Source organism: Bubalus kerabau, chromosome 4 (assembly GCF_029407905.1).
Source record: "Bubalus kerabau isolate K-KA32 ecotype Philippines breed swamp buffalo chromosome 4, PCC_UOA_SB_1v2, whole genome shotgun sequence".
In the NCBI taxonomy this organism is placed as follows: Eukaryota; Metazoa; Chordata; class Mammalia; order Artiodactyla; family Bovidae; genus Bubalus; species Bubalus kerabau.
Genome location: NC_073627.1, coordinates 137223045 through 137277469, shown reverse-complemented (window position 1 = coordinate 137277469; position 54425 = coordinate 137223045). Strand labels below are relative to the sequence as shown.

At 50.4% G+C, this 54425-nt stretch overlaps 1 protein-coding gene and 1 pseudogene across 1 annotated transcript; both read left to right on the top strand.

Annotated features, from left to right (window-relative positions):
- The first annotated feature begins 9069 nt into the window (after positions 1–9069).
- LOC129651648 (2-hydroxyacyl-CoA lyase 2-like) lies at positions 9070–10972 on the top strand (annotated as a pseudogene).
- A 12962-nt stretch (positions 10973–23934) lies between these two features.
- Positions 23935–53940, top strand: LOC129650983 (liprin-alpha-1-like). The gene is given in 20 exon segments (XM_055579732.1): positions 23935–24051; positions 25157–25258; positions 25730–25898; positions 26550–26641; positions 26991–27092; positions 27312–27533; positions 29443–29589; positions 34037–34171; positions 34979–35053; positions 35396–35479; positions 37214–37437; positions 39266–39497; positions 41749–41778; positions 43660–43811; positions 44661–44854; positions 50302–50352; positions 52157–52184; positions 53458–53495; positions 53498–53538; positions 53650–53940. Coding segments are annotated over 20 exon segments (2526 nt in total).
- Positions 53941–54425: the final 485 nt, after the last annotated feature.

Sequence of the window (54425 nt, the reverse complement as noted above, 5' to 3'; positions counted from 1 at the left end):
TATCTCGACACTGCTGGACCCAGAGACCCAAGTCCCAATCCACCAACATCGTTTTCCGTATCCAGACACCGAGAGGAAGAAACACAGACCTTGCCTTAGGAAGTCTCAGCCAGACTTAATATTGGGGTTGCTGAGCCTAGTTACATGGTCACTATGGACTCAGACCCTCCTCCATGCTCACATCCTCTGTTCTCACAGAAACATACACGGTTCACTACAGAGAGCCCTCTGAGGGTACTTGTGTATACTAGAAACTGGCAATGGTGAAATGCAAAGAGAAGACACAGAAATGGAAACATGTCTCTGGGGTGCTCTACAAATTAAAAAAATTCTGAAGTTCTTGATACTTGGCATTAAAAAAAAAGCTTCTTAATATGTAAACCCAGAAAGGACATTTCCAGGAGAAAGGACAAAGGAATCGTCCCATTGGGACAATTTGGTATCCATATGGAAAAGTAAGTTGGATCCCTACCTCACAAAACACCACCAAACCAATTAGACACATACTAAGAACCAACATGGCATCTGGTCCCATTACTTGATGGGAAATAGATGGGGAAACACTGTCAGACTTTATTTTTGGGGGCTCCAAAATCACTGCAGATGGTGATTGCAGCCATGAAATTAAAAGACGCTTACTCCTTGGAAGAAAAGTTATGACCAACCTAGATAGTATATTGGAGAAGGCAATGGCACCCAACTCCAGTACTCTTGCCTGGAAAATCCCATGGATGGAGGAGCCTGGTAGGCTGCAGTCCTTGGGGTTGCTAAGAGTTGGACATGACTGAGCGGATTCACTTTCACTTTTCACGTTCATGCATTGGAGAAAGAAATGGCAACCCACTCCAGTGTTCTTGCCTGGAGAATCCCAGGAACTGGGGAGCCTGGTGGGCTGCCATCTATGGGGTTGCACAGAGTCGGACACGACTGAAGCGACTTAGCAGCAGCAGCAGCAGATAGCATATTGAAAAGCAGAGACGTTACTTAGCCAACAAAGTTCATCTAGTCAAGGCTATGGTTTTTCTAGTGGTCATGTATGGATGTGAGAGTTGGACTGTAAAGAAAGTTGAGCGCCGAAGAATTGATGCTTTTGAACTGTGGTGTTGGAGAAGACTCTTGAGAGTCCCTTGGACTGCAAGGAGATCCAACCAGTCCATTCTAAAGGAGATCAGCCCTGGGTAGTCTTTGGAAGGAATGATGCTAAAGCTGAAACTCCAGTACTTTGGCCACCTCATGCAAAGAGTTGACGCATTAGAAAAGACCCTGATGCTGGGAGGGATTGGGGGCAGGAAGAGAATGGGATGACAGAGGATGAGATGGCTGGATGGCATCATGGACTCGATGGATGTGAGTTTGAGTGAACTCCGGGAGATGGTGATGGACAGGGAGGCCTGGCGTGCTGTGATTCATGGGGTCGCAAAGAGTCGGACACGACTGGGTGACTGAACTGAACTGAAGAACCAACAATTGAAAGAAAAATTTTACAAAATTTCGAGCAATTTTTGATGAAGGAATATCTTTTCTTGAAGTTGAGATATTGTTGATTTACAATAATTTGTTTGTTTAAGGTGTACAGCAAAGTGATTCACTGATTTAGCCTCTCAGGTGCTTCCTTGGACAAAATTCATTCCCTTTGGGAGGCCCGTGGGCCATGTCCTCCACTCACAACAGCTAAGAATCCTGAATACGCAAAGCAGCCTGTGGTGGTGCTTGTGGGGGTTTTTAGAATGAATAAATTATTCTACCATGACAGAAGAAACAAGGCCAGAGGTTAAGAGAGGATCTCCAAACCTATCTTCCAACAGGAGGACCTGCTCCCTTGAATGTGGGTGCGTGAAACAGCACTTGGGAAGGTTAGAGGTGTGTCATGAGTATTGTGCCTGCAGAGGACAAAGTGGTGTGTAGAGAGGATGAGCAGGCACGTCCCAGGACACTGAGCACATGGACACAGTGACTGGACTCTCAGCTCTGCTCTGGGGGTATCGCATTGTCTCCACCGCGGACACAGGGGGAGCAGCTCACACGTGTCCTGGAGAGTATGGGCCCATGACCTGGCCCTGGCCAATCGGTGTGTTCTCTCCCCCCTGGCCACCGTGATTGGCTCAGGACTGGTGCGATGACCAATCGGGGCCCAGGGCCGGGCCTCACGCTGGAATCAAGGGAAGAGGAGCTGGCCTTCTGCCAGAAGGGGTGGGGCTGGGTGAGGTCAGGCTACAGCAGTGGGAGGGGCGTGAGGTCAGCCTGGGGCGGTTGGTGGCCTTCCTGAGCCCATCAGGGTAGAGCTGCTGGCCTGAGAATGAGGCCGCTGCTGAGCCCAGCGGTTGAGAGCGCCGGTTCCTGCTGTGGTCCCGGAGCTCCACCTGAAACCGGAGGGAAGCCTTCTGCCTGTGAGTCTTCTCCTGCTTGTCTGTCAGCTTGTTTGAACCACGCTGGGTTTTCTGTCCAGCTGGCTAAGTGGAGACCCTGGAAATGCAACTGTGTGGGTTTTGGCTGGCTTCAGAGAAGAAATGCCAGATGACACTTGGAGACTCCAGTTTAATCTGGATTCAGGTCATATGTCTTGAAAGTGAAGTGCAAGTCCCTCATTCGTGGAAGATTCTTGTGACCCCATAGGCTATAGAGTTCATGGAATTCTCCAGGCCAGAATACTGGCGTGGGTAGCCTTTCCCTTCTCCAGGGGATCTTCCCAGTCCAGGGATTGAACCCAGGTCTCCCACATTGCAGGCAGATTCTTTACCAGCTGAGCCACAAGAAAAGCCAGAATACGGGAGTGGGTAGCCTGTCCCTTCTGCAGTGGATCAGGATTCCCAACCCAGGAATCAGACCGGGGACTCCTGCATGGCAGGAGGAGTCTTTACCCGCTGAGCTATCAGGGAAGCCCAGTATCTCTTAAGGCCAGCTATTCACTGATATCTCTTAAGGCGAGCTATTAATTGTAGGATTACCCTAATTAGTCTTCACAGGATTAAGGTAGCAACCTGCTAAGGTAGCAATCGATGTCTTTTTTCTAGAGGACAAAACTGGGGCTCAAAGAAGGGGGTAACAGGTAACACAGCTACAGCAAGGAAGTGTGTACCTAGACAAAATCCCCAGATCCTGCTGTTAGAACTCAGGGAAGCCATATGGTGTGGCTTGACAGGGGCTAAGGCACCCAGCCCACACTGGATACTGTGGGGACCTGATTTGCTGACTGCCTTCTGGCAGCTCTGAGACTCACAAAAGCAATTTGCACTGAAGAGAGGAAGGACACCTCCCTTCATCCACCCCACCACACCCTCCAGGTACTCCCACACCCTGCCCCCTTTCTCTTGCTTTGTGAGGGAATAAGAGTCACACTCATGTGACCACATTGGCTGTCCACTGTGCACGAGCTACCAACTGGAGCTGCTACAGGAGAGGCCACGAGCCTTTGCTCCTGAGTACCTCTCTTTCCTTTGCAGTGTGGGGGCCCTCCTCCACACCTGCACACCAGAGGCCTCTTCTGAGACATGTAGGGACCCTCCCTCAGTTTGTAACAGGTTCCATCCATCGCTGTCCTTTCAATGCCTCCCTTGAAACTCAGCTCATGAGCTCCTTTGTTTATATCACGGCCCACCTGGCTGCCACGGGAGGGACAGAGCTGACAATGAATCCAAAGCTCAGATCTCACAGCCGGGAATCTGTGCATAAAGGACCTGATTATTCACACTGTAGAGGCTGTAGTAGGTTCCAGGGATCCGTAACCAGGGCTTGGGCCAAAGTGACTCCACAGCCGTTTTAATGCCTGGGGAGGGTTCTGGCTATACTTGGGGTGTGGTGAATCTCCTGAGGTTCTGAAGACCCCTGTGTGCAGGTTCATGGTGCAGAGAGAAGAGAAGGCAGAGTCCTTCCCTGGAGGTGGTCACAGCTCATGGACGAGCCAGACAGGCAGGCAGGGCACGATAGCGCCTGAGCTGCCTTCATGAGTGAATGGTGTGGGGGCAGAGGAAGAGAATCAGGTCTGCTGTCTTATGTGGTGCCCAGGGCAGGTTGTCACCAGAGTAAACACTATGGTGATGACCATCACTCCTGTCTGCAAAGGGTTTACATTGGTGTGTGTCTACATCTGAGCAGTCAGGCCATCTCTAAACTACACTGGCCATGGGCATTTCCTCTCCTTAGAACTTGATATGTTTCATCTCTTCCTTACTGAACATTCATTGCCAAGAGGGTTTTTGGGCCACAAGGATGTTGGGTTTTTCTCTAGCTTTGTCTCATGAGGAATGCTTTTCCAGTTGTTGGTGTGGTTTGTTTCTCCAGCTGTCTTTCCTGGCTTATTTTGTGAATTTGTTTCTGCCAGAGGAAGAGCTTAGGATCTGCCTTCTGGCTGAGATGTGACACAACAGCAACACTTACCTGGATATCATGAGCATATTTGCCAAAAGGGCTTTGTTTTGCAGAAGACATCTTGAAAGTACCTACAGTGTCCTTTCAGATACCCAAAGGCTGTTTGAAATGAAATAAAAAACAAGAATTCTCAAGTTTAGTCTTACAATATGTGGTGAGTCGGAAAAATCCCCTGGAGAAGGGAAACACTACCCACTCCAGTATTCTGGCCTAGAGAATTCCCTGGAGTGTATAGTCCATGGGGTGGCAAAGAATCAGACAAAATCGGATGACTGAACACCAAGAGCCATGAAGTTTCACCATTTGTGCAACAGAGATACCAACAGTATTTGCTCGACAGTGTGCATGTTCAGTTGCTCATTCGTGTCCAACTCTTTGCAGCCCTGTGGACTGTAGCACCAAGGTCCTCTATCCTCTATGGAATTTTTCAGGCAAGAATACTGAAATGGGTTGCCATTTCCTCCTCCAGGGGATCTTGCCCACCCAGGGATTGAACCCAGGTCTCCTGCACTTCCTACATTGGCTGGTGGGTTCTTTTCTGCTGAACCACCTGGGAAACAAGTCAGTACATCACGGGGTATCCTGAAGGACTTAACTTAGAGTCTGGCACTCAGGACATTCTCACTGGTGATGTGAATATTCAGTCATATGTCATTATTGCTCATATGATAATGGAATGGCCATGCTCACAAAGGAGAAAGAATAGCCTTTCCAAGTCCAATTAAATCCTTCACCACACATATCTTCTTTAAAACTTCTGACTTTGAAATAAACATCAAGCTTAAAGACATTGGTTATGGCCACCAGGAAAGATCGAGTTGTACTAATCAGTGACGAGGCTTCTTCCAGTTCCAACATGCATGCGTTGTTTCCCCAGCACCACCCAGCACTTCTGTGACAGCAGCTGGGGGTCCTGCAACTTAACTCAGTGTGGACACGGCCTATCTGGGGGTAGTTCCAGATCGCACAGGTTAAAGGCCCAGCCCTACAAGACCCTCCCCCGACTCCAGCCATCATTTGCAAGCCCAGATTGTCACCTGCGCTCTGACCCAGTGGCTACCTGTTCAGAGATTCTAATGACTTTGGGTTCTATTAATTTGTCGAATGGTCATGGAACTCAGATAAACATGTTGCCTGGTAGATCACAGCCTTGTTGTAAAACGTAATAAACTCAGGAACAGCAGATGGAGGGGGATACACAGGACAAGGTGTGTGTGGGGGAGGCACGGAACTTCACGCTCTCTGAGCCTCACTTTCCCCAAATTTGCATGTGTTCATCAACCCAGAAGCTATCCAGACTCTGGGGGTTTTTATGGAGGAGTCATCACACAAGCACAATTGATTAAATCACTGGCTTTTGGTGATTGCTTCAAGCAGAAGCCCTTCTGGCTTTCCCAGACATAGTGGGCGGGGGCAGGGGAGGGACCGAAAGTTTCAGTCGTCTAACCATGTGCTTAGTTACCCTGGCAAGCAGTGCCCCTCTTTGGAAAGGAGGCACTCTTCGAAAAGTCACCTCATTCACCTAACAAGAGACACCTTGACTGTTCTCCCCACTTAGATAATTCCCAGAGTTTTAGGAGCCCTGTGCCAGGACCGGGGGACAAAGGCCAAAAATGGATTTCTTATTATTAATACAAATCACAAGCTCCCAGTGACCCCAAATGTCAGTGATGATTTGGTTCTGTAGCCTTAAAAGTTTTTCAGCGGTTGATTGGACCTTTTTTAAAAAAAACTTTGGGGCCACATCTCAAGGCACGCGGTGATCTTAGTTCCCCAACCAGGGATTGTACCCACACTCCCTGCATTGGAAGGCAGAGTGTTAACTGCTGGACCACCAGGGAAGTCCCTGATTGGGCCCTTTTTAGGTGAAACTGTTATCGTGGCATAAACTAAATTGTTCAAGATTTTGAAAAGCTGGAGCTGAGCATGAGCCATCTTCTTGTGGTGTCTTCAGATCATTACCGATTTTTCCATGGGCCCTGCAACCCCGAGCTTTCCCCTGAGATGAGTCAGGCCCCAGGAAGCCTGTTGCCTGCCCCTGCTCGAGACCAGAGTCTATTCAGGGGCCGCTGGGCACAGGCAGCGTGCGGGGTGTGTGCGGGTCCACACCAGCCCGATTAGCGGAGAGATGTCCGGGATGACTCGTTCCCAGGTGTGCTCTGATTCCAAGAAGTGAGAGGGTTTGGGGAACAAGATAGCCTCGGAGAGAGCCCAGCCACACGACCTTGCCCACTGTGAAACAAACTTGGGGCTGATGCGTGCTTCCCCAGGGAGAAAGAAATCCATGGGCTCCATTGGATCCTCAAACAATGACCCCCAAAAGATGAAGAGTCTTAAAGTGGGATTTCTCAGCCTTGGCGTTGTTGGCATTTAATATCTTGCAGCATTCATAAATGCAACTGAAAATGTCCCCATATGTCACCAGTGTCCCCCGGACCCAAACATGAGGGCCAGCTGGACAGGCTGGACCAGGAGCAGGGATGAATGAAACGAAAGTTGCTCAGTCGTGTCTAACTCTTGGTGACCCAAAGGGCTACACAGTCAATGGAATTCTCCAGGCCAGAATACTGGAGTAGGTAGCCTTTCACTTCACCAGGGGATCTTAGCAACGCAGGGATCGAACCCAGGTCTCCTGCATTGCAGGCAGATTCTTTACCCGCTGAGCCCCAAGGGAGGCCCAAGGGAAGCCCAGGAGCAGGGGTAGGGGGATGCAAAAGGACAGTGAAGCAAGAGGAATGGGGGCAGATAAGCAAGTCTGCCCTCCTGAAATGTCTGCTGGCCCGGTCATCTGCAGTTATGACTGGGCAGGGTGTGGAGGTCACAGGGGCTCAGAGGTCTGTGACCCCCTTTGCTCCCTCTGGGCCAGCAGGTGTGTGAGGCTGAGCCGCTCCGAGGCAACATGGGCTTCGAGCCCCACACAGATGGGGCCCCTGTGTGCAGCGTGAGCCTTTCTCCCGAGTCAGGAGATTTATTGTTGAGAAGACACCCCAGGATGACCGGGGGAAGACTGGCCTGGATGAGGTAGCGGTCGATTGGTGGATCTTAGGGACACAGAACATTGAGTGTCCCAGGTGGGGCTTCTGATACCAACGACCACAAACTGGGGTGGCGGGAAGGCTTAAAACAATACTAATTGATTCTCTTCCAGTTCTGGGGGCCAGAAGTCTAAAGTCAAGGGTCAGCAGGACCGGGCCCCCCGACCTGGGCTCTGGAGGAGCATCACTCCCACCTCTTCCAGTTTCTGGGGCTCCAGGTGTTCCTGGGTTTGTGGCCACATCCCCCAACCTCTGCTTCCTCCTCACACGGCCTCCTTGTCTCTGTGTGCCTCTCCTCTTCTTATAAAGACACCCATCATCCTGCATAAGGCCCACCTAATCCACTGTAACCTTATCTAACTTGATTTCATCTGCAAAGACCCCATTTCCAAAAAAAGGCCCCCTGGCAAATATGGGGAGTTGGGATGTGGGTGTCTCTTTTGGAGGGCACCATTCACCCTGCCACAAAGCTGAGCCCTTACACACGAGCGGTTATCCCAGGAGTAGGGGGAGCTCACACGGGACCCCTCGAGTACAGCCATGGGTGGGGGAGACATGGTGCGTGGTTGGAGGGCTGAGCAGGGTAGGTGGTCTGTCGGGGACCAAGCCTTGGCCTGGCTGCCTCAGTGCAGGGTCCCCGGCTGTGCATGGAAGCCCCTGAGGTCGTCAAGATGCAGGTTCTGACTTTTAGCAGGTCTAGGAGTGCCCCACAGTGCGCTTCTCACCTGCTCCCAGGGTGTATAAACTGATGACCCTGGTCCATGCTTAGAGGTGCAAGGAGCGTGCAGGCCTGTTTCCCAGGAGCTGTCAGAAACTTCCCCAAGGAAGCCCCCCCCACACTGTCCACGCAAGTCCCCAATCCCCTGTCCAGTGCCCCAGAGGTACCCCAGACAGAGACCTGTACACAACACTGGGTGCCCGGGCCAGGAACCCAGTGGAGGGGGAAGTGGTGGGTCTGGAAGAAATGTGCTCATAACTTTGCGTATAGGACAGATGGAGGCTGAGCCTGGCTGACTGGCTGTGACCACAGGTGATCCACTTGCCCCCCCCCCCCCACCCTCTGCCAGGCACTGTGGGCCCAGAGGAACTCAGCTTAAAAATTGCTTCCCCACCCACCCACAAGAGGGGCCCTCATTGTCAAATTAGGATCTGACACCTTGATCCAGAAGATGGCCCCGAAGTCAGTTTCATGCATGAAAGTCCAGGAGGGGTGTCATACCAGAGACCCCTGGGGGGCAGACAGGATGGAAATGGTGGGGAAAGGTCCTGGAGGCAGGCGGCCCAGGCCTGCGTTCTGCAGAAGCGCCTCTTCCGCCCGTCCCCCACTGCTCTGTCCCTCCGATGGCGGTGGGGTTAGTGGCCAGGGTTCCCAGGAAACGGACAAGAGCAGCTTGTGGGGAATTCCTCTGGAGCCAGCGCCATTTCCTATGGATGAAGGGTAAAGTGCCACGGGGGTAGGAGGAGCATCCTGAAACGATCTGACCTTGACTCAGGGCCTGGGGTCCGGAGTCAGATTGAAGTCCAGGAACTCGCTGCAGCGGAGGGTTCGGCTTCAGGAGAAGGGGCACGCTGACTTGGGGGTGTAGTCGTGGGGTGGTCTCACCACTAGGACGAAGATTCGGGTCCTTGATATCAAAGAGAGGCGGGGCTTCCCGCCGACCCATTGAGAAGCAGGTGTCAGCTCATGGAGACCGCGGCAGCTGCCGCCCCAACTTGGGGCTGCTTCTCCTCTTTCCTGCTCCTGGCCTTCGGGACGCTAGTGGCCGCCTTGCTGGGCGCCGCTCACCGCCTGGGGCTCTTCTATCAGTTGATGCACAAGGTGGACACGGCAAGCATCCGGCATGGTGGGGAGAATGTGGCAGCCGTGCTGAAGGCCCACGGTGTGTGCTTCCTTTTCACGCTGGTCGGCGGGCACATTTCGCCACTGCTGGTGGCCTGTGAGAAGTTGGGCATCCGCGTGGCGGACACCCGCCACGAAGTCACAGCTGTCTTTGCCGCTGATGCTGTAGCCCACCTGACCGGGACGGTGGGCGTGGCAGCAGTGACGGCCGGCCCCGGCCTCACCAACGCAGCGACTGCGGTGAAGAATGCTCGGTAGCCCAGTCCCCAGTCCTGCTCCTGGGTGGTGGGGCCAGCACCCTGCTGCCGAATCAGGGTGCACTCCAGGCAGTTGATCAGATAGCCCTGTTCAGGCCGCTCTGCAAGTTTTGTGCTTCTGTGTGGAGAGTGCGGGATATCATCCCCACCCTGAGCACCGCGATGGCCGCTGCACAGTCGGGCACCGCCGACCCGGTGTTTGTGGAACTGTCTCTGGACGTGCTGTACCCCTACTTCCTCGTTCAGAAGGAGATGGTGCCAGGTAAGCCGCCCAAGGGCCTCATGAGTCGAGCGGTCCACTGGTACTTAGCGAATTCCCTGGCCAACCTCTTTGCAGGAGCTTGGGAGCCTCAGCCTGAGGGGCCTCTGCCCCTGGACATTCCCCAGGCCTCCCCCCAGCAGGTTCAGCAATATGTGGAGATCTTGAGTCGGGCCAAAAGGCCCCTCATGCTAATTGGGAGCCAGGCCCTGCTGCCTTCGACATCCTCAGACAAACTTCGGGTTGCCGTGGAGACCCTGGGCATCCCTTGCTTCCTGGCGGGGATGGCACAGGGACTGCTGGGCCGCAGCCACCCCCTCCACTTCCGGCAGAACCACAGGGCCGCCCTGAAGGCAGACGTGGTTGTCCTGGCAGGAGCAGTGTGTGACTTCCGCCTGTTGTGGGCGTGTCCTCAGCTGCAGCAGCAAACTCATTGTTGTCAACCGTGACCGGAAGGAGATGCTGATCAACTCAGACATTTTCTGGAAGCCCCAAGAGGCTGTGCAGGGAGATGTGGGCTCCTCGTGGTGAAGCTGGTGGAGGGCCTCCAGGGTCGGATGTGGGCCTCAGACTGGGCAGAGGAGCTTCGGCAAACTGACCAACAGAAGGAGCAGAACTTTCGGGAGAAGGCAGTGATGCCCGTAGCCCAGCATCTTAACCCAGTGCGGGTCCTGCAGCTGGTGGAGGACACTCCGCCTGACAACTCCATCCTGGTGGTCGATGGCGGGGACTTTGTGGGCACAGCTGCCTACCTGGTGCAGCCCCGTGGGCCCTTGTGTTGGCTTGATCCTGGGGCCTTCGGGACTCTGGGGGTTGGTGCCAGATTTGCGCTTGGGGCCAAACTGTGTCGGCCGGATGCTGAGGTCTGGTGCCTGTTTGGGGATGGAGCGTTTGGCTATAGCCTAATCAAATTTGACACCTTCGTTGGACACAAGATCCCAGTGATGGCCTTGATAGGAAATGATGCTGGCTGGACCCAGATTTCCAGGGAGCAGGTGCCCTCTCTGGGCAGCAATGTGGCCTGTAGCCTGGCTTACACTGATTATCACAAGGCAGCCCAGGGACTGGGGGCCCAGGGCTTGCTGCTCTCACGCAAGAGTGAGGATCAGGTGGTCAGGGTGCGTGACGCCCAGCAGCGGTGCCAAGAGAGCCCCCCGGCTGTGGTCAGCATCCTCGTCGGGAGCACGGACTCCAGGATGGCTCCATTGCCATGTAGGTCCCTGGGGGGCAGGGGTCCCTCCTCATAGCCTGGACATTGGGGTGGGTCAGTGCTCTTGGCTCTCTTCCCACCCCTGGACTGTGCCTAGCTGGCTTGGAATTTCATCCTTGCCTGCCCTGGGCCTAAGCCATGAGGCCCAGTGACCCTGCAGTCTTCCCTGAGGACAGGGAGGGGCTGGAAGGAGTCAGAGCTAACAGAGGCTCTGACAGCCCTGGGGAGTCCTTGGGCCTATTTGTGAGCTCACCTGTGTCCTTTCTGCCCTCCTCACTTGTTCAGTTGCTACGTTGTGTCCATCTCTTCGTGACTTCATGGACTGCAGCACGCCAGGCTCCTCCATCCCTCCACTAACTCCCATAGTTTGCTCATATTCATGTCCATTAAGTCGGTGATGCTATCTAACCACCTCATCCTCTGCTGCCTTCTTCTCCTTTTGCCTTCCGTCTTTCCCAGCAACAGGGTCTTTTCCAATGAATTGGCTCTTTTGCATCAGGTGGCCAAAGTATTGCAGCTTCCTTTCTCACACACTGAATCAACCACGTCTGGTCCATGGGGGCCCAAGTACTCAAAAAAAAAAAAAAAAAAAAAAAAAGGAGCAGCTTGTGGGCCAACATGTTTCCTTGTAACTGAAACCCATCAGCATTTTTCAAGCGCAAACTCAAAGCCAGGGCATTTTTATGTCCACTGGTAATTGCCGAAAAAGGCCACACAGGAAACTCCCAGCTGTGTACTGGGGCTGTGTACTGGGGGTGACCGAGGTCCACACCTCCCTGATGTTGAACTTGACTCCAGATTTGGCAGAATTGTTAAGGCCGCAGACACGTGAACCCTACACGGTCAGTTTACTTTCAAGCTGCAGTTCAGGGCTCGCCACGGCGCCCCAGGGCTGGCACGCTGTAGTTTCTCCTCATTCCTCCCCGGAGCTGGTGTGGGCCGTGGCGGTATCTGTTTCCCGTCTTCGTGGATATTGTTTTTTGAAAAGCAAGCGAGCAACTACCTGCTGGAGGATGGGAGCCGCCTCCACACCAGACTCCAGGATGGCTAGTCAGGCAGTGAGGGTACCTGAGCTCCCAGGGAGGCTCAGACCGCGCACAGCCCATCTGAGGCCACGTGTGTGGGTCCAGACCCAGCCTGGCCACTTCCTGGGGGCTGAGCAGCCTCAGGCAAGTGGCTTCCCCACTTGGGACCTTGGTTTTTCCATCTTACAATGGAGGGGCTTTCATCTGCTGGGGGTGGGAAGGGTTGCCATGGACATGGAACAAGGTAGAGGGGGATGTTTCTTGCAGTTTCCAGCTGAGGCCTAGTGGGCATGAGCTGGTGTCCGAGACAGTTCCCAGACTTGGCTAAGTGTGGTGATAAGCATGGAGTTGGGGGGCAGGGGTCCCTCCTCATAGCCTGGACATTGGGGTGGGGGTTCTCGACTTGGAGGCACCTCAAGTCTAATTTCAACAACTCCGTATGTAAGGATAATGCAGCAACAGATGTTCTCAGGGACTTGTCAGCCTGGATGCAAAGCCGCATCCCCACCCCACCTTCTGTGGGCATCCTGACCTGGCCTGTGGTACAGGGGTCAGATCCCTTTACCGAGGGAAGGCACTGAGGCTCTGAGAGGTGGGGCAAGGAGATCAAGGCCACTGGGCCCGACAGGGGCAGAGCCAGCACTTGAACCTGGGTGCTGGGTCCTCGTGTCAAGACTCTTTTCCCTGAACCGTGAGAACTGGACTACAGAGAGGGCTGAGCACCAAATAATTGATGCTTTTGAGCTCTGTTGTTGGAGAAGACTCTTGAGAGTCCCTTGGACTGCAAGGACATCAAACCAGTCAATCCTAAAGGAAATCAACCCTGAATATTCATTGGAAGGACTGATGCTGAACCTGAAGCTCCAATACTTTGGCCCACTGGTGTGAAGAGCTGACTCATTGGAAGACCTTGATGCTGGGAAAGATCGAGGGCAGGAGGAAAAGGGGGTTTCAGAGGATGAGATGGTTGGATGGCATCACTGAGTCCATGGACATGAGTTTGAGTGAGCTCTGGGAGGTGGTGAAGGACAGGGAAGCCTGGTGTGTTGCAGTCCATGGGGTCTCAAAAGTTGGATGTGACTTAGTGACTGAAAAACAACAAAATGTGGTCTTCAGCCCCCATCTCACTCCTACCCCCAGGCTTAGTGCCTATGCCATGAGCCTCTCCTACAGTGAGGTTTCAGGGGCCATTGTCTAGTCCCGAAGCTATTCATATCTCTATTCATAATTCCACCATTACACATTCATTTCTTTGGCCATAACGTTTTTATGTCTCTTGAGTCTTAAGTGCTGAGGCTTTTATACACCCCACCTGGCTTCCTTTGGGCCTCTCTTGGTTTTGTGGAAGCGTACTTGTTATAAACTGGAGAAGGAAATGGCAAAGTTATAAAGTGAATTCTGGACATGTTTTAAGAGTCTTGTCTTTAAAGTTCCTAAGGACGGCTCTTCCCGGTCCCAGGTAGTTGGGCTGACATCTGTGCCCCTCTGGTTGCGGTTCTGACGTCCTCCCATGTCTCTAGGTCGTTGTGTGCCAGAGTCAGCTCTTTCTGGCTCATGGGGAATTCTGCCAGCTGGGTGTTAACCCTTTGGTACATGAAACAGGCCACGGCAGGAGTATTTACACCACGGAAATTGGCAAATGATGTAGCTACAGATCAGAGTTGGTTTTCCTTCCTGGAGAGCAAGGGGTTGGGCAGGGGGCTGCATACGTTATCAGCATGCCCCTGCTGTGTGGCCACGTGTCTCCTTTTCCTGAAGAGGTCAAGTGTCTTCAAACGTGTCTGTTGTATTTTCGCTTCTCGTTGTGACGCTTCTTTATTTCTGCGCGTTCTGTTTGGTTCTCTTCCAAGTTGGCTGTGTGATTTTCTTTAATGGTTTCCTGTCCTGTGCAGGACCTTTCTATCTTGAGGTAAATTTCTCTAAATGAGGTGAGCTTAGCTGATTGGTTAGATTTATTATCCATCAAATCCTCTCAGAATCCCAAAGCTGAGGGGTCACTTCTGCTGGTTCTCCTCCAGCTGTCTTTCATCCTGGTGTGCCTGATGCTCTTCCACAATGGCCACCACCCTTCCATAACCCGTGGGGCAGTTCCCAAGCCTGGGAAGAAGGTGTCTTTATCCAGAAAGACTTGGCACTTGCATTCTCCACTCATCTGAGGGTGTTATGAATAGGATCACCTTGAACCAAGGTGACATGCCTGGACCCCCTGGGGTCCTCACCCGCTCCTTCTCCTGCTCAGCACCGGAACCACCTTCCTTGTAATTCCCGTGGCTGGAGGAGGGAGGTGGTTTCTGGGTCACCTGAAAGTGTCGTCTCCTGGGAGTCCAGCTCCATGGGGAGGGAGGGGTCTTCTGTTAGACTCTTCCTCTTGGCAGTTGCCCCTCTGGGTCTTCTCAGGTCTTCAGCAACTTAAAGGCGTGACACTTTTTGTTGTTGTTGTTTTCCATGAGAGGGTGGATCTGAGTAACCTACCCACCAATCATCAAAGCAGAACTGTGAATGAATACATGTCTTTTATTCCTTCAACAAGCCAGGCCTTGAGAGCCAGACCCTATGCCGAAGCTGAGGGGTAAGTCCGCCCTAGCCAGTCCTGCAGCCCCAGCTCCCTCAGAGACCGCGTTCTGGGTCCTGGTTTACTGGAGACAGTCGAGGGTACCATGTCCAGGATGTGTAGAAGGCATGCTTATGCCAGCACCCCATGTGACCGCTCCTCCCGGGGGGTGCAGACGTGGTCAGCAGGAACCACGGTGCAGAAATGCCTCCCTGCAGACCCTTGCCCAGGGACTGAGCACTTTGCTGTCGCCTTCGGGAGCTGTCCAGGTGGAGGGCAGGCGTGAGCAAGTCAGGGTCAGCCGCCAGTGGCAGTCCCAGCCTGCCCCCTCGTCCATGAGTATTAAAATGAACTCGAGGATGCTGCCAGAGGTTGGGGAAGGACCGCAGGAACATCCTTGGCCAGCACACAGTAGGAGCTCAGCAGGACTGTCCCCCCGGCCCCCTGGATCACTCAGCAAATATCATCAATCAAGGCTCCCATGAGATGACACGTTCAGTGACCCAGAAAGGGCCCCTGTCTTCCAACTCCGGGAACTGGAAGGAGGGTGGTCCTGGCGCCGATCAGGAGAAGGAGGGGGTGAGGCCCACCCCATGCCAGACACTCTTCCTCTTGGGGGGCCCGTCGGTCACCTAAGCAGACAGACCCAGCCTGGAACCAGCATTCCAGCTCACACCTATGTGGGACCCCAGTGCCAACAGGAAGAGCAGGCAGGACCCAGGGCTACCAAGAATGCACCCAGTCATTAGGGACTGACCAGGCATCACGTGCCTTGAACACGTCTGGGGAGAACAGAGGAGCCCTGGCATCAGAGGCCCTCCGAGTGGTGGTATTATCATTGGAGCTGAGGAAGCCGAGGGCACAGGGGGGAAGTTGACCAGGCCCCTGTGGTGGTCAGAAGTCCGGCCCAGGCTTCCCACTGGGGCTCCGTGGCTTCCTGGCCCGGCGGTGCTCGGGAGCCGTCCTGTGTGTACCTGCCGTGCACACACGCTCCCCGCAGCTCCTGCTGGACCATGAGCCGGGGACGGGTGTACACACAGGATGCCATGGAGGCTCCCACACCACCCTCGGGCCTGAGACTTGGCACCCATAGTTCCCTGATGGCAGTGACAGGGCCCTCTGTGGTGGGCGGCAGCTGTGGGGTCAGGCTGGGCTGGAGAGGTGTGCTGCCCAGGAGCCCTCTGGGGGCAGCTAGGGACCCCAGGCTCGGCCTCACTGAGGCCAACCTTCCAACAACCTAGGTGGCTGCCCTTCAGCAGAAACGGGTGACCGTGACACACAACACGCCGGCTCAGGCAGCCGTGGGGATGAAGAGGGAGCCTTGGCATCCTCGACCACCAGGAATCCCCCTCGGGCAAGTTTTTGCTTGTCCTGTGATTCCCTTCTTCCTTCTAAAAGGAAAGTGCTGGGAATGACTGTGGTGAGGTCGCTGTTCCGGTGAGTTGAGCTGGGAGCAGAGGTTGAACCCCATCCAGTCTGCCATGGGCAAGCCTTCCCCTCCCCTCCCCCACCTCGGACAGCACAGTCCTGGTCACTCTTCTGGGCCTTCTTGGCTCTTTAGGAACTTTAAGGTGTGGGGTTTGTTATTTCTTGTCTTTGTCCAGCATTTGGTGGCGGTCCATTGCAAGGGCCCTGACCCTGTCCCCTCCCCGAGCCTCTTGGCCCTCCCCATGCCCACGCCAAGGCTCGAGGCCCCTGCGGTTCTGTGGCCTCCAGACTCCCCACCCACACTCCCCACCAGGAGTGTGCATCTCAGTAGGGGCGAGGCTGGCACTGAGTGAATCTTCAGTGAGGTTTTTTCCTTAAAAACCATCCTAAGTGACTTTGGCTCCATTGCTTTTTGCCAGAAACCTACAATGGTCCCAAGAACTTTGTACACTCCAAGGGTGGTGGTGACTGGATGTGGAGCCCAGCACAGACCCAAGTCAGTCCTGCCCTGAGTCCCACGGCCCGGCCACACCATCCCCCTTCCATGGCCTGGCTTTCTTCTGCCAGGACCTTCAGAATGGTGGAAAGGCAAGTGTGGCCTCAAGCTGGGGGGCCCAGCGTGGGCTCCTAGCCCCTGGGGGTCCCCTTGGGACATCTGGTGGACCATAGTCCCCACTGCCATTGGGCAGCTCTGTCTCGGGAAATGTTGTGTTTCTTTGCTTTTTTTGTGTGATGCAGCACCCCAGTTACTCTCGGGGCGATTGGGAAGTCTGCTGGTGTTACAGGCTCCTGCCTTAGATGGGGAACATTATTGCTGCATTGACGCTGCTCACTCCATACTGGGAATCTGTTAAATACAAATGGCAAGGGGAACAAAGAAAAACAGAAAAAGAAAAATGGAGAGTAGCTTGGTTGCTTCAGGTCTCACCTGTGATTAAGAGTGTGTACAGCCTGCACATGAACCCGAGTTCCCACACCTGCCAGCTATAAGGTGCCAGGCCCTGATTTTAGAACCCTAGCTTCACTAAGGAGTCACTGACAGATACAGTTTTTGTGTATTTCAGGTCTACATTGTGATGACTTGATGCCCATAGACATCATGGAATGATTGCCCAACATATGCATCGCCTCACACAGTTAACTCTGTGTGTTTGTGTATGTTTAAAGTTCTTATAATCCATGGAGAAGGCAATGGCACCCCACTCCAGTACTCTTGCCTGGAAAATCTCATGGACGGAGGAGCCTGGTAGGCTGCAGTCCATGGGATCGCTAAGAGTCCGACAGGACTGATCGACTTCACTTTCACTTTTCACTTTCCTGCATTGGAGATGGAAATGGCAACCCACTCCAGTGTTCTTGCCTGGAGAATCCCAGGGACGGGGGAGCCTGGTGGGCTGCCGTCTATGTGGTCACACAGAGTCGGACACGACTGAAGTGACTTAGCAGCAGTAGCAGTATGCTAGTCTTATAAAACAAGGTGGAGAGTGTTCCTTGCTTACCCTGAGAGTTCCTGTGAGCTTGCTGTTTTTGTCCCTAGATTTTTGGAAGAATTGATTGGCAAAACCAGTTGGTTTCATTGTGGGGAGGCTTTTAATTTCAGATTTATTTTTTTTCATGCAAATAAAATGTTCTGATTTTGTATGTCTTCTTGGGTATATTTAGGTAAAGCATTTCCCCTTTGCTAGGCAGCAGACTCTCCTATTAGTAAGTGAACTGTGGTTCATGATATCTTTCTTATCTGCAAGATGTGTTGTCTCCCCTTTTAAAAATCCTTGATACTGGTGATTTGTGCTTTGTCGCTTTTTCTTAATCAGTCTGTCTAGGGGCTTATCAGTTTTATCAGTCCTTTCAAAGAGCCAACTTTTGGCTTTGTTTTTTAAAAAATTTCATATTTGCTTTATGTTTCCTTATTTTCTACTCCTTTTTCTTCCATCTGCCTTGTGTTTCGTTGGCTATGCTTTTTTTTCTGGTTTCTTGAGGGAGAGGCTCAATTGATTTTAGCCTTCCTTCTTTTCCAGTATATGTGTTTAAGGCTTTAAGTTACCATCTAAACACAGTTCGCTGGGTCCCACAAGCTTGAATAAGCCAAATTTTCATTATCTTTTATGTAAAAGTATTTTCTAATTTACATTGTGTTTTTAAAGATTATTCATGAAATTCTACAAGAAGTATGTCATTTATGTTCCCAATGTTTGGGGAGGTTTTTCTAGTGACCCTTTTTTGATCTCTATGAATTCCATGAAGAGCCCCGTCTTAGTCTTTTGGGGCTACGGTTATAAATACCATAGACTAGCTGATAAACAGAAAGTTGTTTCTTATAGTCCTGGAGGCTGCAGAGTCCCAAGATCACCAGCAGGTGCCACGTCTGGTGAGGCCTGTTTCCTGGTTCCTAGACTGCCTGCTGCTTCTCCCTGTCCTCGCAGCACGGGAGCCCATTCCCTCCTGACCTGACCCCTCCCAGAGTCCCTGCCTCCTAGGATCATCACCACGTGCAGGGTGAAATTTGAGGGCACATAAACCATCAGCCCATTGCAATCCGTAAGTATACCCTGCATCCGTTCAGTGCTTTGAAATAATTCGAGCTTTCCTAAGGACCCAATACATATTCATTTTGTTATATGTCCTTGGGCTCTTGAAAATAATATGTATCAGTAGGAATGCAGTGTTACGTGCCTATCAGTTAGATCAGGTTTCTCAATCGTAATTCAGATTTCAGTAGCCATGTTGAATAAAGCAGAAGTAGGCGAAATTACCTGTAATATATTTTATTTTTACATTCTCAACATATGATTATTTCACTGTGTAATCAACACAATAAAACCTAATGAAATATTTTACATTCATTTTTTCATGCTAAGCCTTTCAAATCCAGTGTGTGTTTCATGCTTGCAGCACATCTCATTGTCGAGCCAGTCGCATTTCAGGTACTTCGTGGCTGCAGGTGACTACGTACCAGGGAGCCCAGCTGCATGGGATATGTGCCTTTAATGTCTCCCACTGCAATTATGAACTTGGCTGTCACTCCTTTTCTATTTCTGTCAGTTTTTATGTATTGATATTTTGAGGTTATGTTATTAGGTACATTCAAATTTAGACTCCTCATCTTCTTGGTAGACTGAACTTGTATTAGTGTGAGATGCTCCTCTCTATCACTAGTAATGCCTCTTACTTTAGACACTATTTGACGGTGATATTGCCACGTCAGTTTTCTGTCCTTGTTGGCCTGGGTATCTTTTACTTTCACCTGTCTGTGGTCTTCCGTCTTAACATGTACCTCTGTGAATAGTGTATAGTTTTCATTTTCCTCAGTTTGACACTTTTTATCCTTTAATGAGAATATTTGCTCTATTTATAGTGTTGATATTTCAGTCTGTAGATGCCATGTGACTGTGTGTCTTCTGTTCGCCCCACCTAGTCTGTGCTCCTTTCTCTTGCCGTCCTTTAGAAGTGTGAGGTGTTTCTCTGGTTCTGTGCTCCTCTGTCAGGTTGTTGGGGGCACATTCGCACACACAGCGCGTGTTTTACATTTAAGTCTAACTTAGCACTTTTACTGCCTCCCTGACACGACTGTTTCCTCCTTGTCACTGCTATCCTTTAAAATTTTAGATATATTTTTAGCGTTATCATCATTGTAGAGTTAATATTTACCCTCACAGTTACCTCATTGTTGGTCTTTCCTTGTTTTTTATATTTCAGTCAGAGACTACTTTTCTTTCTCCCAAAGCACTGCCTTGATATTTTTTTAGTTCATGCCTGTGGGTGATGAGTTGTCTCATTTCCATTTGCCCTAAAAGTCTTCATTTTGCTTTCACTTTCGAAGAGTGTTTTTGTTGAGTATAGAATTCCAGGTTGGTGGTTATTTCTTATTCAGCATTTTACAGATGCCAGTCCATTATCTTCTGACTTCCTTTGACTTGAAAAGTCAGCTTTCAGTGTTGCTGTGCCATTAAAAGCCACTCCTTTTTTCCTCTGAGCGCTTGAACATTTTCTTCTTCCCTTAGACACCCACAGAGCTGCTGAAACCAATGTGTAGTTTTCATTTTTGAGTCAATGCTCTGATTCTTGAACCAACTCTTGCCACTGTCCCTGTCAGTCTGTTCAGTCGCTCGGTGTCTGACCCACTGCAACCCCACAGACTGCAGCACACCAGGCTTCTCTGTCCATCACCAATACCTGGAGCTTGCTCAAACTCATATCCATCGAGTTGGTGATGCCATCCAACCATCTCATCCTCTGTCGTCCCCTTCTCCTCCTGCCTTCGGTCTTCCCCAACATCAGGATCTTTTCCAATGAGTCGGTTCTTCGCGTCAGGTGGCCAAAGTATTGGAGCTTCATCATCAGTCTTTCCAATGAATGTTCAGGACTGATTTGTTTTAGAATTGGCTGGTTGGATCTCCTTGCAGTCCACGGGGCTCTCAAGAGTTTTCTCCAACACCACAGTTCAGAAGCATCGATTCTTTGGCCTTCAGCCTTCTTCATGGGCCAACTCTCACATCCATACATGACTACTGGAAAAACCATAGGTTTGACTAAATGAACCTTTGTCAGCAAAGTAATGTCTCTGCTTTCTAATATGCTGTCTAGGTTTGTGATAGCTTTCCTTCCAAGGAGCAAGCGTCTTTTCATTTCACCATCTGCAGTAATTTTGGAGCCCAAGAAAATAAAGACTGTCACTGTTTCCATTGTTTCCCCATTTATTTGCCATGAAGTGATGGATCTAGGAGAAAACAATGGCACCCCACTCCAGTACTCTTGCCTGGAAAATCCCATGGATGGAGGAGCCTGGTGGGCTACAGTCCATGGGGTCGCTAAGAGTCGGACACGACTGAACGACTTCACTTTCACTTTTCACTTTCATGCACTGGAGAAGGAAATGGCAACCCACTCCAGTGTTCTTGCCTGGAGAATCCCAGGGATGGGGGAGCCTGGTGGGCTGCCGTCTATGGGTCGTACAGAGTCGGGCACGACTGAAGCCACTTGCAGCAGCAGCGGATGGGGCTGGATGCCTGATCTTCATTTTTTGAGTGTTGAGTTTTATGCCAGCTTTTTCACTCTCCTCTTTCACTTTCATTAAGAGGCTCTTTAGTTTCAGCCCCTGGAGGCATTTCTTATTCCCCTTTCTGTCTTTTCTCTACCATGAGGGGCCACATTTTAACAATGTGGTTTAACAACAGGCTCCTTCGCTATATTCTATACTTTTTTCCCTCATATATATATATATATATATTTTTAACCTATCTGTTCTTCAGTTCACTGATCCTCTCTTCAGCTACGTCCAATTTGATGTTAAGCCCAGAGACTGGGTTCTTAAATTCAGTCACTATTATTTGAAAGTTCTAGAATCGGGTTTGATTCTCAGAAATTTTTCCTTTTGTCAAGTATATTTTTGAACTGGTGAAGTTTGCATCTGATACCTCTAGCATACCTCTGATATGCTGATACACATCTGATACCTCTGGATCGGTTTCAGTTCTTTTTCTCTTGGTCCTGTTTGTTGTTACACCCTTTTTGCTTGTTTTGGTTGCATGTTGGACATTATCTATGGAAAACCCTAGAGTTTCTGGTGATGCTGTCTTCCCCAGAGGTTCCTCTGAGGCAGACCTCTAGTGGGGACAGAGACGTCTGTTCACTCAGGGCCTGAGTGACTTGAGGCTGGGGTGTCCTTGTAAGCTGAGTCTCAGCAGCCTTCACCCACCTTCCCCCCGACCGCAGGGAGGAGCCCTCCAGCATGTCCATCTGGAAGCCTGGGATGCCTCCCATGGCCTCTTCTCGGCCAGTCCTGAGGCCCACCATCTGTCTCCCGAGCATCACGAGGTGATTGATACTCAGTGCTCAGCCGGTTTGGGCAGAGTGTTGGGTACGTTTTCTGTGCCTCCCTTTTCTTGGGGAGCTTAGTCTCTAACATCCGGACTGACTTGTCAGGCCTGAGCTCGAATTTTTGTCTTCCCAGCCCAAGGAACCATCCAGAGCTGTGTTAGCCAGTACCCTCTGCTTGACTTTTCCCCTGCCTTTTCTTCCAAGAGTCAGCTTTGTTCAGATGCCGCGAGGGAAGGAGTGGCCCTCTCAGTGTCCAGCTCCCTCACTGGGCTTTTGTTTGAAATCTTGGATTGTGGCTGCCTAAGGACCTCTTTTTAAAGTGTATTTAGCTTCTCTAGCTCTTGGTAGGCTGACCCACAAGCTGCCTGTGTCTATAACTGGAAGTGGGGAAGCCCTGGGTGTCTTCTCTCATCTGAAGCCACATGTAAAATGCACAGTAATTATATTGATCATCTTTGATACCGGGGAAAACAAGAACCAGAGGTCCATGCTTAGTACCCACGGTTGTGTTTTTGATCAGAATCCCCAGCTTCCCTGGGCTGTGTCAGTGCCACTTCAACTTGGGAAGAAGGTGGAGCAAGCGGCCCATGCGGCCTGGGGACAGAGGAGCCGGTCTGCCCTCTTCCCCTGCCCCTGACGGCCCAGGGCAGGCCTTGTGATGACGGGCTGCTTGTGGTCCAGGAGAAGGCTGAGGAGGCAAGGGTTGCATGAACTGTATTCTGTGACGTGGTCACATGCGTGTTTCCTTTTTCAGTTTGAAAAAATGACTGCTTTTAGTCTTCCCTCCAGTTTGAATTTAAGGTTGAAAATGAAGATTTTATTCTTAAAGTTGAGCACAGTGATTTTACAGTCTTTTTGAAAGCAACAGTTGAGGTTTTAAAAAGACATCTCCGAGAACTCCAGCAGATAAAGCGAAAAAAAAGAGAATGTGTTCAGCGTGAACTGCGGGCGGGACCCCAAACTGTACTCTGTCCCTCCCAGAGTCTGTAATTGCTGAGATGGGTGGATAGAGGGTCCCAAGCACCCTGGGGACCGAGGTCCTCAACTGAGAGCTGAGGTCCCAGCTGAGCCAGGAGCAGTGTGGCCTGTGCCCTGGTGAGTGGAGAGCCGCGAGGCTGGGAGTGGGGCCAGGAGAGGGGGTGGGAGACTCGGGCGCGGAGGTAGGGGCAGCACCTGGCTGGGTCTGGGAGGCGCGGGCTGTCACGGCTCGAGGCAGGGACACCCCTGAACCTCCACCGTGCAGCCACCACAGGGCAGAGTTGTCTGGCATCCCAGGGTCGAAGTTAAGAGGGCGAGTTCACAGCAGATTGACGGAACTCCTGTATCCACTGTGGGTTCATTTTAAGTGCCTGGAGCGAGGTTGGTCAAGCCCTTGCTGAGCTCGAGTGAGGGAGTCAGTCAGGGAGGACCGAGCTCAGGGTGAGAGTGAGGGGCAGCTAGCGCGGTGAGTCCTCCTCACCTGAGTGGGTTCTGGGGGCACCCTTGAGTTCAGGGGTGCCCTTTCAGTAGCCTCACTGGAGACTTGTTTGGGGGGTGAAGGAGGCAGAAGCCCACTTAGAAGACATGCTCATTCCTAGTGCTGGTGGTTTCTGAAGCAGTTTATACTATTTGGTTCGACTGTGAACCAGTATCCTTGCAGGGTTATGTTTGACGGTGGGCCTGAGCTGTGGGCATGGCTTTCCTTCTCCCACACACCACACTCCCCTGACGTCTTTTTGGCAGCCCCTCCCCCCTCTGTGCACCCCTGATGATGGGCCTGAGCCCAGCCCCCCTGTTGCCATGGAGCCCCTTGTGACTGAGTGGGTTTCAGGTTCTGGGCTCCTGGGAGACATGCTGGAGGCAGAGCCTTCATGCCATTTCTTCTAGAGACAGCAGTGCTGATGGTCATAGTGTGAGAGCAGTGTGTGTGAGAGTGGTGTCTGAGAGCGGGGTGTGTGAGAGTGGTGTGTGAGAGCGGTGTGTGAGAGCGGTGTGTGTGAGAGTGGTGTGTGAGAGTGGTGTCTGAGAGTGGTGAGTGTGAGAGCAGTGGTTGTAGTGTGAATAGCGGTGGCCGTAGTGTGAGATCGGTGGTGATAGCTCCGGTGCTGAGCTATCTAACCGTGAAACAGCAGTTGCCCCCGAGTGGGGGACTGCCCCCATACGCGAGGATGGGTCGCAGAAGGGCCCGCCTATGGGCACTTTTCCAGCGCTGCAACCCCAAGGCAAAAGCCAAGACAAGGAAGACCTCGGCCTCGGCCCAAGTTCTGGAAGCGGAGCGGACTGACGTGAGAACAGCTGGGGGCTGGGCCCGTGGGATTGTCCCTTACCCAGTGAAGCACTGGGGCTGTGTTTCATTTTGTTAGCATGGTTGTGGGCCCTGCCGGGGGTCCCTGCCAGCCAGGGCGTTTTGGTCTTCTGGGCAAGATCGACCCCAGCAGGTTGACCTTGTAAGTGGTTGTGCAGGTGCTGCATGGAGGATGGCCGGGGGCCCCACCTTCTGAAGGGAAACGCTGGCTGGAGGAGTCACTGGGGCACGTGGATTGAGCTATAGAGTCAGTCCTTGAAGCAGAAAGGCTAAGCCCCTTATCGTCTCCCATCTTACAAAGCACAGAACAGTGTGTCCAGTATTTTAATGATGGCTACCTACTGCTTACATGTATAACATACACCCTCATAGTTCACATGTCTACTACATGCCTCTTACAAGTGTTGGGCAGTGTTCTAGGTGCTGAATGCTCAGTGTATAGTAGGGGATATGCAGCCCAGGATTTTTTTATGTGTGTGAAGAAAAATAGAAGAATGAAAGATGCCGTGTGGTTCAGTTTGAGCAAGTTCACCACGTAGATGGCACCGTGTGCACGAAAATTGTGATAAAATACATAAAACATGAATTTAACCCTTTAACCAGTTTATTGAATGACTGTGTGACTTCAGTGGGGTCAGGCTAACAGATGGCTGTGGGGTGCCATCAGCCTTTTTCCCAGAGGAACACTCCAAAGCCTGGTGGCCTTGTAGATCTTCCCTTTCTTCTGCCCTGTCCCCAGTGGTTCTAGGTCACTGGTCTGTGTGTCGTTTAAGAACCTCTTTGTCCAGTTTGTTGTTAGGTTTATGTTTAGGAAAGTTTCTCAGACTTCCCTGGGTCTTGAGAAGGCAGGCTTGGATTCCAGGTTCTCCCCTGCCGCGTGCCTGCCAGGTCGAGGTGGAGGCTAAAGGCTGGTCTGAGTTGTGGTGGTCTGTGTGGTCTTGGGGTCAGCGGACCCCTCTTCTCTGGAGGGGCAGGGAGACCCTCTGTGTGGAGGCTGGAGAGACTTGACAGGGTCAGTCTTCAGTCTCGCTCTCTTTTTAATTTGTGTTTGCATTTAGTTACTTACTCATTTAACTGTTTTCTAGGAGTTGGCATCACCTACGGAAGAAGTCAGTGCATGCCAAGAGCAGCTTCTAGCAAGAGGAAAAGAGATTGCCGAGATGAGAGCTGAAAGGAACAACACCAGGGTCAGTAGGGGGATTCTCACGTGTGGACAGTTGCCCCACGGGGGTCACCACTGGGTTCCGTGTTGCTGTCTTTAAACTCTGTCTGGTTTTCAAGTCATTTTTCACATCTTCCCACTGAGCAGACCGGGGTGGATCAGATCGGGGTTCTCATACTTTGCTTCAAATTGATGATGAGAGCTAATATAATTTTAGTACATTTGAGGGGGGAGTTCTCTTAACTTAAATTTTTGTCCATGCTACAGTGTGTGTGAGGTCTTAGTTCCCCGACCAGGGATTAAAACTCAGGACCCCTGCAGAAGTGTGGAGTCTTAACTACTAGGCCACTGGGGAAGTCCACTCTAACTTGCGACTGAACTGGCGGGATTGCGACTTGCCTTAGCATGGTTTCGGTGTTAGCATGAGGCTGAGAGGAGTTATCGGCCCTGAATTCAAGTATGAGGTTGAAGGTGTTCCTTTGGCCCCGCCCTGCAGCTGCTGCTGGAGCACCTGGAATGCCTGGTTTCACGCTATGTGCCGTCCCTCCGGAGGAAGATGGGCAAGCAGAAGGCGCAGTCCCCGGCCGGCATGAGAAGCAAGGTGGAGGTGCTCACGGCCCTGAAATCACTGTTTGAGTACCACAAGGCCCTGGACGAGAAGGTACCCGCCACCCGGCCGTCCTGGATTTGGACACTTGCTGCCTTGTTAGGTGGATGATGCATGTATTTATGTAACTGGTTGACTTTTGAGCTTCTTGAATTCTTGTAAATACATTTTTTCTGTAAGAAGTCAGAATGTTATATGGTTAAAAAGTGTTGCCTGTGTACATGCTCAGTCATGTCCAAGTCTTTGCGACCCTGTGGACTGTAGCCCACCAGGCTCCTCTCTCCCTGGGACTTCCCAGGCAAGAATACTGGAGTGGGTGGCCATCTTCTACTCCAGGGGATCTTCCCGACCCAAGGATAGAACCTGCCCTCTTGCATTGGCAGGCGGATTCTTTACCACTGATCCACCTGGGAAGCCCCAGGTAAAAAGTATTAGTTGGCATAAATGTCTCAAGATTTATTGTATTCTGTATATCAATTTGCAATTAAAAACTAGGTAATAGGATTATTTTAGGAACTTTTTTTTCCCTCTCTAACTTAGAATTTAAAGCTGTTAATAAGCAGATTTTCTTGACGTTAAGATCAATGAGATGTATTAAATGTCTTCTGTTACAGTAGCCGTGTTAAATTAGGGTGAGTGTACACTAAGACGTGCACTAACATATATACACACTTCAACACACAGTGACTCGGCCCCTTTTATTTCAGTTGAGAGCGATTACGAGGAGCACTTGAAAGGTGTAGTTTGTTAGAAGAAGAATTAGGTGCCACACATAAAGAGATAAGTTTGATCAGTCATCGTGTAATTTCCGTGAAGGGTTTGTCATTTGTATCCTTTCATTTAAAAGAAGTATGAAGGCTGTAGTGGACATCAGATGTTATTTATCTTTCTGATTGAGGACCCTCCCACTTGGGTTATTTTAATGACTAGTAACCTAGACTTGTGGCTCAGAGCTGCAGGATCTCTTAAGTACCCCTTTGTCCAGTAGAAGACAAAATTCTGACTCTAATCACCTGGTTCTCTTTGGGATGGATAGCATCACCATGTATTTTCTTTTTATGCTGTATTTCAGTTTTGAGTTGAGTTTTTCCAAATGGAGTTTTGCTGTCTTGACTTATTTCTTTATTCTGATTCAAACTTTTGGTTTTAGCTGATGATTCTTAAAGAGAAGAAAAACCCGGAAAAGATACTGATGGACGGGGTGCTTGATGTAAATCCCAAGCAAGAAAACATGCCAAGCGCCGATGGAAAGGCAAGTCCCCGGTCCCACTCGATCTGGTTCTCGTCTTACCATCCAGTCTGTGCAGGGCTGTTGGGACCTCTCACCAAAGCACCATGTAGTTCTGTGAGACTGTGGCAGTCGTGTGAGCTCCAGAGCACAGAAGGCAGTTTTGACCTCACCGGTTGCCCGGAAGTGCTGTGTTCCCTGCCTCCCAAAACAAGGCTGTCTAAGGCTTCCTTTCCCCCTTAGAGAACCCGCGACGGCTCTCTGGCTCGGGTGATCCAGCTCCAGGAAATCATAAACAACCAATTGCGGGAGAGCCAGATGAAGGAGCTCCTGAGCCAGATGAAGGAGCTTCTGGCAGCCCTCTCTGCCCAGGTGACAGAGATGGAGGAGGACCTGGACACGGCCAGGAAGGACCTCCTCAAGTCCGAGGAAGTAAACGTGAAACTAGAGCGGGACCTGCGCGAAGTGAGTGACGGTGGACGTGTCTGTTGTCCTGAGGTGGAATGTGGGTCCCTTGTTCTCCCGGTGGTCTCAGCCTGGGGATGGCTGCGTGAGCAAGAGCAGAGCTCTGGCGAGACCGCAACTGGCTGCCTCCCCACCTCTGCGTCGAGGTCTCGGGGTAGAAGAGGCCTGGTCCAGGCGGTCCGTTGGCAGTGGACCAACATAAGGGCAGCCCTAGCGCTGTGCTGCACCCTGGGTGTGGGCTGCTCATTTCTACAAGTTCTAGGGGGCCTAGTGTGTTCCTTTTTAAAAAGTTCATTCATCCATTCATGCATTGATGTGAGTATAGTTGCTTTACACTGCTGTGTCAATTTCTGCTGTACAGCAAAGTGAATCAATCATAAATATACACATATATATACACACACACACACATCTCCTTTTTTAGATTTCCTACCCATTAACTTCACCACAGAGCACTGAGTAGAGTTCCCTGTGCTGTACAGTAGGTCCTTACTCATTGTTGACTTTATGCATAGTATCAGTAGTGTATATGTGTCAACCCCAGTCTCCCAGTTCATCCCCCTACCTGCCTGTTGAATGTATTCCCGATGATGCTGAAATTTCCTTCTGATTCACTCAGGCGAGCCTGGTGACGTCTGTGGAGCCCGTTCTCTCGGAGAGATGGGAGCATGCTGTGTGGGCTCTGCTGAGGCAGCTTGCCTGGCCATCTTCTCTAGTTTCTGAGGTTCCGCTCCTTGAAGGGATGTGTGACAGTGATACGGCGGTCAGACAAGACGAGTGGCATTTGCTCACCCTCAGATCCTCAGGCCCGTGCTGTGTAACCATGTAGAATCATGATGCTTCTGGTGGTCATGTCTGCGGGTATCATGATTTATGAGAAACTACCTAACAGTGATTGTGAAAACAGAAGAGTGTTGGGGGCTCAGGCCTCCTCCTCAGCTTTCCTTTGTACACAGGCAGACAGCCCACCCTGCCCCACCCCTCCACCGTGAGACCGTCTCAGAGAGAACCCCTCCAACATGTTTTCCAGCAGGTGGACTTGTTTAGTAGCTTGGTGTGAGTAATTCTGTGTGAGAACTCAAAACAGAAATATTTGCACATCTTTGTATAACCTGTTCACATTACTCTTTGGCAATAGGAGGAGATTAGGTGGCAGAGTTGAATATGTAGAGAATTCTGGAAAAAGCGTTTTTAGAACCTTTCACTTTTAATGTCAGGACTACATTGGTTACTTAGTGACTACGGAGGGACCTGAAATGGAGTTTGAGCTGGCGGACAGGAGCTGCACCGGCAGCAAGTTCTGGTCCTGGTGTGAGCGTTTCACACATGTGGTGTAACTCTGCTTTAGAAGAACTAGGCTTGAGAAGGCTGCTTCCAGTTGTGTTACACTTTGACTTGTGTTTCCACTCATTGATATTCTTACTTTAATTTTGAGGAAATTGCATGAGATTTTTCCAACTTTACCTGAGGAAATGAACCTCAGAGCTCCCTGTTGGATCTGTTGAAGGTCCCTCCCTGTTCTGGGTCAAGCACGCCTGTATGGTGTAGGAGACAGAGGTCCTCGTTTCATGCCAGATCCCTTCCCTCCTGGAATTCTTGCAATGACAGGGTAGTTTAGTGTACTTTTTGTTTGCTGTTTGGGTTTATTATGTAGAAAAGAAGCTTGGTAAATCGAGTGGCCAGACAGACATTAAGACAGATGGGTGCCATTGTGGCAAATGTGACATTTGAGGTACGCGCGATTTTGCTCACGTCTAAGAAAACTGCCATGTCTAGGAGTTTACTTTTGAGGATGCTAATTTTGTGTTTGATTTGAAACTTAGGATTTAGTCCAGCTTTTTTACTCTTAAGTGTGCTGGAGTATTCCATGATAATGACTTACTTTTCTCCTCTGTAATGCCCGGTGTAGGCCATGGCCCAGAAGGAGGACATGGAGAAGAGAATCACTACACTTGAGAAACGCTACCTTGCCGCACAGCGCAAAGCCTCCTCTGTGCATGACCTTGATGATAAACCTGAAAATGAAATCACAAATAAGGATTCTCTGCATCGACAGGTAATGGCCTTTACTGACCTGTGTCTGACTTTTATAGTAGTGAATACTGAGGAAGGAAGGTAAAGACCTTTTCATGTGACTCCCATGTTGGAAATCAAGTCCCAGTGTAAAGTTCTTATGACCTGAAAATACTGTGCTCGAAAGTGTGGATGTACATCATGATAAATCAACTGTACTGAAAAGAAATACAATGTTTAAAAACTGAGGGTGACTGCAACTTACAGGTTTGAATGGTTTGGGATTTGGTTTAACCATTTTGTGGAATTCCACTCCTGACTCTTTTGTTTTACTTGACTTGAATCTGTTGGCTTGTTAGCATTTTTCCTGAAAGAGCAGAGAGCAGCAGGGAACTTCAGGGCAGCTGGCTGCCTGTTGGGAACTGGGGTCTCTGTGACAAAAGGCAGGGTTAGAGCTCCAGTCTGATTAGGGTGTGTACTTCCTATGGTTTGGTGAGCTTTACTCGCTCCTGTTCCCGTGTGGTCTCAGATAATCAGGACTTACCCAGGAAAACCAAATCTGGCTTCTCCAAAACAAAGTGAGTCAGTCTGGTGTGTGTGACAAAGTGTATCATTGGCCCCACCACAAAAATAAAATCCTAGAAAGCCATTGAAATTTATGATGCGAAATGCTAATTAAGAGCATTACGATATACAAAATAATGGCTGTAAAAGGCAGATAAGAAAATACTATGTACCATATGCTGTTGTTTTCTGAGGGTTTTAAAGCATATCATATTGTTTATGTGTGTACATAGAGTAATACCCACACAGAAAGCATAAGAAAACTGCTTAGAAGCAAATGCTAACCTCTCAGGAACCCGAGCGTATAGATAACTTAATTTTTTTTCTTTTTCAAACAAGAATCTAAATGTTCTACATTGAAAGTTTTTCAGAGTAAGAAGATCTGTTAAAAGAATAATCGTGCATTCACAAATATTAGTTGACTGGCATTTCACCAGGCACACTCTGATCAGGTCTGTATTTCAGAGAAGATGAAAGCCGTGTTGTGGCTTACAAGCCCGTGGCCATCTGCGGTCGGTAGGGTTCCCTTCAAATGATGATTCTGGTGATGTTTTAAGAAGGGTCAGTACTGAACCCTTATTCCCTTAACTTGTCAATAAGAATGAATATGCTTGTACAGAAAACTGATCTTCTTTAATATATAAGAACTTTTTTTTTTTTTAAAGACTTCTTTGTGGACGTTTCAGATCAGATCAGATCAGATCAGTGCTCAGTCGTGTCCAACTCTTTGCGACCCCATGAATCGCAGCACGCCAGGCCTCCCTGTCCATCACCAACTCCCAGAGTTCACTCAGACTCATGTCCATCGAGTCAGTGATGCCATCCAGCCATCTCATCCTCTGTCGTCCCCTTCTCCTCTTGCCCCCAGTCCCTCCCAGCATCAGAGTCTTTTCCAATGAGTCAGCTCTCCGCGTGAGGTGGCCAAAGTACTGGAATTTCAGCTTTAGCATCATTCCTTCCAAAGAAGTCCCAGGGCTAATCTCCTTTAGAATGGACTGGTTGGATCTCCTTGCAGTCCAAGGGACTCTCAAGAGTCTTCTCCAACACCACAGTTCAAAAGCATCAATTCTTTGGCGCTCAGCTTTCTTCACAGTCCAAGTCACATCCATACATGACCACAGGAAAAACCATAGCCTTGACTAGACGGACCTTTGTTGGCAAAGTAATGTCTCTGCTTTTGAATATGCTATCTAGGTTGGTCATAACTTTCCTTCCAAGGAGTAAGCGTCTTTTAATTTCATGGCTGCAGTCACCATCTGCAGTGATTTTGGAGCCCAGAAAAATAAAGTCTGACACTGTTTCCACTGTTTCCCCATCTATCTGCCATGAAGTGATGGGACCAGATGCCATGATCTTCATTTTCTGAATGTTGAGCTTTAAGCCAACTTTTTCACTCTCCACTTTCACCTTCATCAAGAGGCTTTTGAGTTCCTCTTCACTTTCTGCCATAAGGGTGGTGTCATCTGCATATCTGAGGTTATTGATATTTCTCCCGGCAATCTTGATTCCAGCTTGTGTTTCTTCCAGTCCAGCGTTTCTCATGATGTACTCTGCATATAAGTTAAATAAACAGGGTGACAGTATACAGCCTTGATGTACTCCTTTTCCTATTTGGAACCAGTCTGTTGTTCCATGTCCAGTTCTAACTGTTGCTTCCTGACCTGCATACAAATTTCTGAAGAGGCAGATCAGGTGGTCTGGTATTCCCATCTCTTTCAGAATTTTCCACAGTTTATTGTGATCCACACAGTCAAAGCCTTTGGCATAGTTAAAAGAGCAGAAATAGATGTTTTTCTGGAACTCTCTTGCTTTTCCCATGATCCATCGGATGTTGACAATTTGATCTCTGGTTCCTCTGCCTTTTCTAAAACCAGCTTGAACATCAGGAAGTTCACGGTTCACATATTGCTGAAGCCTGGCTTAGGGAATTTTAAGCATTACTTTACTAGCATGTGAGATGAGTGCAATTGTGCGGTAGTTTGAGCTTTCTTTGGCATTGCCTTTCTTTGGGATTGGAATGAAAACTGACCTTTTCCAGTTCTGTGGCCACTGCTGAGTTTTCCAAATTTGCTGGCATATTGAGTGCAGCACTTTCACAGCATCATCTTTCAGGATTTGGAATAGCTCAACTGGAATTCCAGCACCTCCACTAGCTTTGTTCGTAGTGATGCTTTCTCAGGCCCACTTGACTTCACATTCCAGGATGTCTAGCTCTAGGTCAGTGATCACACCATCGTGATTATCTGGGTCATGAAGATCGTTTTTGTACAGTTCTGTGTATTCTTGTCATCTCTTCTTAATATCTTCTGCTTCTGTTAGGTCCATACCATTTCTGTCCTTTATCGAGCCCATCTTTGTATGCAATGTTCCTTTGGTATCTCTGATTTTCTTGAAGAGATCTCTAGTCTTTCCCATTCTGTTGTTTTCCTCTATTTCTTTGCATTGATCGCTGAAGAAGGCTTTCTTATCTCTTCTTGCTATTCTTTGGAACTCTGCATTCAGATGTTTATATCTTTCCTTTTCTCCTTTGCTTTTCGCTTCTCTCCTTTTCACAGCTATTTGTAAGGCCTCCCCAGACAGCCATTTTGCTTTTTTGCATTTCTTTTCCATGGAGATGGTCTTGATCCCTGTCTCCTGTACAATGTCACGAACCTCATTCCATAGCTCATCAGGCACTCTGTCTATCAGATCTAGGCCCTTAAATCTATTTCTCACTTCCACTGTATAATCATAAGGGATTTGATTTAGGTCATACCTGAATGGTCTAGTGGTTTTCCCTACTTTCTTCAATTTAAGTCTGAATTTGGCAATAAGGAGTTCATGGTCTGAGCCACAGTCAGCTCCTGGTCTTGTTTTTGCTGACTGGATAGAGCTTCTTCATCTTTGGCTGCAAAGAATATAATCAGTCTGATTTTGGTGTTGACCATCTGGTGATGTCCATGTGTAGAGTCTTCTCCTGTGTTGTTGGAAGAGGGTGTTTGTTATGACCAGTGCATTTTCTTGGCAAAACTCTATTAGTCTTTGCCCTGCTTCATTCCGTATTCCAAGGCCAAATTTGCCTGTTACTCCAGGTGTTTCTTGACTTCCTACTTTTGCATTCCAGTCCCCTGTAATGAAAAGGACATCTTTTTTGGGTGTTAGTTCTAAAAGGTCTTGTAGGTTTTCATAGAACCGTTCAACTTCATCTTCTTCAGCGTTACTGGTTGGGGCATAGACTTGGATTACTGTGATACTGAATGGTTTGCCTTGGAAATGAACAGAAATCATTCTGTCGTTTTTGAGATTGCATCCAAGTACTGCATTTCGGACTCTTTTGTTGACCATGATGGCCACTCCATTTCTTCTGAGGGATTCTTGCCCGCAGTAGTAGATATAATGGTCATCTGAGTTAAATTCACCCATTCCAGTCCTTTTCAGTTCGCTGATTCCTAGAATGTCGACATTCACTCTTGCCATCTCTTGTTTGACCACTTCCAATTTGCCTTGATTCATGGACCTGACATTCCAGGTTCCTATGCAATATTGCTCTTTACAGCATCGGAACTTGCTTCTATCACCAGTCACATCCACAGCTGGATATTCTTGTGGCTTTGGCTCCACCCCTTCATTCTTTCTGGAGTTATTTCTCCACTGATCTCTAGTAGCATATTGGGCACCTTCTGACCTGGGGAGTTTCTCTTTCAGTATCCTATCATTTTGCCTTTTCATACTATTCATGGGGACGTTTAGGAAAAGCAAATACTCTGGCAGGAGGTGTTCTGCCCACTGAGACCAAGCCCAGGAACAGAGAGAAAAATTCCCGTGACGCAGCTTCCGAAACAGAACTAATCCAGTAGACACGTGCATTTAGGTTTTGTCTCAGCTTAGTAAAAACGGCAGCGGCTACACCACTTGGCCTGTTTGGATGCTCTGCTCTCCCTTTGTAGGAGGAGGATAAAAACCGACCTTTGCAGGAGCACCTGGAGCTGGAGGAGCAGAAGCTGCAGCAGACGCTGCCCAGGGCGGAGACGCTGCCAGAAGGGGAGGCTGAGCTGGCTCAGCGGGTGGCCGCGCTCTCCAAGGTGCTGCTCTGGGTCCTTGCGGGGCTGGCGCGGGGAGGGCCTGTTCCATGCTGTCCCACCGTGCCCCTCCCCGTGCTGCTCAGTCCACAAAGGAGCGCAGCCGCGGGGAGCGTGCTGCCCGGCTGAGATGGGAGCACGCCCTGAGTGTCAGACAGTCCCGGCTCCCGTGTCATCCCTCCGTTAATTTCCCTCCAGTTTTGTCCTGTGTTCTGAGTGTCCCCAGGACGCTTCAGCTCCAAGTCACTGCTGCTCAGAGTTCAGTCAGCACCTCAAAGCCTAGCAGGATAGAGAGCTAGAAAAATCCCATTCTCGTTTAAGAGATGGCCAAAATAGCTCTGTAATGAACACAGTTTTAAGTCTTGATTCATACATTGTTGAGTAAGTCACAGCGGGGCACGGTGCAGACCCGGGGCCCCACTCCCAGCTTGCAGTCCCCGGGAGCCCACGGGTGAGAGGCCGCGTCCCGGACCCGTGGCGCTGCTGGGGGCATGTTCCCCACAGCCCGCCAGCCACCCCGTCCTTCTGGTGGGAAAGGTGTTGCCCCACACTGCTGGTGGGTACTGGCTGGGCATGGAGAGGTGGGCCTGTGCTGGTGCGGCTGTCCGGAGCGTTGCCCAGAGCTCAGTGAGCGGCTGAGGGGCCTGCCATTCGCGGGAGGCCGGTGGTGCCGGGTGCTCCCAAACCCTCCCAGAGCAGGATCACTAACAGCCGCCTAGGGGGCACCCTTCTGCCTGTGATCTTCCTCTCAAGGGTTGGTTTCTTCTCTCCCCTGACATCTCTGCTGTCTGTCCCCGGTCGGCCTTGTAGTCTGAACTTTGGTCTTCCGGAAGCTCTGTCACTAAGGAGGCTAAACTGTTGGAACTGACCTCCCAGCTTAGGAAGGTAGAATGTGTGCTCTTGTGCGTCCCGTGCTTGCCACTGCCCTGCCCGCGCTGGCTCGCCACAGGCAGTCTGAGGAGGCTGTGCAGCGGCCGCGGGTGCGGGGCCCGGGGCGGGGGCGAGCACGTCTCCTCTCACGAGCCGGTCACCATCACCCTCCGTCAGCCACGTGTCACACGCGAAGCTGCGCTGGCTGCGTGAGCAGGCGAGCGGGCGTGCCCCCCGCGAACCCGGAGCCAGTGGTCTGCACAGAGCATAGCCCGCTTGCCACCCCTGCGGTCACAGCCCGCGTGTCATCAGGACAGGGTCGTTGCGAGCGGAGCTGACGCTGTTCTTGGCCGACAGGTGGAAGAGAGACACCGTAACATCAAGGAGAGGCTGCGCCAGATGGAGGCCCAACTGGAGGAGAACAAGAAGGAGCTGCTGTGGGTGCGTGTGCTGATGGGGAGGCCGCGTCCGGGCCAGAGACGTGGCTTGGGCGGGGGCCAGTTCTGCTGTCTCTGCCGCTCAGGTCTCTGCCGTCGAGTGTGTGTGTATAGCCCTGTCTGCTGGTCCAGGCACCCAACCTTGGGAGCAGGGCCAGATGTGGTCACCCGTAGGTGGTGGGCAGGGGCCAGGGGGTCCCCACGTTCAAAGAGGCTGCTTGTTGCTCTGACCAGCCAGGCCGGGGAGCTGCTCGGGATACAGTTGGACCTTACTAGTGCCCCTCAGACAAACCTAAGGGTGACAGCCTGAGGCCTATGGTGCCCAGCTGTGGAGGTGCTTGCCTCGGACATGGCGCTGGAGTCCCACATGCCCAACTGCTGGTCCAGACATGGTGTGTGTGTGTAGGATGGCTGCTCCTAGGCAGGAGGAGAACCATAGTTCTGCTGTGACAGAAGGCCTGTCAGGAAAGGGCGATGGTGGGGGCTCGCATCAGAGAGTCCTGAGAGAGGTTTCCCAGAAGGGTTGGCCACACAGTGATGCAGACCATTCAGGAAATGGAGTGGGGATCCCAGGTCCAGCCTCAAGTGTCAGTACTGTCCCCACCATACCTGTGTTCTTGGGCCTGACTGCAGAGCCTCACACGCGGGCTCCCGGGGGGCTGTGGTTCTGACTCCCATCCTGAGACCTGCAGTGAGGCTCCCTCCCTGCTTAGGCAGAGAGGACAAGGTCTCCTGATCGGGGGTGCACTTCCTTACTTTCAGAACTGCTATTCAGAGGCTGTTGCGATTGGGATGCTGTTTATGACTAAGCCAATTCAAAGTCAATTTTTGTTTTGCTTTAAAAATATTTGAATGCCGATGCCTTATTGGGGAAGCCGTGACAGGTTTTATTTCCATGGGCTCAAAAAGGGGTGGCCCAGCCCTGGGGAGGGGTCGTGACAAAGACAGCGGGTGCGGGTACTGGCCACGGGGGACAGGGAGCCGGCAAGCCAGCACCTCGAGGCTGCCCCTTGGTTGCTTTGAGGTCATATCTGGGAAATCAAGGCAGGACGTGGGTGAGAGTGGGGCAGTGGGGGGAGACTTGTGGAGAGAAGGGTGTGAGGTTTGAGAGCGAGAGGGCGGCACGGGGCCCAGCAGGCACTCTCCCGTGCATCTCAGATGACAGAGCCACCCTCGCGGTGTGAGGGGCCATCCCCAGAACAGCCCAAGGGCCTGTGCCCCGAGAAGAGAGCCGCGGGGGGCTGGCCCTCCCATCCCCTGGCTGCCCCTGCTCGCTCCTGTCTGTGCGTGTTCAGACCAGCCTGGGAAATGGAGGGCTGGGAACCCGCGAGGACGGCACTCCCCGGTGAACTAGGACCAGTGATGACCGCTGAGGGGGACCCAGCGGCTGCAGAGCTGAAGGATTTTTTTCTAATTTTCCTTCAGCCTGGCTGACGGAAGCATGAATGTATTTTTTTAATTTTCGGTTTTTGTCTCTGACTCCATCAGCCCACCCTTGTGAATAACCTCATAGGATTGCCTTCTGTCCACACTAAGACCTGAGTGTCACCAGGCCATCTAGGAACTGGATTCTCCTCCTGCCCGTTTCTTCAGTACTGCTCGCTTAAGAGATGGCAGTGTCTCATAAGCATGGCCCATTTGCCCAAAGTCAGGGCTTCCATGTAAAATTGTGTTCAGTTCCTGATAGACTTGAGCTGCCCAGAATGTCGCTGACGAGACGTGGTCCTGTCGTGCCCAGGTGCAGCCCCTGAAGGATCAGGACCGGGAGCACGGGCAGCAAGCCAGCGTGCTAGCCAACGTGGCCCAGGCATTCGAGAGTGACGAGGGAGTGTATGACGGCGAGGGTGACGGGGTCACCCTCTTCAGCTCGGCCTCTCTGCTGTCGCCCAGCGGGCAGGCCGATGCCGAGACTCTGGCCGTGTTGATTCAGGAGCAGCTGGACAAGATCAACGAAGAGATCCGGTGGGTGTGCCTGAGCCCAACTCCCCAGAAACTCGGTTCCTCTGAGGAGCTGTCTTCTGCTTAGAGAAGTCTGAGTGTTCCTTAGTAAGAAAACGGACTTCAGGTCTGCTTCCAGAAGTTTCAGTTCTGAGCTTGCCCTTGATTATAGAGCTCAGTCAGCCAGGGCATTCTGTCCACAGTGTGGTGTCGGCACTCTGCGGGGGCGGGTGTTGTGGGGTGTCCCCCTCTCGGCTCTGGGCCCCAAGGTGGGTGAGGTGCCGAGGCGGTGTCTCCTGCGGCCCGTGCATCCTCCGGCACTGAGGGTTCGCCCTCGTGTGTCCCTCGGAGCCTCCCACGTTCTGGTGAAAAGCAACCTGGAACAGAAAAGCTGGGGTTCTGGGGTTGGCAAATTCCCACTCAGATCTGCATTTCCTTTTTAACTTAATACAGTGTGAAGATTGGCTTGTTGTAAGATAGTGATATGTTACTGTATGTTACTCTCAGGACATGTGTTTGAGTTTTTCTCATCTCATCAATATATTTAAAATGTTTTCTTTAGACACAGTCTTGGCAGTTCTAACAGTTTACAAAACAGGATAGAACCCAAAGGCCTGCCTTGTGGTGAGCAGGGGGCCTTGGGTCTGGGTGCAGCGGGGTGGCTGGGGGCCCTGAGGCCTGCCTGGTGCCACACCCGCGCACCTGTGCCTCCCGTCCCGAGTCCACGTTCAGAGTGGCCGCAGGCCGGTGACCCTGCACAGGACCTGGCAGAGCTGCTGCTCAGATTGTTCTCGTCCCGTCAGCCCTGGCCGAGGTGCCTGTTTCTGCCGGTCGAGTGCGGGGGGCTCGGGCAAAAGGCAGGGGTGAACGGCACAGCCAGCAAACGCAGATGGTGCCGCCTGCACTTTTGATGCCGAGACAGACTGCCTTATGGGCCGTGTTTGAGCCACAGACAAGCTCAGAAAGACTGTCTTTCCCCATCCCCATAGGAAATTTGGAACGGTTATATATTAATATTTTTGTTTTTACAGCAAGTGGTCAGGTAAAAGTGATTTTTTCTTATGCAACAAGTTGACTTGATGTAAAAGGTAAATTCTGTCTATCAGCTTGTCAACAGTGAAAAACTTTCAAGATGTATAAGTAGAAGTGAAACTGAAGAGTTTACTACCTGTAAGGATCTTGTATTTTAATTTGAAAACCATTTTATTTGCATAATCATGTATTTAACCTGTATATAAAATCATCCACGACACATTAGGGGAGAAGAGCAGTAACTGTGAATTCTAGGTTAATGCAGCACATTGACATGAATCCAGAAACTCACACAAAGCTGGTGGAGAACTTCATCAAGTGATGCGTTTGTACATATACAACCTTAAAAAAAAATTAAAAGATCAACTCAACCCTTCATCTGGTCTGGAGACTCGTGATTAGAAACTCCAGCTTACTCGTGAATCGCTGTTTTGGTTATACAGAGTTCCCGATTCCCAATGGAAAAGACCTGAAGCACTGACGTGCATCTCTGCCCTGAGAGCAGGGAAGGTAAAGGTTGTCAATTCAGGTGTCTTCTGACACAGAGAGAGTCACCACCCAGACCCCATCAGAATGTTAGATAGAGTAAATAAGTCAAATCAAACGTGAATGATCGGGGGCCACTTTGTAAGACTCAATGATAAGTTATTCTAAGTTTGAGAATATTCCAAAGAGGGAGAGTTGAACCTTTTTGCTGAGATGTTAATTGAGCAACTGTTCCTGGAATTTGCTAATCGTGACACAGAATGCAAGCCCAAATTTGTTGTCCAGACACATTCCTCTGCTGACAAAGGCAGGTGATGATTTTATTCTATTTTAGGTTGATCCAAGAAAAGAAGGAGAACACAGAGCAGCGGGCCAAGGGGATTGAGAGCAGGGTGGGCAAGGGGAGCTCAAGCAACCTTCGTCGTTTGAAATCCTTGAATTCCCTCAACCTGAATCCCGCCTCCTCGCATGCCGGCTCCTGCACGCGCATCAGAGGGCGCTCCAAGCCCCGAAGGAGGCGGCACAGCCCTGCACGGAAGGTAGACAAGCAGGGCATCATGACTCTGGTATGTGTCGGCCTCCTCCATGCCGCGTCCCTCCCCGAGCACACTATTTTTCTTTTCTTTGTTTGTTTTTTCTCTTTTTACCCAGAAGAAAATCAGGTACATTTGCTACGCTCAGAGGTCTAAGATTTTTAAAACTGCCTAGTCTTTCATCGGGCTTCCCTAGTGGCTCAGACGGTAAAGCATCTGTCTGCAATGCAGGAGACCCGGGTATGATCCCTGGGTTGGGAAGATCCCCTGGAGAAGGAAATGGCAGCCCACTCCAGTATCCTTGCCTGGAAAATCCCATGGACCACGGAGCCTGGTAGGCCACTGTCCATGGGGTCGCCAAGAGTTGGACACAACTGAGCAAGATCATTCCATAATCGCACAGCGACAAATTAGTCTTGATATTTGGACCACCGGCTTAGCACGTCATCATGAACTCAGCCAGAGCCTGCCTCTGTAACGCTGGGCCTGGCCTGTGCTGGGCACAGCAGCTGCAGGAAGTTGCTGTTCTCAGGGAGCAGACCGCTTCGTGAGAGTAACCGTAGGCAGCTCTCACGGCGTGTGGAAACCGGGCAGCACATTTCCCACTGGGGATGCCTGGCTGCAGGGTGCAGGGCGTGCGGCGGGAACCAAACCAGGAATCTAAACTGGTCTGCTTGCTGATGGGCCTGGCCGTGCGCTCAGGCCAGCTCTGCGTGTGAAACCAGGTTAAAAGCCCGTGCCCCAGGGCCCCAGGGAAGAGGTCGGGCTTCTTCACTCTTCCGAGTCTGAAAACGGGATGACGACCTAGGGCTTTTGGTGACAGAGTGTGCAGCTCTGAAGCACGTGTCCCAGCTTTCTTCCCTGCTTGCTTAGGTTTTGTGAGTGCATCGCTGTTTACCCATGAAATCAGGTTCACAACACTCTGCTTTGTCATTGCACTTGTATTGTCCCTTTTTTGGTGTTCCACCCACTTCATGTTAGCTGCATTGTTAGTCAGCATATCATTAAATTAAGTGTGAATCATTGTAGCGGCATGTGAAGTGGTAACTAGTCCATTGTGTGGTCTTTGGAGACACTGTTTTTCTAATTTGCATCATTGGCTAATTCGTTGATATTTAAAATTCTTTGACGATTTCTCTGTGGTTTCATGCTTGATTTCCTTCCGAGTATTTGTAAAAGAACAGTTGTGTATATTTTGTCCTGTTGTTGGAGTTCTCTGACGGTGCGTCTGCTTTCATCATTGGTTTTGATTTCCTGGCTCATCCTGTTGTCTGCTTAGTGGTTGTCAATTCAGAGCGCAGCTTCCCACCACTGCCCCCCCTCGCCCCCGAGGCTGTAGTTTACCCATCCATCTCCCCTTCCCCGTCCTCCCACCTGCTCTGGTCATAGCAATGCTGTGGGTGTGCTTAGTCGGGTTTGTGCTTTGTCTTCATGTCTCATTAAATGGTGTTTTTCCCCCAGAGCAGTAAGTTTGAATTAGCCTATCACTATGTACTTAGAAGCGTAATGTAGATGGATCCTCAACTACATATCGTGTAATTCATAAATGAGATTATCCTTACCTATAGAAATGATCTTCTTAAGTGTAGAATTAATGGACTTTTGACACAATATCCTTTCTATGTTGGTGCTTGTATTTAAGACTATAAATCTCATCAGCTTTTGCACAGTTAATGTCTCTACTAGACTCTTTAAAAAACTATCTTCTCTGGTGAATAAAATGTAAAGACTGCACCTGCTATTATGCTAGCTTCCATTCTTACATATTTTCACAGGGCACCTGCTTTAATCAATTTATTTTGAGAAATTTTAAATCAAATTCTAGGTAAGCATTTTACATTAATATCCAATAGGTGGTTAGATTTGTTCAGTGTTAAAATAGGTATTATGGTAACTTCCTCATCAGTTAAATCACTATTTTAAAGTATAACATCTTTTTTATTAAGAGAAACTAACGTATAGAGAAGTTTGGCTGAGAAGAGACAACTGTTAAGGCCCTTTATTGTAGAGAATGCTGTGCTTTAATAAATCATGATGTTGTAATAGAATTGTATCTTCCTGAGTAATAATTTATAGTGTTTAGTAAATCTTGAATAGCTTATTTAATTTCTGTGGTCAAAAAAAATGTTCTGTTTCCAGTTACACGTTCTCTAAATCGTCATCTCACTTCTATGTTTGCCATCATTTTTGCTATACTGTGTTTGTCTATGCTGATTCTTGAAGTTTTAGTTTCAAAGTCACAATAAATCTGGTTTCTCTTCCTTTCTTTGCATGCATCTATCAGCCTAGTGATTTAAGGAAGCATTGTTGAAAGGTAAACTATTTAGTAATTTAGCATGCCTTTGTTTCTCTGTGAAGTATTAGAGAGTCCTTATCATTTTACGTGAATGAACACTGTGTGGTTATGTACTGGTGAAGAATTGACATTTTAATGGAAGTAATGAAACCCACCCACCACTTAAAATATGTTGATGGTTCTGTTGGAAATAGGTCATTCGTTGGGACCATTGTAACAGTTTGCCTATATCCCACTTGTTTGCCTTCTAATCATCTCATGCTTATTTATAGTAGATATAGTATTATTTATTATTTTTAAAATTTTCTTTACTTATTTTTTTGGCCATGCTGCACAGCTTATGGGATCTTAATTCCCCAACCAGGGATCAGACTGGTGTCCCGACAGTGAAAATGCCAAGTCCTAATGTCTGGACTACCATGGAATCTCCGCTTAGAGTTTTTTAAAAACAAATGACTGACTCAGAGCCATAGATGTTAGATTTGGAGGAAGCCAATTTAATGATGGTGGGTAGCAGTGTGCAGGTGACTCTGTGCGCCAGGCACCGTGTCAAATGCTTTCCGAGTCTGTCATGTAATCCCGCAGACACCCAGGTGAGGTCCAGGCTGCTGTTATCCCCATTCAGCAGACATGGACACTGAGGCTTCGAGAGGCCGGGCACCGTGCCCAGGCTCGCACACCCAGTAGCAACTGTATAAGTGAGACCTGTCTGGACCCCGAAGGGGTTAATCTGTTCCCCACACTGTTGCCACCACTGTCTTTCCTGTCTTCAGACCCAGGACCAGCGGAAAAGCTGGGAGTCCAGGCGAGATCATTTTTTTTAATTAGTTTATTTTTTAATTGAAGGGTAATTGCTTTACAGAACTTTGTTCTTTTCTGTCAAACCTCAACATGAACCATCCATAGGTACAGATACATCCCTTCCCTTTTGAACCTCCCTCCCATCTCCCTCCCCATCCCACCCCTCTAGGTTGAAACCAATCAGTTCTTAGTGAAGACCTAGGACGGAGGAGCCTGGTAGGCTGCAGTCCATGGGGTCGCTACGAGCCGGACACGACTGAGCGATTTCACTTTCACTTTTCACTTTCATGCATTGCAGAAGGAAATGGCAACCCACTCCAGTGTTCTTGCCTGGAGAATCCCAGGGACGGGGGAGCCTGGTGGGCTGCCGTCTATGGGGTCACACAGAGTCGGACACGACTGAAGTGACTTAGCAGCAGCAGTTTACTTTATGTAAACCACAGTGAGCGAACTACACTCAAACTGCAAGTACTTCAGTGTGTAGCCCCCAGTCTGTATGTTACTGAGAAATACAAGCCAGACACATGGTGTTCGCATGGAGGGGTTAGGTACCTTTTCTGTACTTCACTTGCTGTCATGGGTTCAGTAACCTGCATCATCACTAAACATGATTTTGGGTGGTGGTACAAGCTGTTTCCTTTTCTCCTTCAAACAGAAAGGTCTGGACGGCTTTGCTGAGAGGTTTCTTACTCTTGCTAGTAGTGCTCCTGAGCAGCATCTGGCGATGAACACAGTCCTTTCATCAGGGCAGTTCATGCCATGCAGGGTTCACAGTGCTGGCGTGGCTCCGCTGTCCTGCCTGTCGGGGCCATCTGGTCTCTGGATGCAAAGGAGGGCGGAGCCTGGCTGCAGGGAGGCTCCTGGCCAGGATCTCTGCACTCAGTAGGGTGCTCTCGCTGCCCCATGGCCCTGCTTCTCTTGAACAAGACAGTCCTTTAAGATGGCATTAAGCTAGAACAACACATTTTTTTGTACTTGGCGGATAGCATCGCTAATATGTTTTCAAATAAGTTTCTGGTTATAATGTAAAGCCTGTGTGATTGCCTTTTTTGACACAGTCTATCGTTAGCCAGTTTTACACTTACCTCACTCCCTCAGCTGCCACCTATACCAGAAGAGGTACAAGATGACAAGACCGCCATCAAATGTGAAGCCTCGACCCCCTCCTTGCTGCGGTTCCTTCGGCTAGACCGGCTGGACAGGGGGTCACAGCACAGAGCCAGCTACGAGGACATCAGGGACGCCCGCAAGTAAGGGGCCTGTGCGCCTCGTCGTTAGTCTCGGGAGCCCTGCGCCTCTTGTCTTCAAAGAGTTGCAAGGATGATTGTAAAGGAATCCCACTGGATTCGGTGCCTGTGTTTAGTGGTGAACTTCAGGTGCCGGGGTAGAAGAGTTCAGTGACCTCAGTGATTTTAAAAAACATCCGTCTCTATGTGTTGACTCCTGTGGGAGATTTCTTCCTGCTCTTGCTAGAGGTCTGCCCAGTCTGGGACGCGTTCCTGATGGTTATGGCTCCGTGCCTCTCGGATTTGTTCTTGAGGGTCCCTCCCTTTTTCTCAGGGGTCTCCTCTCAGGAGACTGTCTGTCACCTCCTGTGACTGACCCTGTCCTCATTCAGACCCCCACCTGCTGAGCTCCCGTCGTGAGCCAGGCAGCACTCGATGGAGGGCACATGTGGTCACCTGACCTGCAGCCCTGCGCACGGTGACCGTCACTCTCCTGCCACGGCCGGGGATGGTCACCCTGTGAGAGGCGGGGGGAACTGCCCAGAGCAGGGGAGCTCGCCTTCTCTGGGAGGGTCGTCACCTGCAAGCAGCGACCCTGAGGGAGGGTTGGAGGGCCCTCTGCACCAGCTCGTCTGGAGTGAAGCCCTCCTCAGGGGAGAGCTCCAGGCAGAGAATCTCAGCTTCCCAGGGCCGTTGTTTGTGGCCGGAAGCCTGCATTGCTCGTGTGGAGTGTGGCTGGTGAAGCAGACTCCACTGTCTGCTGTGAGGTTGAGGCACGGGTGTTGCTGGGTGGCCAGTTCTATCAGTAGGTCTTGTGGAGGGGTGTGTGTTTGCACAAGGGCACCGGTTAAAGGTTGTTTTCTCTCCCCAAAGCTCGACAGGCTCTCAAGACAGCCCCGGGGGCAACCCCAGCAGCAGCCAGGACTCACTGCAGAAAGCCCCAAAGAAGAAGGGCATCAAGTCCTCCATCGGTCGTTTGTTTGGCAAGAAGGAGAAGGGCCGGCCTGGACACCCCGGCAAGGAGGCGCTAGGACCAGGTGGGTGCCTCACCGTTCAGAGGGAGGAGGGTCTGCATGCGTGTCTCTTCTGTGTCTCCCCCACTGTCCCCACGAGGCTCCTGTCACTCACGCTGGGTGTCCTCCTGGGAGGAGCAGAGGAGGCGTCTGTCTTCTTTAGGGTCCGAGATGATTGGATCAGTTGATGAATGGATGTGTGGATGGATGGAAGAATTAAGAGTTAAAGGATGGATGGATTAGTGAGTGGACGGATGGATGAACAGATGGCTAGCCAGATGGGTGGATGAACAGAGCACGGAATGAATATTGCAGATGTTTATACTGCAGTGCTAGAAACATACTCTACGAAATGGATTGAGTAGGAGCTGGGCAATGAGTGTTTCCTGCAGAACAGTGACAAGTGTTTGGAAACGGCCTAAGGGCTCATCAGTGAGGGGTGAGGTAAAATCTGTGGACACCCCACAAGGAACAGCACCCTCTTCTTCCTGCCACTTTCCCCATCCCCAGGAGCTCATCATGGGTTCTGCCCATGCCCCCTACTCCATCCCACAGCCACACAGGTCCTCCTGGCGTCTCCTCATCACACAGTGTTATCAGGCCCCCATCTCACTCGGCTTCATCTCCTGAAGGACAGGGTATGTTCCTGCCTCTTCAGCCAGAGATTTGTTGAGTGTCTTGTTTGTGCTGGGTGTGGGATGTATAGGGGTAAGTAAAACAGATATGGTCTGGAGCACAGTTAAGTGAGAAGAGAGAAAAAGCAGATTATTAAATGCTATCCTTATTATTAATAAATATAACGCTGAGATGGATGGTGCATTGATTATATACCAGATGCTGTGTGTGCCCCTTACCAAACAGGTGCTGCCACCTCCCTATTTACAGAGGAGGAGACAGTGATGGTCATGCGGTTAGGGAGTGGTGAGGGCAGGTTCACACCCATGCAGTGTGACCATGCACTTTGCCGAGCCCCAGCCACCTCTCTGGTGGATGCAACAGGAATGAGATGGTTCTATGGCATCACTGATTCGATGGACATGAGTTTGAGCAAACTCCAGGAGATAGTAAATTACAGGAAAGCCTGGAGTGTTGCAGTCCACGGAGTGGCAAAGAGTCGGACACAACTGAGCGACTGAACTAAAACCTGAGTGTGTGCTGAACTGCTTCAGTCGTGTCTGACTCTCTGTGACCCCAGGGACTGTAGCCCACTAGCTCCTCTGTCTATGGGATTCTCCAGGCAAGAAGACGAGTGGGTTGCCATGCCCTCCTCCAGGGGAATCAAACCCCATCTCTTGTTATCTCTTGCAGTGGCAGGCAGGATCTTTACCACTAGAACCACCTGGAAAGCCCCAGTGAACGCTGACAACTAGGAAATGCAGAAAATAAGGGCTGCTCCTAAGTTAGAAGAGCAGCAAGCACAGATTGTAAAGAGGAAAACACACGATGACTGACAACAGTGCTGACAGAAACAAGCAGGGATGCGTTCACCCACATCAAGAAAATGCGCCCTTCGGAAGAGGAGCCCTTGGAGGGACAGTTGGAACCGGAATGGAACTGGAATGAAAACCGAGGCCATGGTCAGCAGAGCCCACTCACACGGCCCGAGTGAGCTTTCTGAGTCCCCAGAGCTGCTGGTGGTAACATCTGGGCGCTGAGGCCGGGCAACGTCCCCGAGTGAGCTAAGGCATCCCTGCTCTCCTTCCAGTGCTGCTGCGGGGCCCTCTGTGGGCGGCCACCCTCATCCCCTGCTCTGCCACCCGCTGGGGCCCGACTGTTCCCCTGGGATCCTTTCAGCCCTTGAGCTTCTGTGTTCCCAGCCCTCTGCCACACCAGACCGGGACTCAACTCAGGACTTGGGCTTGAGATATCGAGGAGACCGTGAATCTGGAAGGACACAGCCCTGGGGCCCTCGAGTGACCACGTGAGAGAGCTGGAGAGCAAAGCCCCCTCGGGGAGGAAGCAGAGCTTTGAAACGTGCCCACACCCACCGCTGCTTCCGGCACAAGTGCCTCTTCTTTGCCTCTCCTTGGCCTGAAACAGGCCCCAGCTGCTACTGTTGTTCCGCAGGTGATTCCTAAAGATGCACCTCCTGCAAGAGCTATCGTCCTGCTGCTCTGGGGCTGCCTAAGTGTGCTCAGGAGTGTCAGACAAGTGGGGCTGCCACGCCTGATGCTGGGGAAGGGCCTGATGCTGGGGGAGTGCCTGATGCTGGACTAGGGCCTGATATTGGGGGAGGGCCTGATGCGGGACTAGGGTCTGATGCTGGGGGAAGGTCTGATGCTGGACTAGGGCCTGATGCTGGAGGAGGGCCTGATGCTGGACTAAGGCCTGATGCTGGGGGAGGTCCTGATCCTGGACTAGGGCCTGATGCTGGGGGCAAACGTCTGATGCTGGCGGGAGGTGTGATGATGGTGGGCAGCCTGCTCCCAGATGTACACAGAGTTGTGATTATAAATATGAGAAATGTTTTTTCATACTTTCCTGACCACCTTGCTATGTTCTTTTTTTCTGAAGCATAATTGCTGTGCAATATCGATTTGATTTCTGCCATACATCAACATGAATTAGCCATAGGTGTACATATATCCCCTCCCTCTTGAATCTCCCTCCCACCTCCCTTTGCTACATTCTTGTTTCTATGGATATATGAATAATAAAGACTGTTGACTAAAATAACATAAAAAGCTCCCCCACACAAGCATGCACACGCACACTCCCTAGTGCATCATTCGGGTCCGCGTCAGGGTTGCCCTCGGCCACCCCGCCCTGGGATCCACGGTGAGCCTTGACACCTGCACTTTGTTCCCACCCTCGGCCCGCTGCCCACGCCTCAGCAGCAGAGGGGCCCTGTCCCCACAGATGCTGAAGTGATGAAGCCTCTTGTCTCCGGAGCCAAGGGTACGAACACCTAGTCGGTCGTCCTTTGGGGACACCTATACTTCCGCCTTCTAGCCTTTCCATTGTATCCATCCGTTTCTCTTAACAGAATGTCCGTGTGATGACACGGGCTCCCATTACCAGCTCTGGTCTGTTCTCATTGAGAGTACAGCTTACCCTCGGCACTCTCTATTGGCAGCGGGAAATTTTGCTCCAGTACTTTATTGAAGCAGTGAGTGCAGTGAAGTCGCTCAGTCGTGTCCGACTCTTTGCCACCCCGTGGACTGTAGCCCGCCAGGCTCTTCTGTCCATGGGATTCTCCAGACAAGAATGCTGGAGTGGGTTGCCATTTCCTTCTTTAGGGGATCTTCCCAACCCAGGGACCGAACACGGGTCTCCGGCATTGCAGGCAGACGCTTCATCCTCTGAGCCACCAGGGAAGCTCTGACTTTATTGAAAGAAAGCAATAAATAATACTGTGATAAAAATAGTTCAAAAGTAGACTGGACACACTTTGTCACATATTCAGGAAGATCACAAAAGATTAATAGAAAAACAGAATGGTAACAATGAATTGTACAAGGAAATTAAAGGCAGAACCCACATGTAGAGAGACATGCTGTCTCTGTCTACCGAGATATCAGCTGCATAAGGCAGCATCATCTGAACGCATCTCTTACTAGCTTTTTTAATGTGCTGCCGAAAAAGTAAAAGTTACCTTTGCTACTTAAGCTATCCAAAATGGCTATGTCATCAAAATCTAAAAATGTACCCCTAGGCCCATTCTTTAAACATGTTTACAAACAGATGTAAAAAGATGATTTACGTAAGAAAAATAAGGCCTTTGTCAGAGCTGCACTCTGCTGTCTGTCTGTCTGGGATGTGGCGCCCTCAGTGTTCAGCTCGATGGCTCCGCAGCGGGTGCAGGGCACCGCGGTTGGTCCTCGAAGAGTCTCACTGGAGGCGAGGGATCCAGGTCCACAGAGACTAGGTTACAGGAGAGATTTTCATAGTCGTCTTCTAGTCATCCTTTCAGCCCAAATTTCATTAGAAGCTCACATTTAACACCCAGTACTTTTAAATCGCTTCACACTGCAGACAAAAAGCATGTCTTCCTAGAAAAAAAAGTACAGTTTAAGTCAGTCGTTAAAATACAACAATTGGTTGAAATTAAGTTCGCTCATTTCAGAGTGATTGTTGGACAGCTTGGTTACATTCTGGAAGGATAATGCACACCGCGTCATGATGATTTTACAATCGCAGTAAAACCCCTTCTCTCATGGTTTAACATTTAAAAATTAAACAAGAATAATTACAATAAATGCATCATTTACAAAAGCCCTATATTTGTTCATAGGATTTATACAGACAAGCATTACAGTACATTCATTTGAAAGACTAAAATCAGGTATCAGAACATGAACTGATCTGAAAGGAGATTCATAGCCCGGATATACAAGAAAAAGTAAGTATATAAATGAAGTCATAAGTTTACATAAATATAAGAAACATTAAATTTTAAAATATTTTCTCTGTGGTATTCATGAATTTTTCACTAATTAAAAACTCTGTAATAAAATATCTTAGGGTCCATATAACAAGTATTAACAGATTAAAGATTGCATTGAGTTCAAAATGTAGTCTTTGTCGTATTCTGGACGCTGTATAATCGCCTGCAGAATTAGTGCAGGTAAACTGGAAACAAACAGACGAGTCAGTCCAGGGACGGCGGCTGGTGCCGGAGCCCCTGCCCCTTCAGACACCCCACCCCCACCCCATTCTGGGCTTCAGCTGCTTTGAGAATCCAGAGAAACACGAAGGACCAAGCAGATCAAGGAGAGAACTCTGTGGCTGACTTTATTCTGACATATAGCTAAAAGCTGCTGGTAAAAAAACTTACAACTCAATCCAGCTTTCCAGCTGAGCCGTGAACAGGACAGAGCAGACAGCCTCGTGCTCTCAGAGCGGCTGGAGCAGGGCTGGGCTCCCGGGCTGGACCCACCAGAGGACCACCCAGAGCAGCACCTGCAAGGGACGGTGGCCCCTCAGCAGCGGCCGACCCCCAAATGCTGGTGCACTTCAGTGTTAAACACTGGCCTCCGGACGGAGAGGCCCAGGGCAGGGCAGCCTCGTGAACCCTGATGCTCTGGGCCCTGTGCCCTCTGAGAACGTGCACGCAGGGCGTGGCCAGCAGCACTGCTGCTGTGGGAGGGACACCCGTGTGCATGGACGCGAGGGAGACTCGGGCCGTGCTCTGACTACTCCGGCGGCAGCCAGGTGCCAAGGTCATGTTCTCTGCTGCTGAGGGCTCTCCCGGGCTGACCTCCGGAGACCCGCTGACCCTCCAGTCCTAGGGTGTCGCCTCCATGCTCTTGCGGGACCAGGCCAGCCTGTGCTCACCCCGAAACTCAGCAGGAGTAAGTCCTGACTGTAGCAGAATCCAGCCTCTGCGTTCCCACCACGCTTCCTGGTCCCAAGAGTGCGGGAGGAAGCGTGCAAACACAGACTGCGGGTAGTCGTGGAACGTCACATGGGGCACAAGGACACTCACACTCACACCCGCAGCAGCGCCCACTCCTACTGAGGGTCTGGGGAAACTTTTAGAGGGTGGATGAGGCGGAGAGAGCGAGCCTGGGGGCTGTCACGTGGGGGTCCCTGCCACCTGGGGGGGCGGGGTGGTCACACTAGAGCAGCACCGGCACATTCGATGACAGAAACGCCATCATGGGGACAGCTACTCCACGTGACCAGCTAGCTGCCAGTCTCTCCTGAGACCTCCAGATTCACAGAGCTCCAGATTCACATATTCGACACAGTCTATTGTTACCCAGTTTTACACTTACCTCATTCCCTCAGCTGCCAGCTTTACGGGAAGAGGTACGAGATGACAAGACCACCATCAAATGTGAAACCTCGACCCCCACCTCTCTGCGGTCCCTTCGGCTGGACCGGCTGCAGACGGGGTGCTGTGCACGGCCAGCCACGGGGACCTGAGGGACGCCCGCAAGTAAGGAGCCTGTGCGCCTCGTCGTCAGTTTCAGGAGCCCTGTGCCTCTTGAAAGTGATGGTAGGATAATTTTAAAGGAATCCCAGTGGATTTGGTGCCTGTGTCTAGGGGTGTGTGTGTGCGTGTGTGTGTCTTCTGGTAGGCAGGTTTCTCTGGATCTGGTGTTAAGGTGGATGTCTAACTCTGTGTGTGTGTGCGCACATGCACAAGTGGGTTGTTCTTTGCTCTGTTGCTACACGTGGCAAACTCTAGGAGGTTCTGGTGGCTTCATAGGGAACAATTCAAAGTACGAAGATTTTCTGACCACAGAGGATAATCTTAGTTCTGTCAGTCAACCAGAGACAACATTGACTCAGGGAAAATGCCTTATCTATAAAACGTGAAAAAATGTTTTAGTATTCCAGAAAAAAAATCACTTGAATATAGTTTAACATTTTTGGCATTATAGATGTGAGAATCAGTTTGTTTCTCAAAACTATTTTCTTTCTATTAAGCCCAATTTGTCTCAAAGTTATTCTTTTAATTGCTAAATGTACACAGCCAATGTATCCACTTTCAGAGCATTTTTGAGGGTTGGTGAATCTCAGATTTTCACGTTGTGTGGAAACTCGCAGGGAGAGCACTGCGGGCTCACCAGGTGCTGGACACGCTCCGTGAGGAAGGGAGGCCGAGGCCGCGGGACCGTCCGCATCCCTGTTGGTCATCGCAGTGTCCCGGGCGTGCGGGGACTCCCCTCAGGCATCACGTACCTCCTGCTCTAAATGCTGTCTTTCCTCTTCCCCTTGGTGGACACTGTCACGCGCCAGCTCCAGGGGAAGCCGAGTCAGCAGGTGTGCTGAGCTGTGTGTGTCCTGAAGCCTCCCCGTGGGGCTCGTCCCCAGCTCCAGGCTCTGAGCTGAGCACCGCTGCAGGAGTGGGGCATGGTGTTGGTGAAGGGGAGCCCAGCGAACCCTCGTAGGAGGTGCTGGGCTGTGTGGACGGTCAGTCTCTGAAAACAAGGCCACACCTGTTGTCTGGGTGGTGCCACGTGTGTAGCATTTGATAGGAAGAAGCTCACACAGCCATCTTGTTAGGAAAGACAGCTTGACCATGGTGCTCATGTCCTGCTTTAAAGTGCCCGTTGTCATCCACAGATGGTGTGGCTTTCTCTCGGGCGTGTCTGTTCCCCATAGAATTCACGGTATTTCCGAATGTCTTTCTCCTGTGACTCTAACTTTAAGGCAAGGAAGCATGCCACGTCAGTTGACTGCTAAGCAAGTGTTTTAACGAATTGTACTCGGGGTCTCAAATTTGACCCTCGAGGGGGCAGAGGAGGTCTGAGCTAAGTAGCCCCGCAGGGTGGCCCGAGCAGGGTCATCACAGCGTTCCACAGAGCAGGTAGCCCCCCAGGCTCGTCTCTGAAGCTGTCTCTGTAAAGCTAGGTTTCAGCTGAGAGTGAGCCGGTGACAGCAGAGTGATGCAATATCCTATAGCCGAGGAAGGAAATAAACCCCAGCAGAAGCCAAGCGAGTCTTCCATTTGCTTCTGGATGGTGGTTGTGGTTGGGACGCAAACTCCAGGCACGTGATACATGCCTTGTTCCCCTGGGATATGGGAATTTAAAAAGTTTGCCTTTTTTAAAAACTCTCCCTGAGCTATTAAGGGGCTTCCCTGGTAGCTCAGACGGTAAAGCATCTGCCTTCACCGATGTGGCAAACCTGGGTTTGATCCCTGGGAGATCCAAGATCCCCTGGAGAAGGAAATGGTAACTAACCCACTCTAGTACTCTTGCCTGGAAAATTCCATGGGTGGAGGAGCCTGCTAGGCTACAGTCCATGGGGTTGCAAAAAGTTGGGCAGGACTGAGTGAATTCACTTTCACTTTCACTTCTTGAGCTATTAAGATACCTGTTGTGTTTTCTGGTATAATTATTCCTAGAAAACAGAATATTTACTATTCTAGGAAACTTAAGGTTGACTTAAAGGAACAGTTACTTGAAATTTGATGTGAACCATTTCGAGCTTTAACCATACATAGACTTCACAATCTTAAGTAAAGTCTAATGCCATTTGAGTGTATTGAAAAGCCACTGTGTATCTTTAGGGAATTCCCTAGCAGTCCAATAGCTAGGACTCTGCACTTCCACTGCATGGGGCCTGGGGTTTGATCCCTGGTTGAGAACTAGGGTCCCACAAGCCACGCAGGGGCCTAGTCAAAAAAGAATGACCAGTATCTTAATTTAGCACATAGCTAATTAGCTGAACAGCAGTGTAGGATAGAAACAGCCCCCATCCACCTCTCTCCTTGCTTGCTGTGTTAGAGTGCTCTGTGTTGAAAGTCTGCGCTGCTGTTTGTGTGTCTGTTGTGAAATGCTGTGCATCCCTGAAGCTCTCTCAGGGACAGGTTCCTCTGCTCAGACCCCGGTGTGGTTTCTTCTTCTATGTATCTGTCCTCCCTGTTTAGAAAGGGAAGAGTGGATGTTTTTCCTTGACTACCCTCCTCCCTTGGATGTGCAGACTTCTGAATCCTTTAAGGTTGGCAATAACTCTTTCATCGGGAAGGATGTGATTCTATAAGGAATTGCGGGGACTCATTCAGCATTTCATGACTCAGGGTTCTTTGTAATATGTCTGAACTCTCATTAAGTAGATGGCTTAGAAGATTAAAGGAAAATGATGGGATGCAGACTATTTCACTTTTGCAAATTTATAAAGAGAATAAATACTTAGGTTAACTTGTTTTATACCCGTGTGTAGTAGTGATTCTTGAATTTTGAATGTTTCGTTACTTGTAGGCATGAGTTGCTGGAGGAAGCCTGGAGACAAGGCGTGCCTTCGCACAGTGGGACGGGCCAACTGTTGTGGTCTGGCTGGAGGTGTGTATGCGCCCCCCCACCCCCACCCGCACCCGCACCCCCGTCCTGGGCCCCGTGTGTCAGTCCCTCCACAGCCATGCATAACCTCTTGCCTCCTGTCTCCCGTCCCAGTTCTGAGTCGGGATGCCAGCCTGGTACGTGGCTGCTTGTGAGCCAACGTGAAGAGCGGCGGTCATCATGCCTGCCCTGTTGGACATGGAGATCCAGCGTGAGATCGGCATCAGCAACCCGCTGCACCTGCTGAAGCTGCGGCTGGCGATCCAGGAGATCATGTCCCTGACCGGCCCCTCCGCCCCTCCCACATCCAGAACGGTGCACCTCCCTCCTTCCGTAGGGAGAGTTCGCGCCCCGTTTGTGTCGCTTCCGGGGTTCTCTATACAGATGTCCACTGTTCCAGCTTAAATAAGGTTCTAGCATTCAAAACCATGACAGCTTTTCATTTGCGGCAGTTGTGTTGTTAAGATAGATGATTCAATACTTCAGACAGATCATCTTTGTAACAGATGGGCTGCAGCGGCAGTGTAATAGAGAAATGGGAGCTTTTGAAAACATGAAAAAGGGACTTCTGCAAACGTGAAAATTGTAAAAAAAAAAAAAAAAAAAGGAAGTTTTTGAAAATGTATTAAAAGAAATGTAAATATAAATGTCAAGAAAGTGAAAGAGAAAAGGCTTAGCCCCCAGGCTGCATTGTTTTTCCCTCATTTGACTTGTCAGGCCTGTCCTCTTCAGCAGATTCCTTTTCAGGAGCTGTAGACCCTGGGCTCTCAGGGTTTAAGAGTCCGTACATCCGCCAGGTCACACCAAGTCGTATCGTGCTCATCCAAGTTTCCTCCACGTGGGAAGACCTTGAAAGTCCTGTAAGAGGGTCCTCCTAGTTAGAAAAATTA